The sequence below is a fragment of the Rosa rugosa genome, chromosome 1 (genome assembly GCF_958449725.1).
Source record: "Rosa rugosa chromosome 1, drRosRugo1.1, whole genome shotgun sequence".
Lineage (NCBI taxonomy): Eukaryota > Viridiplantae > Streptophyta > Magnoliopsida > Rosales > Rosaceae > Rosa > Rosa rugosa.
Window position 1 is genome coordinate 49,631,252 of NC_084820.1, and position 70,233 is coordinate 49,701,484.

Genomic DNA, 70,233 nt, shown 5'->3' on the forward strand with positions numbered 1-70,233 from the left:
CTCTTTGGGAATGATGTAGGAATGTTATCTTCAATTAAAGTTTGGTTGTCCAAGACCTTCCTTATGAAGGATCTTGGAGAAGCTGCCTATGTACTAGGAATAAAGATCTATAGAGACAGATCAAAAAGATTAATTGGATTATCTCAATCCTTGTACATAGACAAAGTGCTGAATAGATTTCACATGGAACAATCTAGGAAGGGTTTTCTGCCTGTCAGACATGGCATTCACCTTTCTAAGAAAATGTGCCCACAAACGATTGAGGAAGTGCAAAAGATGAGCAAGATCCCATATGCATCTGCAATAGGGAGCCTCATGTATGCGATGCTATGCACAAGACCTGATATCAGTTATGGCGTAAGCATAACTAGTCGATATCAGTCCAATCCAGGTTTAGAACACTGGAATGCTGTTAAGAATATCCTTAAGTACTTGAGAAGGACTAAAGATTTATTCCTCGTTTATGGAGGTGGTGATTTGCAATCAGAGTTGCAAGTGGAAGCATACACAGACTCAGATTTTCAATCTGATGTGAATGACAGAAAATCCACATCGGGGTTTGTCTTCACCTTGAATGGAGGTGCAGTAAATTGGAGAAGCTGCAAACAAAGCGTTACTGCAGATTCCACTACTGAGGCAGAATACATTGCAGCTGCAGAGGCTGCAAAGGAAGCAGTTTGGATGAAAAAGTTCATCACTGAACTTGATGTTGTTCCTACCATTGAGTCACCGATTCCACTTTACTGTGACAACAATGGGGCAATTGCTCAAGCCAAGGAACCAAGGTCTCATCAAAAATCCAAACACATCGAAAGACGTTTCCATATCATAAGGGAGATTGTTAATCGTGGAGACGTTAACATTCTCAAAGTAGCATCTGTTGATAACATATCAGATCCATTCACTAAGCCTTTATCACAAGCAAAGCTCACTACTAGAATTATGTTATTAGACATCGCATGTTTTAAATCAGTCAGACTTGCCCACGATGTAAAAAAGTAATCTAACATCGTTTTACGAAAATACCGATTTAAATGTATATTATTAACATCGGTTCTTAAAATGACTGGTGTTAAAAATTTTGTTCGAAAATTTGCGGGAACCAAAAAGCGCTAAGTTTTTAAGTGAAATGAAGAAGCGGGGAAAACTTTCACACTTAGAAAAAAATTGCGCCCGACCCCAAAACTGAAACAGATCGAAAACCCGACCCCAACTCTCGCTCGACTCCTTCATTCTGAGCTCACCCCAAAACAGATCTCCTCCCAAACTCGATCTCCATTCTCAACCCGACCCCAAACTTGACCTCCTCCTCCATTCTCTAGCTCAGACCCGGACCCAGCGTCCTCCGCCTTTCTCCGCATCCGCATCCGCCTCCGCCTCCGACCCCAACCTTAACCCCCTCCTCCTTTCTCCTTCTTCGTCTCAGAAACAATGAACGCGAAGAACACCCCCACAGAGACCACCGGCGAGTCTCGATTCTTGGGAACCATCTCCGCCTCATCGATTCGAAACCTCCACCCCAGATCCATCTCAACCAAGCACGGAAAATCCTTCTTCAGCCCCAAAATTGCTCGCCCTCGAAAGCGTTTCGCCGAACTCGTTGAAGGACAAGGTTTATAGGATCTTCTGCAGGGAAAAGCGTAATCTCGCCGGTAGAAAGGGTAAGCTTCGTGATCCTTCGCTTTTCTTTTAAGCTTTATCGTGAACTGGATCTTTCAATTTCCGATTTCGGATTTGTTTGGAATCATTCGGTTGTAGAGAAACTGTATTAGAGGGATAGGTAGCTAAGTTTCTTATTTGTGGATCGTACTTGGAGATTTTAGTAGCTGAAATGGTATGCATTCAGATTCTTTTTTCCGATGGATCTACATCTGGTGAATGAAGCTTGGGCTTTGAGTTGTCAGTTCTAATTTCTAAGAAAAGAATAAAATTAGAACGATGGGCACTAACTATTCTGGGGAAGGAAGCACTGGCGGAATCATACAGAAAGTGATGGAAACTATTTTCAAAAGAGTGGAGACAACGAAAGATAACACGGAGTTCTTGATCAGGGTATCGTTTATTGAGGTAAATGTCTATTACTTTTTTTAGCCTGGTGTAAAGTTATGTGGTGTATATTGCTCATGATGAATTTGTGACACTCAGATATTCAAGGAGGAAGTGTTTGACTTGCTTGATCCAAATTCATCAACTCTCTCTAAAAATGAAGGGGCAGCTACTACAAAGCCTATAGCAAGAGTGCCTATTCAAATTAGTTAGAGAAACAGTGAGTGGAGGGATAACACTTGCTGGTGTGACTGAGCCAGAGGTTAGGACGAAGGAAGATATGGGATCATATCTGGTTCGAGGTTCTTTAGCTCGTGCTACAGGGAGCACAAACATGAACAGTCAGTCAAGGTGCAATGCCTGTTCTTTTTTCTGTTAAGACTGAAGCATTTAAGTAGATGACTAATTAACAAATATTAGTGATATATGTATGTCTTTAAGTTCAGGGCATATTATATTATTGCACTTTCTGTTTTTGTTTTGCATTTGATTTGTGGAACCAGTATTTGTTATGTAAATAAATTTGTCTATGTATAGATATCCATGCTTTATATTTTTATTACTTCTTTATATATGATGGGGGTGGATAGACTTTGTCTAATTGATCATTAATAGGAAGTGTTGCTTTTGGCTTGTGTAATGACATACCTTTTGTTTTCATAATTCATATGTTGAGACATTAATTAACTCAAAAAAGACCATTTGTGTGCTTCTAATTAGCTTCATTAGGAAGGAACTGACATATTATTTCTATTGCTTTCTCTTTTTCTTCTCACAATGCAGTCGCTCACATGCTATATTTACAATAACCATGGAGCAAATTAAAGAAGATTTCTCACTGTCTGAATGGAGCAAATAATGATGATATCGGTGAGGTTTGTGGCTATTCAATCTGTAGTGGTGTTGTGGTTTGTGGAAAGAGACTCAAGTGCTTGGGCCTTAAACCCTAAGTTAAGGTTGTTTGCGGTTTTATACTCAGCAAGTAGATAAGCTAAATTGACGACAATATGATGCTCACTTTGAAACTTACTCAAACTCTCAGTGATACTATTGCAGGGAGTTTTTGGCTCAGCGTTCCAGGTTGGTGTTCCAGGTTGGACTTTTTAGTCTTGTTCCGCTTCGCAAGGTAACTACTTGCACTGTGGTTTGTTCAATCTTCCAACAATGTTGGGTGTTTTGTTCTTCTATGTTGTAGTTGCTGTGTTCCTATTAGTTGCTTGTTAGCTTCCATGGTTCTACTTTTCGCAATGTCTTTTTAGTTTGCGATAGATGTGGCTGTTCAATTTATATACCTAAGTAATTATGTTAACCTTTCAGAGGAACTGTTGTCTCTTATTTTGTAAGGCATTGGCCACGCCATTTTTAAGACTCTTAAAGTTTGACATGCCTGTTGGCCACCATGATTGGCATTCGTTGTAGTTGAAAGCATCCTCACTTGTATATGCTTCTGAAATCAGGTAATGGTTATGGATTACAAACTTACATACCCCAGTGGGACTGCCACAACAATGTTGATCAATAGCTTTCACACTAGAAGTGGTGCAGAGATTGCTGGGTAAACTCTTATGTCTCAACTTCATGAAATGCCACCACTGAAACTGGTCATTCTTTCCCCTTCAAAAAAAAAAGATTTAATATCCGAAGCCCTTTCTATCTGTTTTCATTCAAATAGAGGCCTGAGTTCAAAATGAATTATTTTTTTTTTTTACTTTTTTTGCACTGAATATATATGTACTCTTTTTATTGCAGGAAGCAAGTGCAATGTCTTGGAAAGTATCTAAGCATGAGTTTAATTTGGAGCTGCTTTAAGTGGTTCTTCAGTGGTATTGGAGATTCATGTGGGTTTGACAACTTTCCTAGCCTTGGATTGACACTTTTTAAGAACACGTAAGTAGCTTCTTTTTAAGAACACGTAAGTAGCTTCTATGTGCAGGTTTTATTTCGACTCCAGTCCTACTTATGTCGGATGTGGTCTTATTTGCGCTCACATAGTCAACTGCTCAGTACTTCTTGGGGCTATCATATCATGGGGTTTCCTTTGGCCTCTCATATCCCAACATGCTGGGCACTGGTATCCAGCTGACCTTGGTAGCAATGATTTCAAAGGTCTTTATGGATATAAGGTATTGTGGAATCATTTTTGTTGGAGGCAACAAGGTGGTCATTATAGCAATAATCTTGATTATATTTGTGGTTTGGCTCAATCCGTAATGTTTGTTTACAGGTCTTCATAGCTATTGCCCTTATTTTGGGGGATGGTCCATACAATTTGATCAAGATTATAGCCATTACTATCAAGGAAATATGCAATAAAAGTAGTAAACAGAACAATCTTCCTTTGGTTAAAGAAAAGTTGGGTGAGTATTCATATGATGTACAATATTCATGGATAATTTATTTGACACCCTTTAGTTCTTCACATTGAATCATATACGGAAGGCATTAGTTCAGTGTTGAACCTTTTTTTTTCCCCTCTTCTTAGCTTGTAGTAGTTATCTAGTAATCTGGATTGAGTTGTGACGTAAGAGCATAACTGGCTTAAACATCATTGTCATTTAATATTGTTGTTGTAATTAGGAATGCTAAAGTAAATTATTTGACTTAAGAGTAGCACTCTATATGTATTTACTGCACAGGCATACTGTGTGGTTTATTCTGCTAGATATAGATAAAGAGAACTTAAATTGAGTTCTGATAGTTGAGCCAAAACTAATTTTAATTTTAGGTCCTGAGTCAAGTTAATTGTTCAAGGCATCTTTCATTGGTTAAATTATCTTATCAGTATCTTCTGAACTCACATTTATTGTCTAGTTATTCTTTGTGGGAATGAATATGTTTTCTGCTGAAGATTAATAGTTGTTATGTGCTTAGCAGATGGTGAGAGTTCTGAAGTAACCCTGGAACAAAAAAAGAGGGATGAGGTATTTCTCAAGGATAGAATACCTCGAGGTGTGCATTGAAGTGGCTGATTATATACAGAGTTTGGCGTAAGACTTTTGGCTTCCATGATTTTGAGTAAGGCTAGTTTTTGCTTTGAAGCAAAGTTTGGTGTAGAACGTACTTTTGTAGTTGGTTGCTAATATGTTTCTAAGCTAGCCTTTGTAGGTTTTGGGTTTTATTTTGTGAATTATGTTGAATCATGAATTTGGAAAGAAAATTAATGGAAAGCTCCAATTTTTGGGTGATGAGAAATGTATTTCTTTTTCCAGCAACTAGATGAAATCGATGTCCTATGATTATCAATATATTGAATTGTAACTCAAAACCGATGTAATCAAAACTACTGCACATCGATTTCTCGATTTCTAATCACCAAACCGTAATCTATTATGAACATACAAATCACCTACCATGGAGGAAACCGATGTGTGGTCAAAAGGTGAACATCGGTTTTGGAAAGCAAAAACGATGTCTTCAATGAACTAACACATCAGTTTGAATAAAAATAGCCGACGTACATAATACCATTGAACATCGGTTTACTTAATTGGAAACGATGTTCTGTCTTAAAGGAAACATCATTTCTGAATAAAAAAATGATGTAGAATAAAGATACAGACATCGTTCCTAGAAAAATAATGTGGCAACCTACATATAAAAATGACCACGAACAAACAATACTCATGGGAACTGATGTCTACAAGTGTATTGGACATCGCTTCTGGAATAGAAATCGATGCAAATGTTCAAGTAGGTATTGTTTGACATATACTTTTTTAAGCATAAAATGTGAAAATATGAAGAATTAGACATACCTAACATACAAAAATATGATGATTATAACGATTATACATCGATTTGTTTTTTAGAATCGATGTTGGTTGTTGTCTGGGACATCGGTTTAAAATGCGCTTATACTGATGTCTATACTTTTCTCTACACCCACTAAGACATCGATCGAAAATTAGTTTAACATCTGTCCAGAACCGATGTCTATGAACAAAATTCTAGTAGTGGCTAGAACAACATCTTGAGAAGATGGGTGTACGTTTCATGGCTGATTGGGTTTAGTACAAGTGGGAGATTGAAGGAATTGTGTCCTAAAACAATCATTTTGATGTAATTATTATTGTAATTATTATTATTCAAAAGGGCAAGTTTATTGTTCATTGCTTATACTTAATATTTGATTGAACAAGGTCCAAGGAATATGAGTTAAAGAGAAAGTAATCTAAAGAGTTAGATGTGTGAGACATTTACTCTTTCACACTCTTATCCTAAAAGGTTCCTAGTCATAGGATTATCACTTGGACATTGATAATCCGGAAAGACTAGCACATACTATGTATTCTCAATATGGAGGATGATATGTCTCTTGTCATTTGTGTAGAGACACTAATACAAGTATGTGGGTGCTCTTAACTTAAAGAGTATACTGAACGCGATCATTAGAGTTCTTGTATGGAGTCTTACTTACATGTCAAACTTGAACTCTAAATTGCAATAATACAAATTAGTCCTTTGACCTGAGACACCATAGTTGTCTTATGAGTGAATGGATTATCTCTTGATGATGCAATAACATTGTGTCCCTTAATGGATATAATAGATGCATTCATTGGTATAATCAATTCGGTCATGGAGACATGTGAGTGTACAACAAGGAATCTCTATCCTTAAGTAAATAAGGTGTATGTTCAAAGATGTGATTCAATGAGTCTTTGGCCAAAGCATTGAATGAGATTTAAAAAGGAGTTTTTAATCACATTCTAAGAATCACATAAGAATGAAAATCACATTAGGGGATTGACATATCAATTCCATACCCCGATGATGTGATTTAGAACATAGTGTAAGAGAAGGACCGTATTGTATTGTAATTCCAATTGAATAGGTTCTTTGTCATTCTACATTAACTAGGGTAGTCATGATATGTTGCAAGACGTCACTCATGACTTGTGAAGTCCCCGAGGATTAATAAACATTTATTATCCTAATAACAAGGGAGAATCAAAAATGGAGTTTTTGATTCGTAAACAAAATAGAATGGTTTCTATAAACTTCACTGCCTTGTTAATTAGAACCTAAGAGATCGCACACCATATAAGTGGATCATTGAGATTGTATATGAAGAAGATTAAACAAGAGTTGGTTATGAGCAAATAATTAATTAGATTTATTATTTGAACATAATTAGGATTTTCGGGTAAAACCGAACCTATTGGGCCTAAACGATTGTCGGGTTTTTTGGTGTGGACTTGGGCTTCACTAAATGAGATTTAAATGAAAGCCCAAGACACATTTTTAGTGCCCAATAACATGTATGGACCAGCCAAAATATTGGCTTTATGAAAGTCAATATTTTTCTTTTAGTAATTGGAGTTATTTCCTATTATATAAAAGGGAAAGCATGGACAAAGAAAAGGGGGTGTCTCCACACTATTATTTTCAGATTAGAGAGAGAGAAAGAGAGTTCTCTCTTGGTCCATTTTTCAGAAATTAAAGGAAAGAAGAACACTTGCATAATTTCTTCTTTTCTTTCATCTTTCTTCATCTCTTGATTCACTTGGTGAAGATCCTTAGAGGCCATATATTTTTGTGGCTTTACTTGTTACATCAAGGAGGAGATTACAAGCACAAGAAGGAGTATAAGAAGGAGTTCTTAATTCAAGGTGGAGGAAACACACACAAGGAGAGATCAAGGAGAGGAACTTTGGTGGTTCACTTGGATCGGATTAAAATCACGCTCCAAGGGTGAGTAGAACATAAACTCCCTCTTTGTTCTTCCTTACCATGCATGCTATGTTTATATACATATCACAATAAGCCAAGATCATGGGTTAAAGGAATGGATTTTATGTTTAGTTAGTAGTTTAATTGTTAAACTTATTCCGCACTAATTAAAAAGTTTTGAAATCCATCCATTCCTTCAATTGGTATCAGAGCCATTGGCTTAATTTTGATATGTTATAAACATGGCTAAGTATGTTTGTTGATGTGATTTTCTTAAGCTTAGAGTAATATGTAATTTAGATCATAAAATTTGCTTTATCATAAAAGTTATGAAGCATGTGATGTAAGGTAGATTTTATGATAGCAAGAAAAGGTTTCTAGAAATTACATGTAAGAAGTGGTTTAAGTTTTATGAAACTTTAATGCATATGAGATATGTATTAAGGGGTTCTATATGTTTCTTAATTAAAATGTTAATCTTAGAAACATGTTAGATGATATATGCTTTAGGGGATGCATGTTTTGGCTTCAAAGATGAAGTAAACAAGTGTTCAATGGAAGAACATAAAGCTGGAATTTTATTTCCAGCTTTTTGGAATATCTCTAAACTAGTTGTGAACTAGCTCATTTTTCCATGGTGTTTGCTCTCACTTTTGATCCATAAATTCATGAATTGTTATTTACCTAATAGTTAATGATGACATAAAATCATTTCCATGTTTCTCTCACCAAATAGTTGGTAGAGTTAGTCATCTTTATTATTAGTTTCTTTAAATAACTCTCCAAAAGTTGGTGATGCATGATGTAAAACATTATCTCTAAATCACTCACCAAAAGTTGGTGATGCATGATGTAAAACATTATCTCTAAAATCACTCACCAAAAGTTTGTGATACATGATGTAAAACATTATCTCTAAATCACTCACCAAAAGTTGGTGATGCATGATGTAAAACATTATCCCCTAAATTACTCACCAAAAGTTAATGATGCATGATGTAAGACATCATCTCATAAATCACTCAACTAATTTACTTGCTTAAATTAAAGTAATTTAGTGGTTAACTTATTTTGATTGAGTTAAATATGCTTGTTTAATTAACCTTATTAATCTTGGTTAATTAAAGGATGATTATGGACTATGGCCTAATATAATTGAGCATGAGATTGGCCGACTATTCATTTTGAATGAATGTGGTTATGTAATTAAAGTAGTTAATTCATTTGGGTTATGTAATTAATTTGATTAATTCATTTGGTTGTGTAACTAAGTAGCTTATTTAATTTATTCAAGTTTGATTAAATTTAAATGGGAGCTTGTATGCCCCTTATCCACTCTTGTAATCGAAGATGGAGGCACATGATGATGATCCAAAGAAGAAGTTTGAAGTCATCAAGCCTTGAAATAAGTTCAAGTGCAAAGTGTAATAGCTTAGCTTAGTTATTTAATTTTCGTAATCGTTACGCGTAATTAAAATCAACCACCCAAACATGACCTTGATCCAACATATTGGCTCATGTTGGATCAAACAACAAGTCCATAATCATCCTATGTGACCTATTATAATTGCATGTTCGTTGCACTTGATCAAGTAATTTTATACTTCCCATGATTCCATTTGAAAAATGTTTTTGATGAAATCAAATTGTTTTTCCGAAAAACAATTAAGTGGGAGTATTTTATTATAGATCAAGTATAATGAAAATGTGATTGCATTAGGATCAAAGCAAATGCAATGTGATTGTTATTAATGAGATTATTAAAGATGAGACCTTAAAATTCCCTCAAAGTGATATTAAGTTGAAAAACGAAGAAGACATTATAAATGCTTCTTTGTGGCCTTCCAACATTGTAATCTCCTATTAGATGTTCTTACATGTGAATATCATTCCGAACGGGGGTATTTCTTGCTAGGAGCATTAAAAAGAGGTTATTCAACATTTGATGTTGTAAGGTAGGGACAAATCTTGGTCAATATTCTATTATGATGAGATTTAATTTTTGATCCCTATACTTACATGAGATGATGGGTATAGCTTAACTAGAGTAATTTATCAATATCCTATTATGGTGAGACTTACTTACTTTAGAGGCCAAAGTTATGGATATTCACATTTGATGTGATTGGATAAGAGTATCCTCTCATGGAAATTAAGTTGACCTATAGTTCTATTATGATGCGGTTGGCTTAATGAAAATGAGTCTTCCATACTCACTAAGAGTTTTAATTTATACTCTCGAATTCCTTGAGGGATTTGGAATTTGTTAAAATAGTGAGAGGGTGCCATTTGATTCTTAAGACCCGAGTCACTTGGTTTTAAAATCAATCTCACTTCTTTTATTTTATGTTATGTAGACTGCAATATGTCAGGACATCCTATCACTAAAATTCTCAATGAAAATCGTCTTGAGGGCCCAAACTTCAATGACTGGCTCCGCAATTTGAAAATTGTATTGACATTCGATAAGATCGCTTATGTCTTACAAAATGCACCTCCTCACACTCCATTGGCTCAAGATGCAACCGATGAGCAACGTGTTGCTTATCAAAAGCATAAGGATGATGACACGCAAGCTAAATGTGTTATGCTTGCATCCATGAACTCACAACTTCAGAAGCAACATGAGAATATGGATAGCGCCAGTTCTATATTACTTCATCTCACTGAATTGTTTGGTGAGAGAAATAGAAATGTGCGATTCACAGCTGTCAATGAGCTTGTTAAGACAAAGCATGTGAGGGGTGCTCCTGTGCATCAACATGGTCTAAAAATGATAGGCCTTATTGAGCAAATTCAAGACCTTGGATTTGCACTTGATGCGGAGCTAGCTCAAGATCTTCTTCTATCCTCCCTAGATGATTCATTTTCTCAGTTCATAATGAACTATAATATGCAACAAATGGATCATAGTCTTTCTGATCTTCTCAATATGCTGGTAACAGCTGAGAAGCAAATCAAGAAAGAGAGTGGGAGTGTGGCCATTGTCGCTTCTTCTTCCAAGTCCAAAGGCAAGGGCAAAGGGAAGAAGAAACAAGTGGCAAAGCCTAAAGGAGCAGTCCAAAAGAAGAAGAAGAAGGAACAAAAGGAACCAAAAGGTGTTTGTTTCTTTTGCAACAAGGATGGGCATTGGAAGAGGAATTGCAAAGCTTATCTTGCATCCTTGAAGAACCAGTCTTCAACAGCAGGTATGATCAATGTGATTGAATCAATACTTACAGTTAATAATACTTCCACTTGGATAATTGATTCAGGTGCATCTCACCATGTTTGCACTTCGTTGCAGGACCTAGTGGGAGCAAGGAAGCTTAAAGCTGGAGAAATCACCCTACGTGTTGGAAATGGCACAAGAGTTGACGCCAAAGCCGTGGGGACTTATATTTTGAAGTTACCATCAGGAGATACATTGGAGTTAAATAATTGTCTTTATCTTCCTATATGTATAAAGAACCTTATCTCCATCTCCATGCTTTTGAAGGATGGTTATAGAGTAGTTTTTGATAAACTAAGTGGTTTTGTATCTATTAATGAACGCATGATATGTCATGCTAATATTATTGATGGTCTCTTTCATCTAGCTTTAGATGGTAGTATTAATTGTATGAAGGAAAATGCTTTGGGATCTAAGAGATCTCGGGAAACGGTTAACCCCATTAAGATGTGGCACCTTAAGCTTGGTCATATTAGCCAAGATAGAATTCACAAATTATCCAAAAATGGATATTTAGAGTCGTTAGGATCTGATCCTATGCCTACTTGTGAGTCTTGTCTAAAAGGAAAAATGACCAAGTCACATTATGGTGGACAAAGAACAAGAGTTAAAGAACTCTTAGGCCTAATACATACCGATGTATGTGGTCCCATGTCCACTATTAGTAAAGGTGGATTCTCATACTTCATAACTTTTACCGATGACTATTCTCGGTTTGGATATATATACCTTATGAAGCACAAATCTGAAGCCTTTGAAATGTTCAAAGAATTTAAAAATGAAGTTGAGAAACAAACCGTCAAGAGTATTAAGGCTCTAAGATCCGATCGAGGAGGCGAATACTTAAGCAATGAGTTTATTGATTATCTCAAACAAGAAGGCATTGTTTCTTCATTAGCTCCTCCTGGAACACCACAACTCAATGGTGTCTCTGAAAGGAGAAATCGAACTTTGTTAGACATGGTTCGTTCCATGATGAGCTATACTGATTTACCTATATCCTTTTGGGGATATGCACTTCAAACAGCAATTTATTTGTTAAATAGAGTGCCTTCCAAGTCCGTCCCTCTTACACCATATGAGATGTGGCATGGGAAGAAACCAAGTCTCAATCATATTAAGATTTGGGGTTGTCCAGCTTATGTCAAAAGACTAGAAGCAGGCAAGCTTGAAGCTAGATCAAGCAAGTGTTTATTTGTGGGATATCCTAAAGATAGTTTAGGATATTATTTCTTTCAACCTGAAGAACAAAAGGTGTTTGTTAGCAGGAATGCCACTTTCCTTGAAAGGGACTATGTCCTTGATGGAAATGTTGAACAAATGGTAGAACTCAAGGAAGTGTCCAACAAGCCACAAACTAACACTTCATTTCCCGTTGAACAACTTCCTGAACCAACTATAACACAAACTCCAAGAATATCTAGTAGGATCCGGATACCTCCCAAGAGGTATGGTTTGTGTCATGAAAGCCTTGGGGAGTTAAATCTCCTTGGTGACAATGAAAACCTGCATGATCCTTCTAGTTATAATGAAGCAATGTCAAACGTTGACTCAAAGAAATGGCAAGAAGCCATGGAATCCGAGATTGACTCTATGTATACCAATCAAGTCTGGACTCTCGTTGACCCTCCACCTGGTATTAGACCAATTGGAAACAAATGGGTCTTCAAGAAAAAGATAGGCTCAGATGGTAAAATAGAAACCTACAAAGCTAGGTTGGTGGCAAAGGGCTATAAGCAAAGAGAGGGCATTGACTATGAAGATACGTTCTCTCCTGTTGCCATGGTTAAATCCATTCGGATATTATTTGCTATAGCTGCTCACTATGATTATGAGATATGGCAAATGGACGTAAAGACTGCCTTTCTGAATGGCAACCTTGAGGAAGAGCTTTATACGGATCAACCTGAAGGCTTTGCGTCTAGAGATGACATTCATAAAGTGTGTAAGCTTCATAGGTCCATCTATGGACTCAAGCAAGCTTCAAGGAGTTGGAACATCCGTTTTGATGATGCAGTCAAATCTTTTGGTTTCACACAAAACATGGATGAACCTTGTGTTTACAAAAAGGTCAGTGGGAGTGCTGTTGTGTTCCTTGTACTTTATGTAGATGACATCCTACTCTTTGGGAATGATGTAGGAATGTTATCTTCAATTAAAGTTTGGTTGTCCAAGACCTTCCTTATGAAGGATCTTGGAGAAGCTGCCTATGTACTAGGAATAAAGATCTATAGAGACAGATCAAAAAGATTAATTGGATTATCTCAATCCTTGTACATAGACAAAGTGCTGAATAGATTTCACATGGAACAATCTAGGAAGGGTTTTCTGCCTGTCAGACATGGCATTCACCTTTCTAAGAAAATGTGCCCACAAACGATTGAGGAAGTGCAAAAGATGAGCAAGATCCCATATGCATATGCAATAGGGAGCCTCATGTATGCGATGCTATGCACAAGACCTGATATCAGTTATGGCGTAAGCATAACTAGTCGATATCAGTCCAATCCAGGTTTAGAACACTGGAATGCTGTTAAGAATATCCTTAAGTACTTGAGAAGGACTAAAGATTTATTCCTCGTTTATGGAGGTGGTGATTTGCAATCAGAGTTGCAAGTGGAAGCATACACAGACTCAGATTTTCAATCTGATGTGAATGACAGAAAATCCACATCGGGGTTTGTCTTCACCTTGAATGGAGGTGCAGTAAATTGGAGAAGCTGCAAACAAAGCGTTACTGCAGATTCCACTACTGAGGCAGAATACATTGCAGCTGCAGAGGCTGCAAAGGAAGCAGTTTGGATGAAAAAGTTCATCACTGAACTTGATGTTGTTCCTACCATTGAGTCACCGATTCCACTTTACTGTGACAACAATGGGGCAATTGCTCAAGCCAAGGAACCAAGGTCTCATCAAAAATCCAAACACATCGAAAGACGTTTCCATATCATAAGGGAGATTGTTAATCGTGGAGACGTTAACATTCTCAAAGTAGCATCTGTTGATAACATATCAGATCCATTCACTAAGCCTTTATCACAAGCAAAGCTAGAACAACATCTTGAGAAGATGGGTGTACGTTTCATGGCTGATTGGGTTTAGTACAAGTGGGAGATTGAAGGAATTGTGTCCTAAAACAATCATTTTGATGTAATTATTATTGTAATTATTATTATTCAAAAGGGCAAGTTTATTGTTCATTGCTTATACTTAATATTTGATTGAACAAGGTCCAAGGAATATGAGTTAAAGAGAAAGTAATCTAAAGAGTTAGATGTGTGAGACATTTACTCTTTCACACTCTTATCCTAAAAGGTTCCTAGTCATAGGATTATCACTTGGACATTGATAATCCGGAAAGACTAGCACATACTATGTATTCTCAATATGGAGGATGATATGTCTCTTGTCATTTGTGTAGAGACACTAATACAAGTATGTGGGTGCTCTTAACTTAAAGAGTATACTGAACGCGATCATTAGAGTTCTTGTATGGAGTCTTACTTACATGTCAAACTTGAACTCTAAATTGCAATAATACAAATTAGTCCTTTGACCTGAGACACCATAGTTGTCTTATGAGTGAATGGATTATCTCTTGATGATGCAATAACATTGTGTCCCTTAATGGATATAATAGATGCATTCATTGGTATAATCAATTCGGTCATGGAGACATGTGAGTGTACAACAAGGAATCTCTATCCTTAAGTAAATAAGGTGTATGTTCAAAGATGTGATTCAATGAGTCTTTGGCCAAAGCATTGAATGAGATTTAAAAAGGAGTTTTTAATCACATTCTAAGAATCACATAAGAATGAAAATCACATTAGGGGATTGACATATCAATTCCATACCCCGATGATGTGATTTAGAACATAGTGTAAGAGAAGGACCGTATTGTATTGTAATTCCAATTGAATAGGTTTTTTGTCATTCTACATTAACTAGGGTAGTCATGATATGTTGCAAGACGTCACTCATGACTTGTGAAGTCCCCGAGGATTAATAAACATTTATTATCCTAATAACAAGGGAGAATCAAAAATGGAGTTTTTGATTCGTAAACAAAATAGAATGGTTTCTATAAACTTCACTGCCTTGTTAATTAGAACCTAAGAGATCGCACACCATATAAGTGGATCATTGAGATTGTATATGAAGAAGATTAAACAAGAGTTGGTTATGAGCAAATAATTAATTAGATTTATTATTTGAACATAATTAGGATTTTCGGGTAAAACCGAACCTATTGGGCCTAAACGATTGTCGGGTTTTTTGGTGTGGACTTGGGCTTCACTAAATGAGATTTAAATGAAAGCCCAAGACACATTTTTAGTGCCCAATAACATGTATGGACCAGCCAAAATATTGGCTTTATGAAAGTCAATATTTTTCTTTTAGTAATTGGAGTTATTTCCTATTATATAAAAGGGAAAGCATGGACAAAGAAAAGGGGGTGTCTCCACACTATTATTTTCAGATTAGAGAGAGAGAAAGAGAGTTCTCTCTTGGTCCATTTTTCAGAAATTAAAGGAAAGAAGAACACTTGCATAATTTCTTCTTTTCTTTCATCTTTCTTCATCTCTTGATTCACTTGGTGAAGATCCTTAGAGGCCATATATTTTTGTGGCTTTACTTGTTACATCAAGGAGGAGATTACAAGCACAAGAAGGAGTATAAGAAGGAGTTCTTAATTCAAGGTGGAGGAAACACACACAAGGAGAGATCAAGGAGAGGAACTTTGGTGGTTCACTTGGATCGGATTAAAATCACGCTCCAAGGGTGAGTAGAACATAAACTCCCTCTTTGTTCTTCCTTACCATGCATGCTATGTTTATATACATATCACAATAAGCCAAGATCATGGGTTAAAGGAATGGATTTTATGTTTAGTTAGTAGTTTAATTGTTAAACTTATTCCGCACTAATTAAAAAGTTTTGAAATCCATCCATTCCTTCAATTGGTATCAGAGCCATTGGCTTAATTTTGATATGTTATAAACATGGCTAAGTATGTTTGTTGATGTGATTTTCTTAAGCTTAGAGTAATATGTAATTTAGATCATAAAATTTGCTTTATCATAAAAGTTATGAAGCATGTGATGTAAGGTAGATTTTATGATAGCAAGAAAAGGTTTCTAGAAATTACATGTAAGAAGTGGTTTAAGTTTTATGAAACTTTAATGCATATGAGATATGTATTAAGGGGTTCTATATGTTTCTTAATTAAAATGTTAATCTTAGAAACATGTTAGATGATATATGCTTTAGGGGATGCATGTTTTGGCTTCAAAGATGAAGTAAACAAGTGTTCAATGGAAGAACATAAAGCTGGAATTTTATTTCCAGCTTTTTGGAATATCTCTAAACTAGTTGTGAACTAGCTCATTTTTCCATGGTGTTTGCTCTCACTTTTGATCCATAAATTCATGAATTGTTATTTACCTAATAGTTAATGATGACATAAAATCATTTCCATGTTTCTCTCACCAAATAGTTGGTAGAGTTAGTCATCTTTATTATTAGTTTCTTTAATAACTCTCCAAAAGTTGGTGATGCATGATGTAAAACATTATCTCTAAATCACTCACCAAAAGTTGGTGATGCATGATGTAAAACATTATCTCTAAAATCACTCACCAAAAGTTTGTGATACATGATGTAAAACATTATCTCTAAATCACTCACCAAAAGTTGGTGATGCATGATGTAAAACATTATCCCCTAAATTACTCACCAAAAGTTAATGATGCATGATGTAAGACATCATCTCATAAATCACTCAACTAATTTACTTGCTTAAATTAAAGTAATTTAGTGGTTAACTTATTTTGATTGAGTTAAATATGCTTGTTTAATTAACCTTATTAATCTTGGTTAATTAAAGGATGATTATGGACTATGGCCTAATATAATTGAGCATGAGATTGGCCGACTATTCATTTTGAATGAATGTGGTTATGTAATTAAAGTAGTTAATTCATTTGGGTTATGTAATTAATTTGATTAATTCATTTGGTTGTGTAACTAAGTAGCTTATTTAATTTATTCAAGTTTGATTAAATTTAAATGGGAGCTTGTATGCCCCTTATCCACTCTTGTAATCGAAGATGGAGGCACATGATGATGATCCAAAGAAGAAGTTTGAAGTCATCAAGCCTTGAAATAAGTTCAAGTGCAAAGTGTAATAGCTTAGCTTAGTTATTTAATTTTCGTAATCGTTACGCGTAATTAAAATCAACCACCCAAACATGACCTTGATCCAACATATTGGCTCATGTTGGATCAAACAACAAGTCCATAATCATCCTATGTGACCTATTATAATTGCATGTTCGTTGCACTTGATCAAGTAATTTTATACTTCCCATGATTCCATTTGAAAAATGTTTTTGATGAAATCAAATTGTTTTTCCGAAAAACAATTAAGTGGGAGTATTTTATTATAGATCAAGTATAATGAAAATGTGATTGCATTAGGATCAAAGCAAATGCAATGTGATTGTTATTAATGAGATTATTAAAGATGAGACCTTAAAATTCCCTCAAAGTGATATTAAGTTGAAAAACGAAGAAGACATTATGAATGCTTCTTTGTGGCCTTCCAACATTGTAATCTCCTATTAGATGTTCTTACATGTGAATATCATTCCGAACGGGGGTATTTCTTGCTAGGAGCATTAAAAAGAGGTTATTCAACATTTGATGTTGTAAGGTAGGGACAAATCTTGGTCAATATTCTATTATGATGAGATTTAATTTTTGATCCCTATACTTACATGAGATGATGGGTATAGCTTAACTAGAGTAATTTATCAATATCCTATTATGGTGAGACTTACTTACTTTAGAGGCCAAAGTTATGGATATTCACATTTGATGTGATTGGATAAGAGTATCCTCTCATGGAAATTAAGTTGACCTATAGTTCTATTATGATGCGGTTGGCTTAATGAAAATGAGTCTTCCATACTCACTAAGAGTTTTAATTTATACTCTCGAATTCCTTGAGGGATTTGGAATTTGTTAAAATAGTGAGAGGGTGCCATTTGATTCTTAAGACCCGAGTCACTTGGTTTTAAAATCAATCTCACTTCTTTTATTTTATGTTATGTAGACTGCAATATGTCAGGACATCCTATCACTAAAATTCTCAATGAAAATCGTCTTGAGGGCCCAAACTTCAATGACTGGCTCCGCAATTTGAAAATTGTATTGACATTCGATAAGATCGCTTATGTCTTACAAAATGCACCTCCTCACACTCCATTGGCTCAAGATGCAACCGATGAGCAACGTGTTGCTTATCAAAAGCATAAGGATGATGACACGCAAGCTAAATGTGTTATGCTTGCATCCATGAACTCACAACTTCAGAAGCAACATGAGAATATGGATAGCGCCAGTTCTATATTACTTCATCTCACTGAATTGTTTGGTGAGAGAAATAGAAATGTGCGATTCACAGCTGTCAATGAGCTTGTTAAGACAAAGCATGTGAGGGGTGCTCCTGTGCATCAACATGGTCTAAAAATGATAGGCCTTATTGAGCAAATTCAAGACCTTGGATTTGCACTTGATGCGGAGCTAGCTCAAGATCTTCTTCTATCCTCCCTAGATGATTCATTTTCTCAGTTCATAATGAACTATAATATGCAACAAATGGATCATAGTCTTTCTGATCTTCTCAATATGCTGGTAACAGCTGAGAAGCAAATCAAGAAAGAGAGTGGGAGTGTGGCCATTGTCGCTTCTTCTTCCAAGTCCAAAGGCAAGGGCAAAGGGAAGAAGAAACAAGTGGCAAAGCCTAAAGGAGCAGTCCAAAAGAAGAAGAAGAAGGAACAAAAGGAACCAAAAGGTGTTTGTTTCTTTTGCAACAAGGATGGGCATTGGAAGAGGAATTGCAAAGCTTATCTTGCATCCTTGAAGAACCAGTCTTCAACAGCAGGTATGATCAATGTGATTGAATCAATACTTACAGTTAATAATACTTCCACTTGGATAATTGATTCAGGTGCATCTCACCATGTTTGCACTTCGTTGCAGGACCTAGTGGGAGCAAGGAAGCTTAAAGCTGGAGAAATCACCCTACGTGTTGGAAATGGCACAAGAGTTGACGCCAAAGCCGTGGGGACTTATATTTTGAAGTTACCATCAGGAGATACATTGGAGTTAAATAATTGTCTTTATCTTCCTATATGTATAAAGAACCTTATCTCCATCTCCATGCTTTTGAAGGATGGTTATAGAGTAGTTTTTGATAAACTAAGTGGTTTTGTATCTATTAATGAACGCATGATATGTCATGCTAATATTATTGATGGTCTCTTTCATCTAGCTTTAGATGGTAGTATTAATTGTATGAAGGAAAATGCTTTGGGATCTAAGAGATCTCGGGAAACGGTTAACCCCATTAAGATGTGGCACCTTAAGCTTGGTCATATTAGCCAAGATAGAATTCACAAATTATCCAAAAATGGATATTTAGAGTCGTTAGGATCTGATCCTATGCCTACTTGTGAGTCTTGTCTAAAAGGAAAAATGACCAAGTCACATTATGGTGGACAAAAAACAAGAGTTAAAGAACTCTTAGGCCTAATACATACCGATGTATGTGGTCCCATGTCCACTATTAGTAAAGGTGGATTCTCATACTTCATAACTTTTACCGATGACTATTCTCGGTTTGGATATATATACCTTATGAAGCACAAATCTGAAGCCTTTGAAATGTTCAAAGAATTTAAAAATGAAGTTGAGAAACAAACCGTCAAGAGTATTAAGGCTCTAAGATCCGATCGAGGAGGCGAATACTTAAGCAATGAGTTTATTGATTATCTCAAACAAGAAGGCATTGTTTCTTCATTAGCTCCTCCTGGAACACCACAACTCAATGGTGTCTCTGAAAGGAGAAATCGAACTTTGTTAGACATGGTTCGTTCCATGATGAGCTATACTGATTTACCTATATCCTTTTGGGGATATGCACTTCAAACAGCAATTTATTTGTTAAATAGAGTGCCTTCCAAGTCCGTCCCTCTTACACCATATGAGATGTGGCATGGGAAGAAACCAAGTCTCAATCATATTAAGATTTGGGGTTGTCCAGCTTATGTCAAAAGACTAGAAGCAGGCAAGCTTGAAGCTAGATCAAGCAAGTGTTTATTTGTGGGATATCCTAAAGATAGTTTAGGATATTATTTCTTTCAACCTGAAGAACAAAAGGTGTTTGTTAGCAGGAATGCCACTTTCCTTGAAAGGGACTATGTCCTTGATGGAAATGTTGAACAAATGGTAGAACTCAAGGAAGTGTCCAACAAGCCACAAACTAACACTTCATTTCCCGTTGAACAACTTCCTGAACCAACTATAACACAAACTCCAAGAATATCTAGTAGGATCCGGATACCTCCCAAGAGGTATGGTTTGTGTCATGAAAGCCTTGGGGAGTTAAATCTCCTTGGTGACAATGAAAACCTGCATGATCCTTCTAGTTATAATGAAGCAATGTCAAACGTTGACTCAAAGAAATGGCAAGAAGCCATGGAATCCGAGATTGACTCTATGTATACCAATCAAGTCTGGACTCTCGTTGACCCTCCACCTGGTATTAGACCAATTGGAAACAAATGGGTCTTCAAGAAAAAGATAGGCTCAGATGGTAAAATAGAAACCTACAAAGCTAGGTTGGTGGCAAAGGGCTATAAGCAAAGAGAGGGCATTGACTATGAAGATACGTTCTCTCCTGTTGCCATGGTTAAATCCATTCGGATATTATTTGCTATAGCTGCTCACTATGATTATGAGATATGGCAAATGGACGTAAAGACTGCCTTTCTGAATGGCAACCTTGAGGAAGAGCTTTATATGGATCAACCTGAAGGCTTTGCGTCTAGAGATGACATTCATAAAGTGTGTAAGCTTCATAGGTCCATCTATGGACTCAAGCAAGCTTCAAGGAGTTGGAACATCCGTTTTGATGATGCAGTCAAATCTTTTGGTTTCACACAAAACATGGATGAACCTTGTGTTTACAAAAAGGTCAGTGGGAGTGCTGTTGTGTTCCTTGTACTTTATGTAGATGACATCCTACTCTTTGGGAATGATGTAGGAATGTTATCTTCAATTAAAGTTTGGTTGTCCAAGACCTTCCTTATGAAGGATCTTGGAGAAGCTGCCTATGTACTAGGAATAAAGATCTATAGAGACAGATCAAAAAGATTAATTGGATTATCTCAATCCTTGTACATAGACAAAGTGCTGAATAGATTTCACATGGAACAATCTAGGAAGGGTTTTCTGCCTGTCAGACATGGCATTCACCTTTCTAAGAAAATGTGCCCACAAACGATTGAGGAAGTGCAAAAGATGAGCAAGATCCCATATGCATATGCAATAGGGAGCCTCATGTATGCGATGCTATGCACAAGACCTGATATCAGTTATGGCGTAAGCATAACTAGTCGATATCAGTCCAATCCAGGTTTAGAACACTGGAATGCTGTTAAGAATATCCTTAAGTACTTGAGAAGGACTAAAGATTTATTCCTCGTTTATGGAGGTGGTGATTTGCAATCAGAGTTGCAAGTGGAAGCATACACAGACTCAGATTTTCAATCTGATGTGAATGACAGAAAATCCACATCGGGGTTTGTCTTCACCTTGAATGGAGGTGCAGTAAATTGGAGAAGCTGCAAACAAAGCGTTACTGCAGATTCCACTACTGAGGCAGAATACATTGCAGCTGCAGAGGCTGCAAAGGAAGCAGTTTGGATGAAAAAGTTCATCACTGAACTTGATGTTGTTCCTACCATTGAGTCACCGATTCCACTTTACTGTGACAACAATGGGGCAATTGCTCAAGCCAAGGAACCAAGGTCTCATCAAAAATCCAAACACATCGAAAGACGTTTCCATATCATAAGGGAGATTGTTAATCGTGGAGACGTTAACATTCTCAAAGTAGCATCTGTTGATAACATATCAGATCCATTCACTAAGCCTTTATCACAAGCAAAGCTAGAACAACATCTTGAGAAGATGGGTGTACGTTTCATGGCTGATTGGGTTTAGTACAAGTGGGAGATTGAAGGAATTGTGTCCTAAAACAATCATTTTGATGTAATTATTATTGTAATTATTATTATTCAAAAGGGCAAGTTTATTGTTCATTGCTTATACTTAATATTTGATTGAACAAGGTCCAAGGAATATGAGTTAAAGAGAAAGTAATCTAAAGAGTTAGATGTGTGAGACATTTACTCTTTCACACTCTTATCCTAAAAGGTTCCTAGTCATAGGATTATCACTTGGACATTGATAATCCGGAAAGACTAGCACATACTATGTATTCTCAATATGGAGGATGATATGTCTCTTGTCATTTGTGTAGAGACACTAATACAAGTATGTGGGTGCTCTTAACTTAAAGAGTATACTGAACGCGATCATTAGAGTTCTTGTATGGAGTCTTACTTACATGTCAAACTTGAACTCTAAATTGCAATAATACAAATTAGTCCTTTGACCTGAGACACCATAGTTGTCTTATGAGTGAATGGATTATCTCTTGATGATGCAATAACATTGTGTCCCTTAATGGATATAATAGATGCATTCATTGGTATAATCAATTCGGTCATGGAGACATGTGAGTGTACAACAAGGAATCTCTATCCTTAAGTAAATAAGGTGTATGTTCAAAGATGTGATTCAATGAGTCTTTGGCCAAAGCATTGAATGAGATTTAAAAAGGAGTTTTTAATCACATTCTAAGAATCACATAAGAATGAAAATCACATTAGGGGATTGACATATCAATTCCATACCCCGATGATGTGATTTAGAACATAGTGTAAGAGAAGGACCGTATTGTATTGTAATTCCAATTGAATAGGTTTTTTGTCATTCTACATTAACTAGGGTAGTCATGATATGTTGCAAGACGTCACTCATGACTTGTGAAGTCCCCGAGGATTAATAAACATTTATTATCCTAATAACAAGGGAGAATCAAAAATGGAGTTTTTGATTCGTAAACAAAATAGAATGGTTTCTATAAACTTCACTGCCTTGTTAATTAGAACCTAAGAGATCGCACACCATATAAGTGGATCATTGAGATTGTATATGAAGAAGATTAAACAAGAGTTGGTTATGAGCAAATAATTAATTAGATTTATTATTTGAACATAATTAGGATTTTCGGGTAAAACCGAACCTATTGGGCCTAAACGATTGTCGGGTTTTTTGGTGTGGACTTGGGCTTCACTAAATGAGATTTAAATGAAAGCCCAAGACACATTTTTAGTGCCCAATAACATGTATGGACCAGCCAAAATATTGGCTTTATGAAAGTCAATATTTTTCTTTTAGTAATTGGAGTTATTTCCTATTATATAAAAGGGAAAGCATGGACAAAGAAAAGGGGGTGTCTCCACACTATTATTTTCAGATTAGAGAGAGAGAAAGAGAGTTCTCTCTTGGTCCATTTTTCAGAAATTAAAGGAAAGAAGAACACTTGCATAATTTCTTCTTTTCTTTCATCTTTCTTCATCTCTTGATTCACTTGGTGAAGATCCTTAGAGGCCATATATTTTTGTGGCTTTACTTGTTACATCAAGGAGGAGATTACAAGCACAAGAAGGAGTATAAGAAGGAGTTCTTAATTCAAGGTGGAGGAAACACACACAAGGAGAGATCAAGGAGAGGAACTTTGGTGGTTCACTTGGATCGGATTAAAATCACGCTCCAAGGGTGAGTAGAACATAAACTCCCTCTTTGTTCTTCCTTACCATGCATGCTATGTTTATATACATATCACAATAAGCCAAGATCATGGGTTAAAGGAATGGATTTTATGTTTAGTTAGTAGTTTAATTGTTAAACTTATTCCGCACTAATTAAAAAGTTTTGAAATCCATCCATTCCTTCAATTGGTATCAGAGCCATTGGCTTAATTTTGATATGTTATAAACATGGCTAAGTATGTTTGTTGATGTGATTTTCTTAAGCTTAGAGTAATATGTAATTTAGATCATAAAATTTGCTTTATCATAAAAGTTATGAAGCATGTGATGTAAGGTAGATTTTATGATAGCAAGAAAAGGTTTCTAGAAATTACATGTAAGAAGTGGTTTAAGTTTTATGAAACTTTAATGCATATGAGATATGTATTAAGGGGTTCTATATGTTTCTTAATTAAAATGTTAATCTTAGAAACATGTTAGATGATATATGCTTTAGGGGATGCATGTTTTGGCTTCAAAGATGAAGTAAACAAGTGTTCAATGGAAGAACATAAAGCTGGAATTTTATTTCCAGCTTTTTGGAATATCTCTAAACTAGTTGTGAACTAGCTCATTTTTCCATGGTGTTTGCTCTCACTTTTGATCCATAAATTCATGAATTGTTATTTACCTAATAGTTAATGATGACATAAAATCATTTCCATGTTTCTCTCACCAAATAGTTGGTAGAGTTAGTCATCTTTATTATTAGTTTCTTTAATAACTCTCCAAAAGTTGGTGATGCATGATGTAAAACATTATCTCTAAATCACTCACCAAAAGTTGGTGATGCATGATGTAAAACATTATCTCTAAAATCACTCACCAAAAGTTTGTGATACATGATGTAAAACATTATCTCTAAATCACTCACCAAAAGTTGGTGATGCATGATGTAAAACATTATCCCCTAAATTACTCACCAAAAGTTAATGATGCATGATGTAAGACATCATCTCATAAATCACTCAACTAATTTACTTGCTTAAATTAAAGTAATTTAGTGGTTAACTTATTTTGATTGAGTTAAATATGCTTGTTTAATTAACCTTATTAATCTTGGTTAATTAAAGGATGATTATGGACTATGGCCTAATATAATTGAGCATGAGATTGGCCGACTATTCATTTTGAATGAATGTGGTTATGTAATTAAAGTAGTTAATTCATTTGGGTTATGTAATTAATTTGATTAATTCATTTGGTTGTGTAACTAAGTAGCTTATTTAATTTATTCAAGTTTGATTAAATTTAAATGGGAGCTTGTATGCCCCTTATCCACTCTTGTAATCGAAGATGGAGGCACATGATGATGATCCAAAGAAGAAGTTTGAAGTCATCAAGCCTTGAAATAAGTTCAAGTGCAAAGTGTAATAGCTTAGCTTAGTTATTTAATTTTCGTAATCGTTACGCGTAATTAAAATCAACCACCCAAACATGACCTTGATCCAACATATTGGCTCATGTTGGATCAAACAACAAGTCCATAATCATCCTATGTGACCTATTATAATTGCATGTTCGTTGCACTTGATCAAGTAATTTTATACTTCCCATGATTCCATTTGAAAAATGTTTTTGATGAAATCAAATTGTTTTTCCGAAAAACAATTAAGTGGGAGTATTTTATTATAGATCAAGTATAATGAAAATGTGATTGCATTAGGATCAAAGCAAATGCAATGTGATTGTTATTAATGAGATTATTAAAGATGAGACCTTAAAATTCCCTCAAAGTGATATTAAGTTGAAAAACGAAGAAGACATTATGAATGCTTCTTTGTGGCCTTCCAACATTGTAATCTCCTATTAGATGTTCTTACATGTGAATATCATTCCGAACGGGGGTATTTCTTGCTAGGAGCATTAAAAAGAGGTTATTCAACATTTGATGTTGTAAGGTAGGGACAAATCTTGGTCAATATTCTATTATGATGAGATTTAATTTTTGATCCCTATACTTACATGAGATGATGGGTATAGCTTAACTAGAGTAATTTATCAATATCCTATTATGGTGAGACTTACTTACTTTAGAGGCCAAAGTTATGGATATTTACATTTGATGTGATTGGATAAGAGTATCCTCTCATGGAAATTAAGTTGACCTATAGTTCTATTATGATGCGGTTGGCTTAATGAAAATGAGTCTTCCATACTCACTAAGAGTTTTAATTTATACTCTCGAATTCCTTGAGGGATTTGGAATTTGTTAAAATAGTGAGAGGGTGCCATTTGATTCTTAAGACCCGAGTCACTTGGTTTTAAAATCAATCTCACTTCTTTTATTTTATGTTATGTAGACTGCAATATGTCAGGACATCCTATCACTAAAATTCTCAATGAAAATCGTCTTGAGGGCCCAAACTTCAATGACTGGCTCCGCAATTTGAAAATTGTATTGACATTCGATAAGATCGCTTATGTCTTACAAAATGCACCTCCTCACACTCCATTGGCTCAAGATGCAACCGATGAGCAACGTGTTGCTTATCAAAAGCATAAGGATGATGACACGCAAGCTAAATGTGTTATGCTTGCATCCATGAACTCACAACTTCAGAAGCAACATGAGAATATGGATAGCGCCAGTTCTATATTACTTCATCTCACTGAATTGTTTGGTGAGAGAAATAGAAATGTGCGATTCACAGCTGTCAATGAGCTTGTTAAGACAAAGCATGTGAGGGGTGCTCCTGTGCATCAACATGGTCTAAAAATGATAGGCCTTATTGAGCAAATTCAAGACCTTGGATTTGCACTTGATGCGGAGCTAGCTCAAGATCTTCTTCTATCCTCCCTAGATGATTCATTTTCTCAGTTCATAATGAACTATAATATGCAACAAATGGATCATAGTCTTTCTGATCTTCTCAATATGCTGGTAACAGCTGAGAAGCAAATCAAGAAAGAGAGTGGGAGTGTGGCCATTGTCGCTTCTTCTTCCAAGTCCAAAGGCAAGGGCAAAGGGAAGAAGAAACAAGTGGCAAAGCCTAAAGGAGCAGTCCAAAAGAAGAAGAAGAAGGAACAAAAGGAACCAAAAGGTGTTTGTTTCTTTTGCAACAAGGATGGGCATTGGAAGAGGAATTGCAAAGCTTATCTTGCATCCTTGAAGAACCAGTCTTCAACAGCAGGTATGATCAATGTGATTGAATCAATACTTACAGTTAATAATACTTCCACTTGGATAATTGATTCAGGTGCATCTCACCATGTTTGCACTTCGTTGCAGGACCTAGTGGGAGCAAGGAAGCTTAAAGCTGGAGAAATCACCCTACGTGTTGGAAATGGCACAAGAGTTGACGCCAAAGCCGTGGGGACTTATATTTTGAAGTTACCATCAGGAGATACATTGGAGTTAAATAATTGTCTTTATCTTCCTATATGTATAAAGAACCTTATCTCCATCTCCATGCTTTTGAAGGATGGTTATAGAGTAGTTTTTGATAAACTAAGTGGTTTTGTATCTATTAATGAACGCATGATATGTCATGCTAATATTATTGATGGTCTCTTTCATCTAGCTTTAGATGGTAGTATTAATTGTATGAAGGAAAATGCTTTGGGATCTAAGAGATCTCGGGAAACGGTTAACCCCATTAAGATGTGGCACCTTAAGCTTGGTCATATTAGCCAAGATAGAATTCACAAATTATCCAAAAATGGATATTTAGAGTCGTTAGGATCTGATCCTATGCCTACTTGTGAGTCTTGTCTAAAAGGAAAAATGACCAAGTCACATTATGGTGGACAAAGAACAAGAGTTAAAGAACTCTTAGGCCTAATACATACCGATGTATGTGGTCCCATGTCCACTATTAGTAAAGGTGGATTCTCATACTTCATAACTTTTACCGATGACTATTCTCGGTTTGGATATATATACCTTATGAAGCACAAATCTGAAGCCTTTGAAATGTTCAAAGAATTTAAAAATGAAGTTGAGAAACAAACCGTCAAGAGTATTAAGGCTCTAAGATCCGATCGAGGAGGCGAATACTTAAGCAATGAGTTTATTGATTATCTCAAACAAGAAGGCATTGTTTCTTCATTAGCTCCTCCTGGAACACCACAACTCAATGGTGTCTCTGAAAGGAGAAATCGAACTTTGTTAGACATGGTTCGTTCCATGATGAGCTATACTGATTTACCTATATCCTTTTGGGGATATGCACTTCAAACAGCAATTTATTTGTTAAATAGAGTGCCTTCCAAGTCCGTCCCTCTTACACCATATGAGATGTGGCATGGGAAGAAACCAAGTCTCAATCATATTAAGATTTGGGGTTGTCCAGCTTATGTCAAAAGACTAGAAGCAGGCAAGCTTGAAGCTAGATCAAGCAAGTGTTTATTTGTGGGATATCCTAAAGATAGTTTAGGATATTATTTCTTTCAACCTGAAGAACAAAAGGTGTTTGTTAGCAGGAATGCCACTTTCCTTGAAAGGGACTATGTCCTTGATGGAAATGTTGAACAAATGGTAGAACTCAAGGAAGTGTCCAACAAGCCACAAACTAACACTTCATTTCCCGTTGAACAACTTCCTGAACCAACTATAACACAAACTCCAAGAATATCTAGTAGGATCCGGATACCTCCCAAGAGGTATGGTTTGTGTCATGAAAGCCTTGGGGAGTTAAATCTCCTTGGTGACAATGAAAACCTGCATGATCCTTCTAGTTATAATGAAGCAATGTCAAACGTTGACTCAAAGAAATGGCAAGAAGCCATGGAATCCGAGATTGACTCTATGTATACCAATCAAGTCTGGACTCTCGTTGACCCTCCACCTGGTATTAGACCAATTGGAAACAAATGGGTCTTCAAGAAAAAGATAGGCTCAGATGGTAAAATAGAAACCTACAAAGCTAGGTTGGTGGCAAAGGGCTATAAGCAAAGAGAGGGCATTGACTATGAAGATACGTTCTCTCCTGTTGCCATGGTTAAATCCATTCGGATATTATTTGCTATAGCTGCTCACTATGATTATGAGATATGGCAAATGGACGTAAAGACTGCCTTTCTGAATGGCAACCTTGAGGAAGAGCTTTATACGGATCAACCTGAAGGCTTTGCGTCTAGAGATGACATTCATAAAGTGTGTAAGCTTCATAGGTCCATCTATGGACTCAAGCAAGCTTCAAGGAGTTGGAACATCCGTTTTGATGATGCAGTCAAATCTTTTGGTTTCACACAAAACATGGATGAACCTTGTGTTTACAAAAAGGTCAGTGGGAGTGCTGTTGTGTTCCTTGTACTTTATGTAGATGACATCCTACTCTTTGGGAATGATGTAGGAATGTTATCTTCAATTAAAGTTTGGTTGTCCAAGACCTTCCTTATGAAGGATCTTGGAGAAGCTGCCTATGTACTAGGAATAAAGATCTATAGAGACAGATCAAAAAGATTAATTGGATTATCTCAATCCTTGTACATAGACAAAGTGCTGAATAGATTTCACATGGAACAATCTAGGAAGGGTTTTCTGCCTGTCAGACATGGCATTCACCTTTCTAAGAAAATGTGCCCACAAACGATTGAGGAAGTGCAAAAGATGAGCAAGATCCCATATGCATATGCAATAGGGAGCCTCATGTATGCGATGCTATGCACAAGACCTGATATCAGTTATGGCGTAAGCATAACTAGTCGATATCAGTCCAATCCAGGTTTAGAACACTGGAATGCTGTTAAGAATATCCTTAAGTACTTGAGAAGGACTAAAGATTTATTCCTCGTTTATGGAGGTGGTGATTTGCAATCAGAGTTGCAAGTGGAAGCATACACAGACTCAGATTTTCAATCTGATGTGAATGACAGAAAATCCACATCGGGGTTTGTCTTCACCTTGAATGGAGGTGCAGTAAATTGGAGAAGCTGCAAACAAAGCGTTACTGCAGATTCCACTACTGAGGCAGAATACATTGCAGCTGCAGAGGCTGCAAAGGAAGCAGTTTGGATGAAAAAGTTCATCACTGAACTTGATGTTGTTCCTACCATTGAGTCACCGATTCCACTTTACTGTGACAACAATGGGGCAATTGCTCAAGCCAAGGAACCAAGGTCTCATCAAAAATCCAAACACATCGAAAGACGTTTCCATATCATAAGGGAGATTGTTAATCGTGGAGACGTTAACATTCTCAAAGTAGCATCTGTTGATAACATATCAGATCCATTCACTAAGCCTTTATCACAAGCAAAGCTAGAACAACATCTTGAGAAGATGGGTGTACGTTTCATGGCTGATTGGGTTTAGTACAAGTGGGAGATTGAAGGAATTGTGTCCTAAAACAATCATTTTGATGTAATTATTATTGTAATTATTATTATTCAAAAGGGCAAGTTTATTGTTCATTGCTTATACTTAATATTTGATTGAACAAGGTCCAAGGAATATGAGTTAAAGAGAAAGTAATCTAAAGAGTTAGATGTGTGAGACATTTACTCTTTCACACTCTTATCCTAAAAGGTTCCTAGTCATAGGATTATCACTTGGACATTGATAATCCGGAAAGACTAGCACATACTATGTATTCTCAATATGGAGGATGATATGTCTCTTGTCATTTGTGTAGAGACACTAATACAAGTATGTGGGTGCTCTTAACTTAAAGAGTATACTGAACGCGATCATTAGAGTTCTTGTATGGAGTCTTACTTACATGTCAAACTTGAACTCTAAATTGCAATAATACAAATTAGTCCTTTGACCTGAGACACCATAGTTGTCTTATGAGTGAATGGATTATCTCTTGATGATGCAATAACATTGTGTCCCTTAATGGATATAATAGATGCATTCATTGGTATAATCAATTCGGTCATGGAGACATGTGAGTGTACAACAAGGAATCTCTATCCTTAAGTAAATAAGGTGTATGTTCAAAGATGTGATTCAATGAGTCTTTGGCCAAAGCATTGAATGAGATTTAAAAAGGAGTTTTTAATCACATTCTAAGAATCACATAAGAATGAAAATCACATTAGGGGATTGACATATCAATTCCATACCCCGATGATGTGATTTAGAACATAGTGTAAGAGAAGGACCGTATTGTATTGTAATTCCAATTGAATAGGTTTTTTGTCATTCTACATTAACTAGGGTAGTCATGATATGTTGCAAGACGTCACTCATGACTTGTGAAGTCCCCGAGGATTAATAAACATTTATTATCCTAATAACAAGGGAGAATCAAAAATGGAGTTTTTGATTCGTAAACAAAATAGAATGGTTTCTATAAACTTCACTGCCTTGTTAATTAGAACCTAAGAGATCGCACACCATATAAGTGGATCATTGAGATTGTATATGAAGAAGATTAAACAAGAGTTGGTTATGAGCAAATAATTAATTAGATTTATTATTTGAACATAATTAGGATTTTCGGGTAAAACCGAACCTATTGGGCCTAAACGATTGTCGGGTTTTTTGGTGTGGACTTGGGCTTCACTAAATGAGATTTAAATGAAAGCCCAAGACACATTTTTAGTGCCCAATAACATGTATGGACCAGCCAAAATATTGGCTTTATGAAAGTCAATATTTTTCTTTTAGTAATTGGAGTTATTTCCTATTATATAAAAGGGAAAGCATGGACAAAGAAAAGGGGGTGTCTCCACACTATTATTTTCAGATTAGAGAGAGAGAAAGAGAGTTCTCTCTTGGTCCATTTTTCAGAAATTAAAGGAAAGAAGAACACTTGCATAATTTCTTCTTTTCTTTCATCTTTCTTCATCTCTTGATTCACTTGGTGAAGATCCTTAGAGGCCATATATTTTTGTGGCTTTACTTGTTACATCAAGGAGGAGATTACAAGCACAAGAAGGAGTATAAGAAGGAGTTCTTAATTCAAGGTGGAGGAAACACACACAAGGAGAGATCAAGGAGAGGAACTTTGGTGGTTCACTTGGATCGGATTAAAATCACGCTCCAAGGGTGAGTAGAACATAAACTCCCTCTTTGTTCTTCCTTACCATGCATGCTATGTTTATATACATATCACAATAAGCCAAGATCATGGGTTAAAGGAATGGATTTTATGTTTAGTTAGTAGTTTAATTGTTAAACTTATTCCGCACTAATTAAAAAGTTTTGAAATCCATCCATTCCTTCAAGTACAATAAGTGATATCACTGAACCTTGATACGTAACATACTTGTTGAATCGGTACACTCATATATACAACAATGCTCAAATAAGCAAATAAACCAAACTCTAACACACACACACACACACAGATAGCCCTTCTAGTAAAAGATTCTTTTTTAGGGTTTTTGGCATTTTAAATGGATCGCTTGTGTGACCCACTTTTCGTTCACATATTAGTATCTTGACCGTTCATATTATAGGTCTCTAAGAGTAGGTCATTTTGAAAATTTTCAGCCAAATTGATAATCGTTAAGGTATTCATAATCGTGATTGATCTTTATGAATATGAACAATTTAGGTTGGACAGGTTCGGTTCGTCTGTTGATTTGATTTAGTTCAGTACCTTAACGGTTATCAACTTAGTTGAATATTTGTTGAATTGATCCATTCATAGAGACCTTAAGAAATGAATAGTTGAGATACAGCTGGTATGTGTCGAAAACTTGGGTTCTAATACCTAATGAATTCAACCCGAAAACCTCGATCTTTCATTAACCTAGACAATCATAGTTGAAAATCTAGAAGTTTAGATCCCTAGAAAGTCAAAAACATAATGGTTGAAGGGATGAAAAAGGATTGTAAGAGAAGAGAAGAAGAATTTGAAACAAAGACATAATACTTGGTTAGACTAATAAAGACCATCACAAAAAAATGAAAACAAAGAAGCAGAACAGAAGGAAGAAGTCGAGCAAGAAGAAGAAGAGAAGCGTGATAGAGAGAGAGATGATTGTGGAGTAAGCTTTGTTTTTTTTATATTTTTTATATAGATAAATAATAGGTAGTGGACAAGTCTATCATAATAGGATAGGGCTTGTCCACTCAAACATTGTTGCCCGATTAAAGAAAATATTGAATATATACACCCACCAACACGATTCAAATACATCGAGATTTCAAACTCTGAAACCTGGGAATGAATCAGGAAAAGAAAATATAGGACCCGAATCAGAACCAAACTGTAAAACTTAGAAAAAGAAACTTAACTAAACCGTCGATTCCGATCCGGTTTGGACCGGTTCTTTGATTTTTCGGGTCCAAACGCCACTCCCCTAGAAATAACCATTAGGTTAAATCCCCTACCGGTAAAAGTAAAACGGCGCCGTTGCACGAGGCTATAAATATTTTTCTGTGCGAGTTTTTACTCTCAAACCCAGAAACGCTCGTGGTGTTAACATCCTATTTTAGAAGACGCTTCAGTCCTCACCGGCACACTTGTTACGATAAGTAGGTTCTTACTCTCAATCTCAGTCTTTTCTGTAATTTGAAATTTCTAAGTTGGACTGAATTAGTTGCCTTTTACATTCTTGAATTCAGTGCACTAGAACCAGACAGATACTCCAATGTTATTGATGAACACTGTTTCCTGTTCTTGATTGTTAAACTACTCTGTAGGTATATATGATCAGTGACCCCTTTAGATTTAGTAAACTGGTTCATGCAAAATTTAAGAACATCATAAAAATGCACTCTGTTGGATTGAACATGTTTGTTGCTGTTGTTGGTGGTAATCAGAAAATCATGAACTATTCATGAAATTATTGGTTCTGCAATGAAGCCTTTGTCATTTTCTATCATTTTTTTTTTTTGGGTGTATCTGATTCCTAAGCTTGAATATATATTGAAGATAAGTAAAGGAAGTACTCGTATTTGGTTGCATTGGGGTGAAGACTAAACTGAAATAAGAGAAATCTGCCCGATTTCATAGGTTTTGGATACTGTTTGGAGGGCGGAGGTCCCATAAAGGAGTTTGCCGACAACCATTTTCATGTCTTTATGCATTTGACTGAAGGTCTGTCTTCCAACGCTTTGTCTCATGTGCATTGTAGTTTAGCTGCAATTTATACTGTGTGGTATATATTGTCGTTATTGAATGCAAGTATGAGAAGAACTGAAAAACGGCGGTTGTCTCTAGCCCAAATTACTTCTCGATCACAATCTCAGATGAAAGGCAAGTCAGGGCCATATATCTCATGGAACAAAGAAATGGATGCTGCATTGGCTAAAGCGTTGATTGACCAAATGAAGCAAGGTAATAAGGTTGGTGGACAGTGGACACGACATGCCATTCCAGCAGTTGTGCGTGAGTTAAATATGACTTTAGATCTTGGTTTGACAAAAGACAATGTGAAGAATAGACTTAAGGCTTGGAAGAGACATTATGCCATTATTTCTGATATCAAGAATCAAAGTCAGCTTATGTGGGATGAAGGTAGGAAGATGGTTGTAATCAGATCAGAAAATCTGGAAGCTTGGAATGATTATGTTGAGGTATGATAAACAATATTTTGATCAATTGTTTCTGCATATGTGCATATGTGTGGATGTTTATTAAGGTAAATACATGTCCACGCAATTCATTATCATATTTTTTGTAGTCACATCCTCTTGCACGTGGTTATCAAAACAAATTCATCGATAATTGGGATGACATTGCATTGCTATGTGGGAAGGATAAGACAACAGTTGAAGGTGCAGAGAATATTGAAGATGTTGAAGGAGCAATGGGAGTTGAAAAGGAAAATGGAGTCAATTTCATCTCTAATTCCCGTAGTCTTACACATCCTTCAGCTTCAACTTCGGAATCACATCCACGGATGAAGAAAGCCAACAAACATTCGTGGAGGGTTGAAGAAGAAAATGAAGTCAATTCCATTTCTAATTCACATAGCTCAACACATCCTTCAGCATCAACTTCTAACTTGCATCCGAAGAAGAAAGCAAAGAAAGTGAAGAAAGATCTCTTGGCAGATGCAATTGGTGAGATGACGACTTCACTAAAGGAGTATTTGGCAAGCAAGATGGACCTGAATAGATCCCAACCCAAAGGTGAAGAAGTATATGAAGTGGTTTCAAAGGTACCAGGGCTCAATAGATTGCAGGTTTTTAAGGCTATACGAGTATTACTGAATGGTAACCCAGAAGAATTCTTTTCTATTGAAATATCTTCCTGATGCTGAGAAGACAGAGTGGATACTATACCTTATTAGTCATTCTTAAGGTACTTATCTTGACAAAATTTTAGTGGTATTTCCTGTTAACAGAATATATTGGTTAGTCTTCAGGCTTATGTACTGAATGACCAATTAAAAGCTGTTTAGTCTCTTTTCTGCAATACATATACTCTTGTTTACCAAAATTTCTCATAATTCTAGCTTGGCTATTAGCTATCCAAATAGAACATAAAATTTTAATATGGTTGAAAAGATATCATACTTTAGAGAATATTTAGGAAACACAATTGTGTTGTGATTAAGTTGGTCAAAACAGAGGCATGGTTGGCCTTTAGAGGCACCTTCGCAGACCAAATGCAATTATCTGAGATCTCATGTTCAGTGTCCGGTATTGCATCTGCTACTGCATTAGCTTCTGTTTAGATGTGCATAGAGTAATGGAGTTGAAGAAACTGGAGAGATGTTGGATGTTCATTACGTTGTTAACGCTCGCCATGGAGTTTTTGGAGTGTCCATTGATGCAGTCAATCAGAAGCTTAGAGTCCCCTTCAACCTGGAGATTCTTGTAGATATCGCGAGTGCTGCTTTTAGCCCTGCTATAAGCCAGCTCATTCAGTTTGTAAAACATTGTTGTTGCCACACTGCCTAGCATAACAAGAGGGATGCCATCTTCATTTCTGATTGTAGAACCAGGCACTGCAGTGGTATTCTGCTTAACCGAGTGAGCCATCAAACATCAGTTATACAAAATTCAATGTTGGTTGTCTCCATTTGATTACCCTTGGAGTGTTTGCAGTAGATGTGTTTTGCCTCTTGGAGTTAGCATCCCAGAATTCTCTGCCAGCATGAGTTTCAACACAAATGACCTTCACTGGATGAGGCTTGATTTTTTGGTATGACTGGATGGCTGGGGATTAGTTTGTCTGAAATTATGTTTCGTGAATCCCAAATTCGCCAGCTGATAGCCTGATAGTATGATCTCGGCTAAAGCTTTAGTATTCCACTGTTGGCCGGGGCTACATTGCTGATATTTGCTGTAACCACTCAGAGAACGAAGTGACTGGGATCCGTTGATATATTTCCGGACCTCTGAAGCTAATGTGCTGGCAGTAAAAAGATGTTCCTGAGTTGCTTGGGGGAAAGTAGGTTCTATGGCTCCTATGATTCTGAGAAGCCTGTTCCTTATACTTCAGTCTGTCCCTGCCAAGCAAGAATTTTAACCTTACCAGGGATGTTCAGTTTTCAAATTTTCTTTAAGATACTAGACATCCCAGGTTTGCTAGTTGTTTCATTTGCAGAACTTGCTTGCTTTCTTGACGGTACCAGATCGGACCTACCACGATATTACTACTAGAGGCAAGGGGATTGACACCATTTGATTCACATTGTCCATTGGAAGACTAATTTCCCATTTTTCTGTTGTTCTGATACCAGCTATTGTAATCAACGTAAGTAACTGAGATTATAATCAATTGCAATTTTCTGTTCTTCTGATACCAGCTTATATTGCGCAAATGGAAATATCCAATTGAAGATCCAGAATTCTTTTATTTTCTCATCACCCACCGGTCACATGAGCCTTTAAAGGCTCCTGAAGATCTTATAGTTTTCTTGGTTTTCAAAAAAATAAAACTTTTTCATGTTCAGCAAACCCTATAATTCGGTGGAGTTGACGGAGAGAAATCGATTCAATATATTGGTGGCACAGCAGAAGGATGCATTGCCAGTTTTATGTCTCATGTGAGGATTGGTCATTTGCCTAGTACTGGCAATGCCATTTGCCTCAAAAGTCTCGGAATGTGCTATTGTGGCGCTTAATATCTGTAATATCCTGATAAAAAGCACATCCACTAGGCTAAATCTAATCAATTGGTTACACTGCACTAAGAATCCCAGTGATAGATAGCAAGAGTATTTATGGACCAAAAACAGTAATTTAAAGATGTAATACATTTAATTCGTAATGTTTTGATACAGTTTTTTTTTATAAAAAAGGATAAAAATACCAATAACAAACAGTAGGGCAAGCAAAATCCCAGTTTCTGATAAACTAATGCTTTTTTGTAACCTAAACTAATCATATACATCAATCCCATTTCAGTCAACATGATTGTTAACTCGTTCACCGTCAGTATTACAATTTGCTGATGTAGCAGAAACCCCACCTCCCATCAAAATTGACGTTTGTAGAGACTAAGACGAATTCCCCGGGTTTATATTAGAAAGAACGAGTCTTTGAAACTTTCCAGATAGCTCTTGATAAAACTGAGTTTTTGTTGGCTTCACTTGTCTAATCGCAGTCTCTAAATGTTGCATTTTAATTTCTAAGGCATCAAGGCTCTCCTTACGGCATAAGCTCTCCTGACAGCATAACAAAATCATGATTGATGAAGAGATTCAAAAACAGAAAAATAAATTGTGCAACGATTTTAGGACTACATCGAACCTCAATAGCTGCAAGACCTGCTTCCCGACAGATTAATCTAATATCAGCACCTGTATAGCCTTCGGCCTGACGAGCAAGATCACGTCTGTTGATATAGCTGCATTTCATATTGTTCAAATGGATACGAAATATCTCTTCACGATCAGTCTCATCTGGAGGTCCCACATATAGCAAGCGATCAAAGCGCCCTGTCCAAAACATTTTCCATATGGTTAGGAACTATACTATGTGTGTGTATGAGAGAGAGAGAGACAGAGAGAGAGAGAGGGACCTGGTCTTAGAAGCGCACTATCAATCTTGTCGGGCCGATTTGTAGCCGCAATAACAGTGACATCAACTCTTTCTTGCAAACCTAATGTTAACAGTATCTGATCAATTCAAGGACAGGACAGCAAAAATAATGATATAATCATTGGAAAAAGTTTTAGTGGGCATGATCTACAAAACGATGCTAATATATTGTCTAAACAAAATCCGTATGAAGGAGAAAAGCCTATAAATGCAGACTCAATAATAATTTTGCCACCAACCATCCATTTCGACAAGAAGTTGACTTATGACCCTATCTGAAACAGACACTCCATCATTTTGCTTCCCACGAATGGCAGCAAGACCGTCAATTTCATCAAAGAATATGATTGCTGGGGCATTAGCCCTTGCCTTTGCGAACACTGATCTCACAGCCTTCTCAGATTCACCAACCCATTTGCTATAAAGTTCTGGACCCTTCACAGAAAGGAAATTCAGCCGTGCCTCAGAAGCTACAGCACGAGCCATGAGGGTTTTGCTGCAACCAGGAGGACCAAACATGAGGACCCCTGTTGGGGGAGAAATCCCTATACGCTTGAATTCGTCCTGGTGCTTTTGGGGCCACATTACAGCTTCTATCAATTGATTCTTCACCTCCGTCTGACCCCCAACATCTTCCCAATTAACCTTCGGGACCTCAACGATTACCTACAAGTTAAAGGAATGTATTAAGAGCATGAGAAGTTACAGCAGTGTCTATGGTCACACAATTGATGATATCATTAGCCACTTACATCACCATTAGTCAAACACATAGTATTATATGATTATATAATCACGCCCATGTAATGTTCACATTCAGAGTAGTCTTGGAACGGTTAATCCAATGAGAAGGAGGAAAAAAAAAAAAAAAAAACTACTTCTGTTGTCTTGTATAATACCAATCGGATTCAATTATTTATAGTAAAAGCCAAATTGGTCTGTGCTGGTATTTGTCTGATGGGTTCTTAAAGAGAGCACAAGATTATTTAACATCATTGAACTATTTTAGGGATATTGAACCTTCGCACACCAACAGACTAAACATAAATGCTTGCCAGATAACGTAATTGCCCATACCTCTCGCATAGCACTGGGCCTCACTTTTATCCTGGCACTTTCAAAATCTTTAAAAGTCACTTTTAATTCTTCTTCAATATCGTCATCTTGATTTGTCCCCTTCAAATGCACAGACAAACAATTCTCTGAAGAAAACGCCATATGTGTGATAGATGAAGATGCAGTATCTGAATAATCCCTTGACATGTCTGTTGTATCTTCTAAGCAATCAGGTACCATCAGACTGTTGGAACAATCTTCATAAGTACTAGATGTTCTATGCAAATAATCATGAGGATATCTAGAGTTGACATAACGCCTAAGAGAACTGAAGGCTGCCTCATTGCAAAGGGCAGCTAGATCAGAGCCTACGAAACCATGTGTAGCATTAGCAAGTTGTTGGACTTGCACATCTGAAAGACAGTGCTCCATTTCACCGACAAGAACATGTAGAATCTCAAGCCGTTGCTTGGGAGATGGAACTCCTGAATATCAGTTTCCAATAAGAAAGAGATTAACTTGAGATACAAAATGAAGAAGACAAGTTCTGACTATCAGTATCAATCAATGGACAAAGAAAGCTTCATCCAACTACTTTTCCAAAAAAAATGAATAAATACTCGTAAGAATTTCCATTGAATAAGCTTACCATGTAGGCTACCTAATGCTTGTTACAAGTATAACAACAAAAGTATTCAGAAAGTTTTGGTTATGACCCAAAAATGAACAAATAAATACTACGAAAAAAAAAATCCATATTACCTATTTCAATTTCCCTGTCAAGTCTTCCAGGTCGTCTGAGTGCAGGCTCAATACTGTCAGGCCTGTTGGTAGCAGCAATTACAAGTACTCTTTCAGTTGTACTAATCCCATCCATCAAATTCAGCAGTGTAGCAACCATTCTCAGAGATAGCTCTTCACCTCCCTCTTTCCTTGCAGGTGCAATTGCATCCAACTCATCAATGAATACCTGCAGACAGAATCCATTAGAGAAGGCAAACTAAATTTGAGAATGAACCAGCTAGTTTCTCAAAGGAAAGGCATTTGGTAATATAATCAAATTAAATAATCCAGTCAAAATTAATACTCTTTTTTCCAATTTCCCCAAAAAAAAAAATTAAATAAAATAAAACTACTGAAATGTTGACATTATACAACCAATCAACATTACAGTAGCTTTTTTTTTTTTTTTTCTTATTTTTGAAAAGAAACATCTTTTATGGATTAAATCATAAAAAGAAAATACAACAAAGTGGAGAAGGAGTCCACAGAAACAGAAGCAAACAGAAGCTAGAGAAGACAGTTAGAGTAATAGCCATGTAGGCTCAAGTGCCACCAAATTAGACTGGACAAAGAACCCCAAATTACAACTGCTTTCCAATCTAAAAGAATAGAGGAAAGAGTGAAATCTTTAAACTCCCCAGAAACAGAGGCCCATAAAGATTGCCACACCTCACATTACTGTACCAAAATGGGCTTCAGTGTTGCCGTGAAAATTTGGACATAAGGGCATCGAGAACAATTAATTTTACCACCACATGCATCATCACCAAGTCTACTCCAAGATAATAATGATCCCTTAAATGCACAATTGTACATTTAGACGTATAGGCACAACTTTACCATGAAAGTTTGGACATAAAGGCATAATTTTAGTTTGCATAGGATAAATTAACTTTACCACCACATGCATCACCTCTAAGTCTACCGAGAAAAGAATAATGATCCCTTGAAATACAGAGCATGAACATTAAAAGGGAGAAGAAACCTAACCACAGAAGGTGCAGCTTGGCTAGCTGAATCAAAAACTTCACGTAAGGCTTGCTCACTTTTTCCATAGTACTGACTCACAACTTCAGGTCCATTGACAGAGAAAAAGTTGACACCAGCATCACGGGCACATAATCGAGCCAAAGAAGTCTTTCCCGTACCAGGCGGACCATGAAGAAGCACTCCCTTTGTAGGTCGTAAACCAAGACTAATTATAAGAAGGATATGCATGAATGAATGTAGTAAAAAAATGAATAAATAATGAGAAATCAAAACCATGTTTTTCCACCAGGTGAAATGTGTTAACTGAACACAACAATTATATAGTTTCCCAAAATCAGTTATATTTCTTATGTACAAATCATAGGATTAATGCATCCGAGGATACTGTAACTACTTAGTCCTTTTTTTTTTTTTTTAGAAGAAAATTGTAATGCCTCATTACATGAAAATTTCTAGAAATTTATCAGAGGTCGTCTGGAAATTTCATCATTGGTGGTTGACATATACTAATTAGATTAACAAGTCATTTAGATTCAAGGATGTACTTATTTAACAGAGGGAAGCACACCAGCAACTATTAGAGATATTTAAACCATTGGCATATACATCTAACATGTTGATGGTTTTATAACAAATGAATATTCCCACCAAAAGTAGCAGCTATGGTTTAATGATGAAAGATTGTAGATATCCCCCAAGAAAAAGTAGGTTTGCACTACTACAAAGCAATAACGTGTCATATGACGTATCACATACCGTGACAAGGTGTCCATAGATGATGATATTATGATGTCTTTCAAAACTGCATATTCTTTTGAAAGACCACCCAGTCTTGATGGGTCATCTCCTGTATTAGCTATAGCATCCTTGCATTGCAACATAGAAAGATCTCTTCTTTTAGATTCCAGGTTTGATGGCAAATGAAAGCATACTTTTGTTTCCCGCTTCACTAGAAAAGCATCATTTACTTTGTCCACTAACTCAGAGGACTCATGAAGCGAGTCATTATTAGCTTTATCATCTGATAAACTCTTAGCACCAATGACTCGAAGTAAACAATGCTGTGAAAGCACAGGAATAGTCACTAGATTTCCACGAAGTAAACAACGAGAATACAACCATGTAGTAGCACACGTCTGAAGAAGTCTTTTTGAAGTGTCATCCCCTAAAACCTCTTCAACATCAAAAGGTTCAACAAATTTTTCATCTGGAGTGATTACACTTGATGCTGACTCCTCACGTCGAGGTGAAGCTAATGGACTTCTATTAGAAAAGCTAAGCTTTGATGGATTCAATGGTGTCTTAGGGGATGCAGGCATTCCATTTTCAGGCCAGTAAAACGATTTTTCAGCAGAAGTGTTTGTAGAGGTAGTGTTCATAGTTAATCTACTGTTGGAATGGAGTAGCTCCAAAATTAACTCCTTACAGTCAGACACAGAGAGGCAATCTTTGGTACTAGATGGTTTTTCTGTATCACTTAAAAGACCAGCTCGGACTGTATTTTGTACGGAGTGGATAAATATGATCCTGCCTGATGCAGGACAACCCATGGTCTTTGAAAGATTTGAAGACAATCGTACCCCATTCTTTGAAACCTGAGATGAATACAAGAATAAAAGTAAAGAAAAATGTCTTAGGATAATGTGGATCATGATTATAGTTCCAATCTCTAAAAGTCCTAAAGGCATAAATGAACAAAGGTTTCCATCCAAATTGCACCCAGCTAATTCAATACTTAGATTGTCCAATCCTGCTTGCATGATGTTGTTCGAAAGTTCAAATCTTACAAGGTACAAGTGAAGTTTGGACCATTCCTCTTACAATCACAAGTTCACAGTGAAAACCCCGTAGGGAAACAGTTACATTACAGCAAAACAGTAATTCATAGCATAGCAATGCATCTAGGACCTTCTTCTTCTTTTCATTTGGAAAACCATTTATCATGATTGTCATATCACCTATGATTCTAGAGCACAGAGAGAATATGAATTAAAACAATAACAAGTTGTAATTCAAACCTTAGAAGAAGGAAATATAGTTGCAAGAGCAAAGTAGGTCCCTGGTTCATTAGCCAAACCTTCGCAAGACTCAACCCCAAAGCGTCTAGCACATTCATCTGCTAATGAGCTGAGAGGAAAGCTCTCTGAAACTCTACTTCTCAAACAAGGTAGTGACACCTGCCAATCAAAATAAGTTCAAAAACATGGTTCAGTTCCCCAACATTGCTTCGAAAAAGTGAAACAAGAAACACAAACACAGTAGTAGTCCTCATATAGAACACATTACCGATACAATGGAGCCAGGAGTGAAGGAATTGGCAACCATGGAAGGCTCTGAAAGCCAAATTTTACAGCTTTTGGAGGTGTCATCGACATCGGTGACTTGACCAATGAAAGCGGATTTCCCAATCAGAGATGGGTATTTGCTGGAAGCTTGTTCAAGTGAGGTAGCAAAATTAACTTCATTGGGTTCAAAATCGATCGACCCAGAAGAGGCAAAGCTGTCAGAGTTCGACAGCCTCGATTGGGACTTTGCGTTCTTCTTGCCCTTTGAAGGCATCTGTAATAATACAAGCAAATGAAAGTTTACAGAGTCATATAGAGAGAATGAAGAGAACCCAGAAAAGCAATCGACTTTGTGAGAGAAAATCAGTAAAAGTAGAGTAAACAATGAAGAAGGAGAGTTTAGTGGTTACCCAGAAGCCGGGTTCAAGAACAGAGCTCGGAGAAAGGATGCGGAGAATTCCGAGGCGCCGGACTTTTGTCCAACTGGGGTTTAAGGGTTTCTCAGAATCTCAGTTCAAAACAGAAAAAGGGTTTAGGAGGGTCTTGTAAGATACAAAGAAATAATAAAAATAAGAGAAAAATTCAGCTACCGTCCCCAAACTATTTTGTCAAGGCCAATTTGATACCCGAACTCTCAAAAGTATCAATGTGATACCCAAAGACCTAAATTGGTATCAACGTGATACTTCCGTCAAAATTTTCAGACGGCGCCGTCTGTTTGCTGACGTGGCAAGCACGTGGGTCCAAAAAAAAGTGAAATGACCAATTTACCCTTCTTTTTTTTTTTTTAGAAAAATCCATCTATCGTCCCCAAACTATTTTGCCAAGACCAATTTGATGCCCAAACTCTCAAAAGTATCAATGTGATACCCAAAGACCTAAATTGGTATCAACGTGATACCTCCGTCCAAAATTTCTGACAGCGCCGTATGTTTGCTGACGTGGCAAGCACGTAGGTCCCAAAAAAAGTGAAATGACCAATTTACCTTTTTTTTTTTTGTTAATTCATTTTTTTCCTTTTCTTTTCATTTCTTTTTCTTCCTTCTTCTTCTGGGATTTTCTTCTTCTTCTTCTTCTTAGGGTTTCGCGGCGCCAAGCAGCTTGAGGCTGAAGCTTCCAATCGAACCTGATACCGGTCGAAGAACCTGCTGGTGCTGAGATGATCAACGACCCGTCGGCGTAAATTGGGGCCGCCGAGTTGTTAAGCGAGACGAGGCGTTCAGCCGGAACTCGGAAGGTACCGTGAGAGAGTGGCCGTCAAGGCGAAGTATGTAAGGTCTCCGAATGGAAGGCGGTCCAGTTCTAGGGATGCCATTTTAGGTATTCTTCTTCTTCTTCTCACTCCTCCTCTCTCTCTCCTCTCCTTCTCCTCCGCCCAAACCATCACTAACGCCGCCGAGATCCTCTCCAATTCCTGCTACAAATCCATCTCAGCGGCGTTAGTGATGGTTTGGGCGGAGGAGAAGGAGAGGAGAGAGAGAGAGAGAGAGGAGGAGAGAGAAGAAGAAGAAGAATAGCTAAAATGGCATCCCTAGAACTGGACCGCCTTCTATTTGGAGACCGTACATACTCCGCCTCGACGGTCACTCTCTCACGGTACCTTCCGGCTGAACGCCTCGTCTCGCTCAACAGCTCGACGGCCCCAATTTACGCGGACCGGTCGTTGATCATCTCAGCACCAGCAGGTTCTTCGACCGGTATCGGGTTCGATTGGAAGCTTTAGCCCCAAGCTGCTTGGCGCCCCGAAACCCTAAGAAGAAGAAGAAGAAGAAGAAGAAAAAGAAGATCCCAGAAGAAGAAGAAGGAATCACGTTGATACCAATTTAGGTCTTTGGGTATCACATTGATACTTTTAAGAGTTCGGGTATCAAATTGGCCTTGGCAAAATAGTTTGGGGACGATAGATGAATTTCTCTAAAAAAAAAAAGGTTAAATTTGTCATTTCACTTTTTTCGGGACCCACGTTCTTGCCACGTCAGCAAACAGACGGCGCCGTTAGAAAATTTTGACGGAAGTATCACGTTGATACCAATTTAGGTCTTTGGGTATCACATTGATACTTTTGAGAGTTCGGGTATCAAATTGGCCTTGGCAGCATAGTTTGGGGACGGTACCTGAATTTTTCTCTTTAATAAATGGGTCATGGCGGGTTAACCCACCGCCGACCCGCTTTTTAATCGTGCGGGTTCAACTCGCTTTATTTCGTGCGGGTTTCGAGTCGTGTTATCGGGTCGTGTCGGAATTGACAGCCCTAGTTGATAGTCTGCTTGATGTACTTGTACATTTGATACATTTTTTACTGCTTCTGATTTAAAAAGTTTACCCTAATGTCCAAGTACAAGACATTCATGAATGAAAAAATTCATAAATTGGAGACAATGAGAATGAAAGAAGAGAGGAATCGATACGGAAAATGATTCCTAAACCCATAAAGGGTTATTTAGGAACTGATTCCTGATAATGAGATGAGACCCACACTTATTCCAATATCTTTATATGTTAGTAAACGCAGGAACTCTCATATTCCAAAATCATTCCCTTTATATCCATTCTTATTCCAAGTAAGTAAACGTGCCCTCAAACTTGATCAAATTCAAAGGTCAAAAAACTTTGGAATTAGAGTTGAGACATTCATCAACTCAACTTATAACTTGAGTTTTATTCTAGTTATGGCTGATTATTTAACTTCCAATTTATAAACACAACTTTTTATATTTTTTTCATAAGGGTGTTTGGAACAGACTTACACATTTTAATAGGAACATGTCATAGAGCCATAAAATCTTGACCTCGTGCACACAAGGGATTTGGATTTGGATTTGCAAGAGAACCCTAAGCTGTTGTCACTAACCTAGACTCAAAAAAACCATTGTTACCAGTAATTGGTTTCATTGGTAGATTGGTTTTCTGATTGTGAAATCTAACCAAAGCACTGAGCAACCAAAGAGACATTGCAAATCCCAATTTTATAATTATTCAATTACGATCATAACTGAAAGACAAGAGTTATCATTGCTAGCTTGTAACCGCCTTCAAAAAAAAGAACCATGTCCATAGCCATAGGCACAAGAAGGGATCATGGAACCATGACATCCATTAATCTCAGCAAACTTTCTCTCAGAAAGATGATGATCAAGATTCATCACAGAGAATGGTACTGAAAATTTGGCAGGACCATTTATTTTGTGGATTTGTTCAATCACATTCTTCTTGAGCTCCTCCATTGCAGCCTTCAACATCTGGAGCTCATCCAATCCAAGTTCCTCAATTGGCTTATCCCACCAACAATGACTCGATCGCTGGCTGTCTTTACTCATCTTGTCAAGCTCTTCCCCTCGCTTTTTCTCAGCCTCCAGTCGGCCTTGAGTCCCGGTTAGCTGCATGTTGAGCTCATGTTCAACACTAGCCTTCCTGGGGTACAGAGCTTGTTGAGTACTACTGGGAAATGATGAAGGGATTGGAGAAAGAAAGCGGCCGATGAGGGTCTTAATGCTAGGATGGCCGAAAGAGAAGGGCTTGTTGGAAGGAGAAAAGACTACTATTGCAATCTCAACTCCACAAAGTGTGCAGAGCTCACTAGCCTTCTTGAACAGTCCTGCACAACGTTTCGAGAATGTGACTTGTAAATTACTCCTGTTGGGAATTTTGGTGATTGCAATCTTTTGGCGACCCTGGCTCGGCTTCTTGATCTGCATTGCCATAGTAGAAACTTGAATTTTTGGAGGATATATAGACAATCAGAGACAGCTTTTGTTGTGTAGTTGATCAACTTGTGATGGTTTGGGGTATCCAGAAGCATGTATTTATACCAGTGCTCTTAAAGTAGCACAATTATTGTCCCAATGGGGACTTAATGCTCCAATTACCATATATGATTTCCACAAGATCTTCTGGAAGTTACGATTTCTTCTCCACTTAAGTGATATAATTACTATGAGAACTAATAATAACACATTATGATTGACATGATATGCACATCCACTTACAAAACGTATCCTTGTAGTAGCTGCAGCCTGCACCTGACTGAAACAATGAGCTCTTGCTTCTTTTGGTTATTCTATTCAAGGCTCATTCAACTGCAAATCGTTCAACATATTGCTTTAAGCCTTTTACTAAATCAAAAACAAAAACACACATGTTTTCTTGCTTGGCAGTGGCACCATGTTACATATATGTGAAATCCAAGGCTAGCTCAATCAACTATCTGATTGTTGTGTAAAGGTCACGCCACTCCTGAACTAACTAGGAGTTGTTCGGCAGAGCTCAAGGCAGGAGTCCCAGCCTAAGTACAATTGCTGTTGTATTTCAAAGCAGCTTCATCTGAAAGACCTCAGATAATGATTTTTAAGCACAATCCATGTTGGATAATCAAATTCATGTACTCATGAAATGAACCCACCAAGTTTATAACATTCATAACCAAAAAAGAGATAGAAAATGTTTACGACATTGGAATCCTTTGGATATTTTGCCCAAACGAGCAGTGTTCATTCCATCCATTCCTCAGCAATGCATAGAAGGTTAGTGAGTGAGATATTAACATGAAGAAAACGACATTTTCTGTCTAAAAAGGGTGATCAGCCATCCCATTTGCCGATTGGATCAACCTGATTGAAAACACCCTAAGTAGATAACCAAAGCTGAATCTGTCTCTACAATGACCTTACATGTGTTCATCTCTAGCAGTTCTAAGTCTAAAGTAGAGACTTCACACCTCGATCAGCACCTAATATCTCACCTCCCGTATTAATTATAGTTACAGAAAGGTTCCCTTCTTGAGCTATCTCCATTCAGCTTAACATAGCCTTGTGGAGGAGGTTGGCACTTTAATACAAAAAGGCTTGCCAGAGACTTGTCTATTGTCATCCACCTAGTTGAAGTGCATAATACAGAGCGCACCTCCATTTCCAGATGTGCTGAGGTTTATAACAATTCAGAAAATCCGTTAGCCAGTCCTCCAAATTTTTTAGACGCAGTAAGAGTGCAGTAGCTACCTCAGATCATCTTTCATAGGTAATAAGTATATGATAAGGTAGACTTAACTGGAGCATTGTATAATATATAAGTCATAAACTTGGTTATTTCTTTTAGCTCTGTAAGAGTTAGTTAAGAGCCTGTCCTAGACTTGGGAGGAATCCTCAAGTTGTAGCTAAAGCTCCGCTGCAGGGAGGGAGCTAAAGAGCTATAATTATTGCATATAGAGAACACATTCTTCACATACTACTGCTGGTTCACCAGAGTCAGTTTGATAACAAAAGCTGAATTTACAATTACAAGTAGGACACCAAATACAAGTATCACTCGATCATATTACTACAAAACCCAGTAGATAATGTTTATGATGTCCACGACCATATCAACTTTAAGGCTTCAAGCACCTCCTTACCTTAAAATGTTCCATTACTGTTCAGCAATAAAGAAATCAGCAACAAGAGCATCAGATTTTATACATTCAGAGGGAATGGAGGCCTTTAGCGCTAGAGAAACTTCACAATACCATCAATATATAAAGCTTATTTGTAAACTTTAAACTTGCCTCCAAAGCTCGGTCAGCAGCTAAATCTCATCTCATCATCCTTCACAGTTAAAAAAAATATACCTCAAGCATTGTATTTTATTTTTACATAGCCTTGTGGAGGAGGCTGTACTTCAGTATCAGACATTGGTCTAGTGGCTTCCACCCAAGGCTCAATGAAGTGCATGATGCTAATATTGGCAAAGAAGGGAAGCTTAAAAATCAGGAATAATAATAATAACAGCACCTCCATTTTCTTAAAACCTTAGACTTCAGATTATTCATTAGCCAATCCTCCACATTATAACTACAAAAAAAGCTACTGCAGATCATCTTTTGCGTATGGTACAAGTATATGATATGTTAGAGGGTCTTGCAAAGAACATAAGCAGCACCCTCAGTTAAATGTTCTCTAGCTCTGTACTCAATTAGAAGTAGGACACCAAATACAAGCACCACTAGTAATACCAAACCAAGTAGGCAAACTTATTGTTATCTGGACAAAATCAACTTCTAGGCTTCAAGCATCTCATCAAGCTTTCAAATGTTCCCATCAATCAAGATATCAGCAAGAACAGCATCATGATTCAGAACAAATGGAGGCCTTTAATAACAAAGGCTCGTTAGCTGGTGGTTAGTTCATAACTCACATTAAGACCTAAAGAAAATCTTATCTTACCAGTTGTTGAATACGGTCCAAATGCTCTTGTGAGTTGAATAGTATTTGCCTCCAAGCCATCTTGTAGAGGATCTGACTATAGGTTTTATGAACTCACATAAAACCCTGTAGAAATCTATTAATTAAGATTTCCCTCATGCATTTAGTATTTATTAAGAAGTAACTGCTCAACTTAACTGCTCTTTAATGATTAGAATATCATATAATTCTTCTTATAGGCATTTGGATTATGATCCAATGCCATAAAGATAAAGATGCTTGCAAACTAAACTCATAGCTACACATCTACAATCATAATTGAAAGACAGAACACCAATTATTAAGTGCTAGCAAGGTGCTAGCTTGTAACTGCCTTCTAAAGAAAGAAGAGCAATTAACTAAAAGAAAGGAAATTTCAGAAAAAGCCATGTCCATAACCAAAGCTATAGGCACTAGGAGGGATCATGGAACCATGTGATACATTAATCTCAACGGCTTTTCTCTCGGAAAGACGATGATCAAGTCGAATACCATTCATCATAAAGAATGGTACTGCAGAATTGCAAGGGTCATTCATTTTGTGGACTTCTTCAGTCACATTCTTCTTGAGCTCCTCCAACGCAGCCTTCAATGTCTGAAGCTCATCCAATCCAAGTTCCTCAATGGAGTTTTCCCACCAACAATGGCTTGATCTCTCGCTGTCTTCACTCAGCTTGTCAAGTGCTTCTCCTCGCTGTTTTTCAGCCTCCAAGTGACCTTGAGTCTGTGTTAGCTGCATATTGAGCTTATGTTCAACACTAACCTCCCTGCAGTACTGAGGATGTTGAGTACTACTTGAAACTGATAAATGGCTTGGAGTAAGAAAGCGGCTGATGAGGCTCTCAACACTAGGATGGCCAAAAGAGAATGGCTTGTTAGCCGGAGAAAAGACTATGATCACAATCTCAACTCCACAGAGTGTGCAGAGCTCACTAGCCTTTTTGAAGAGTCCTGAACAACGTTTCGAGAATGTGACCTGTAAGTTACTTCTCTTTGGTATTTTGGCAATCACAATCTTTTGGCGACCCTGGCTAGGCTTTTTGCTCTTCATCGCCATAGAAGAAACTTGGATTGTGGAGGAAGTATAATGAATGAGACAGGGAAACAATACTAATGCTAGCTTATCTGTTCTTGCAGTGAATCAACTTGTGATGTTTTGGGGGGTATATCCATACATAAACATATATTTATACTAGTGTAGTGCTCTTAAAGTAGCACTTATGTTGGGCATTTTATTGTGCAATTGGGGTCTTAATGCTCCGTTACAGTAAATTATAACACAAGATCTTTTGGAAGTTTCTTTTTGCCAAGGAAGATCTTTGGGAAGTTAAAATTTTTTTTATTCACTTAGTAGATTATTACTCCGAACATTAATAACCCCATTATGATTGGAATAATAGAGACTCATAAACTTAATTTTAGAAGTCAATGTGACCCACCTACACGCACACACACACTTGTGCTGTGCAATCTGCACCTGACTCTGATAGCACCCGACTGAAACAAAGAGCTATTGTTTTTCAGGTAGTCTCCTCCTGGTTCTTCTCATGTGGCAAAAGTAAAAGGCAACTGAGTCCATTTCGTTTCGATCTTTATCAGCATTATCAACACCTAAAATATAGGGGTAAAAGTAAAACACGCGCACAATCTATTTAATAGCACAGTTCATCTTGAAGAAATTCAGGTGTATCATCTCAAATCCTCATACTGCAAGACAAAATTGCAAAGACAAACTGTCTCAGCAAAACCATCCTTGTCTTCTGAATAACTATAGAATTGCATTGTCAATGACCACGAGCCAGAAACCAAGAATTAGTGCTAATATCGATTCTAGAAAGAAGAGAACTAAACATGCCAGGAAAAGGTTGAGATGTTGTATTGTACAACCATTCTTTTATAACTCAACAATATAAGAAAATTTCTGAACAGCTCAACTGTATAGTATATGAAAAGGTTGAGATTTGATATTATGAAATTACTGTCACAGATAATCAGTTGGGCAAGCCAGTAAAGACTTCAATGCCATTATACTTTGCAGGCTAACTTTAAAACATGTTGCTAGAAGATAGAACATGGACACCGCATGCAACGAGAGTACTCCAATGAAGTTACAAAGTAGATTGCTCAACTAAATCCAGTTGACCATAGTAACCATACACTAAATCGCCAAACTTTGTCCATGAAATTTAAGTGAAGAAATACTAGAATCTAAAGAAAGCAACACTCTTCTTTCTAGGTTCCGTACATTTTGCAGCAGTGATTTCGCAGCAGACAACTTTTCTGTAAAGGACATGCTAGTTCTAAAATAACTAGGATTTCATTGGCTGAGCTAGAGGCCTCCAGAGTCCCAGCCTATACTTGTGGGTGTATTTCAAGATCAGCTTCCTCTGCAAAACAGAAATCAGATAACAAAGTTTAAATAAGTTCCATGTTAGACAATTGAAGAATTGAACTGATGAAATGAAACCACAAGTCTACAACATTGGAGTCCTTGGAATTTCATTCCCAAAAGGGCATAGTTCGCATTCATTCCAATAATAAAGAATGCATAAAAGATTACTGAGTGAGATCCAATCAATAAGCAAACAAGAATGAGCATACCAAAGCTCTTTTTGGTTACAAATACCAGAGCCTTGGTATAGCTGCAATTGTATACGTTCCTAATGTAATAACTACTGTTATGGTAAAAACAAACTTCCATGTGCTACGGTGTGTTTGTGCCCATAAAGTAAGTGATGTAGATTTGAGATGGATTACTTGTTTGACAGGGATGCCAAGTTTCTTCAGTCTGAGAGTACGAGTGAGGAGCAGCTTCTGAAAGTCACCAATCTCAGATTCAATTTTAGCCACATGAGCTTCCACCCCATTGCCTATTCCTTTTAAAAATTCGGGTATCCCGACTTTCTCTGCAAGAAAAAGAACCAGCAAAACACAATTTGAGATTTCCAACTGACTCAAACTGCTCTTTTGATGCATCAATTCTAACAAAACTCCACTTCCAGGAGATGTTCATTATTTTGACACCCACCATTTTGGTCTAAAACAACTAACTAAACCGTGAACATAAGCAAAAACTTTTTGGATACCAAATCACATTTCTTTCTAAGTGGCAACAAAAATGCTCAAACAGAACCCAAGTGTGATGTTAAGTAGCAGTGAAAAATTCCTCACTGAGCCTTTTTATCCCCAACTTCCTCAGCAACCCAAAGGCGAGAGAACATAAAGCATATCAAACCTCATTGTATATTCGCACGGGCGGGCAATAAATTACAATGCTTATGAAACCTAAATAAAGAGCACCACAAAACCCCATTTTGAAATGACCTCAATTCAGTTTTCTAAGCATCCAAACAAAACCTCCAATGTCATAAAACAGCTACTAAACAACATACACAATGTCCTTGTATTTTCGAAGAAATGCGAATCTGGAAAATCCTAAAACCCAGAATTTACTTTTCAATCATTATGGGAACCCTTATATGAAAGACGAAGAAGCAATCCAATGGTACTAAACCCTGAAGGTGAAAAAAAAAAAAAAAATGCTTGCTTACCCAAGTATGGGGTTGATTTGGTGGAGAAGCTGGCGAGCCCAGTTGTTGAATGTGGAGTCAAAATTGCTCTGGTGTGGAACAGTATTTGCCTCCAAGCCATCTTCTGTTTGAGAGCTACACAAAAAGCTCTGCATTCAATCAGAGAAATCGAAGACCCATATTTTCTTTCACAACAATCAATCAGAGAAGGGAGATGTAGCTCAATCAGAATATACCTGATAAAGCTGCCCAAGAAGAACAGTCGAGTCGAGACTGCGAACTGGGAGAGAGGGCTTTGGCGGAGTGCTCTGGGTTTTACCACCTCAACCCTTTTTTATTTGCACAAAAAAAAAAAAAAAAAAAAAATTGATTATAAGTATTAAGGGTTGAGATCATTTTATACTGTGTTGGGTAATTTACAATGTTGGTGCATAGAAGAATTTCCTTAAGTTTCACGTTCTCATTATTTTAGATAATAAACAAGCAAGTGCATCGCACATGTATAAGACTAGTTAATTATAATTAATAACACATTTTCTATATATTTACCTCTACCTTCACATTACTCTACTAGCCTCTTGACAAGCCAATAAGCGTTTTTCAATTAACAAATGAAAAAATTATAACTGCAATATGATAAGAGTGTTTTTTTTTTTTTTCAATGCTTTTGCTTTTGCTTAGGTTCATTTATAAGATCGAGTAGGTACTCCCCTAGTTGTTTATGAGTCGAACTCACGACCTTTATTTATAAAAGAGAGACTTATGACACTAGACTAAATGATACTGAATCGTTAACATTTCATTTGAATTTTTTGGATATTTAATCAATTACCAACAAATCCTTTATATATAGATTATAAATTGTATAATTTAATTATTTTTCTTGAAAATTGACTTAATATATAAGATTTTCTGGATCATTTAAAAACTGATTTTGCGTTTCAAAAAAAAAAAAAAAAAAAAAAACTGATTTTGTCTCCAAACAATCAAAACAAAACGATTGAGCAAACCCAAACAGGCAAACCATTTGGCATGATGGGCGAGCTGCATTGCTATACCACCGAACTTGTGCATAATTTCAATGACATCTCACGTAACTTGTGCAACAAAGCGGTTGGAGTCAACTAAAAATAGTACAATAATTTGTTACATTACAATCACAATTTCGCACTAGTGACAGTGGTTGATACTAGAGCCGTAGAGGCAAGTGTCATCGCCCAGGTTGGGATGGCCAAGAAGAGCATGTGTCACCATATCACAAAAGATTGATGAACATAAAAACTCTCTAAAATTATTTTAAGTAGTCTAGTGACTTTAGTCATTAGGGACAATGAAAGTAGATAATATTTTAAAATACATTTTTCTTTTTCTGTGAGGTTAAAATCCCAGTACTAAGCTCAATCCTCCACCCTGCTTAATCAGTTAATCACTATGAGATGACAACCTTGAAACATACCTAGGAGTTGTATGTGGAGGTTTCCAGTATGTAATTACTACTCAAAATTTGTAACAAAGTAAACTTTAACATTCACAAATGAGATGACAATCGTGAACCCTTGTAGCTTTAATGAGTTTATTAGTAGAAACTAATCTCGATTACACAGAGCATCCCCATATGCACAATTATCATTTCTTAAAGCTTGGATTTTGTACGCTAGGCTTCCTACTTGCTACAACTAAAATCCTCCTAATTACCAAAATTAACTGCTGATTGCAGACTCCCCACTGCACTCCTTGTTGGCCTGTATTCTCTATTCAGTATTGCGACCCAATGTTTGATACCATCGTCAGTGATAGTAGGCAATCTATTCGAAGAAGCAAATTCTTCAAAAGGCATCACATATGGAAAACTGAAAAAAAAAAATTAACCATTGAGGAAGCTGCAGTTTGCAAGCTACTTTTCCCACCTGGGCAACATCCTGAAATGGAACATCAACTTTTTAGCTGATAGGGTCTGAGAACCTTAGCAAGTATCTTTATCTATGAGAATTGTCAGCTTATGAGATATCTTAAAATAGTTAGATAACCATTTTCTTCAAGATTCTATTAGACATATTTCAAAAATAAATATAACAAACAGAAGCAGGGCTAACCAAACCCAATATGTTTAGGCATGTACTAAACCACTCAATTGAGATGAAGAACAGAAGACAAACGAAGTAAGAAATATGAAAATTTCATAACAATCATATACAGTTGGAGCTGATATTGTGCTACCTTTTCTGATGCAAGGATGATAAAAGTCATAAAACAAATTTTAATGAAACAGAAAAAGCATATTAAAGTTTATACACAGAACATAATGCCCAACAAGCAACATTTTTTTTTTCTTTTTTACTTTTTTTGAAAGAGGATCAAAGGATTTCACTCCTACCCCCATGGTGACTCGAACCCATGACTTCGTCATTAGGTAGTGAGTGCTCTAACCACTGAGCTAACATAATGCCCAACAAGCAACATATGCAAGCCTACTATTCTGGTTGGTTAATTTTCTATTACCTTTTGTTACTTTTTAATGTTTTTATAAGTTCTACAAAAGTGCCCAAGTGGCAGGATAATGCCCATGTGCCAAAACAGAACTAAAACAACATAATATGTGTAAATCATATCACAAATCAAACACAAATTTCCTTCCTGCATTTGGGTACGTCGAATCATAAAAAGACATGGAAATTTGCAATTGGAACTTTGTCCTTACCTCTGGGGACATTATATGTTGCAGAAAAGTAGCATATCTCCACTATTTGTCTGTCCTGTTCGACTATGAGAAGAGATGGCTGGATGGGCAGAGCACTGAGGCTGGGTAGGTTGAGCAAATGAGATCAGAAGAGAGGAATTTTATTAGTAAGAGAAATTAAACCACTTTTTATAAAAATATCTAGATTCAGTCATTTATATAGAAGAGACACGTAAAAGAGCTACCGTCCTACCTTTCCGACTACTCTTGTTTTGAAGTTGTATAAAATACATCTAACAACTACAATTTTGGTCGTTTATATAAATATGTATAGGTTAATCAAGTTCACCGGTATCAAAAGTGGAGCAAACCTTCTGAATTGTAAAATGTTAGCATTTTGGTGATTCAAATTCAAAATTCAAAATTACTCTGCGGACAGTCATCTAACTCAACCAGGCAAATGGCTAGTGGAATTGTCACAACCCTAAAGTGTTCCTCACAGTCAACAAAAGAAACAAAATGAATCAGATGTTAGCTTTGCCTATTTCTGAAAATAAATTGTATAGTTTCAGATACTTGCTGTTGCATTTTAATGAAAAAGGTGATTCAAAATGAACTTAATAAAAAAGTTAAAATTTTAAATGAAAAAGGTGATTAAAATGAACTTAATAAAAAAGTTAAAAAAGGAGAAAAGAACAGAACAGAAGACAAGTCTCCCTGTTATCTCACCATATTTTTTCAAATAATAATATTGGTGTCATGAACAGGCGCTTGCTAGTTGCATGCAATAACTCCATATCAAGATTCAAAACTGGTGTTACCTGAAAGAGGACACAGATAATATATTAATTCAAACCCCAAGTAGGATTATGAATATTGTAGAATAACATTACTGCCTGGAAACTTAGTATCAGTTTAGAGGCAAAACCAATCAAACACAACATATCTTCAAAAGTGATGCAACCACCAGACAAAGTATAAATCGGAATAAAAATTTCTTCAAGACCACCATGGATAATACTGATAATTGGAATTGAATTTAGTGAATAATTAATCCCATATAGAAAACAAATTCAAAACTACCGAAGTACTTGGCCAAGGCAGAAGGAGGAAAAAGAAATCTAAAATAGCAGATATAGGAGATTCAATTGAACTCAAATGAAAGCCCTACCTTTTTTCATGAAGATGTGCTAAATATTGCACACAGACTCACAGGGGTTGCAATTTAAATATGACAGGTCACATACATATGATAAATGATAATGCCCGGTTTAGAAAAAATGTCACCAAAAGTCCCCACAGGAGCAAAGCCCATCTCTAAAATGATGGAACCTGCTCGAGTCTCTAACTGTTATTTCCCTCCCAACAATCTTAGTGATCACTTTAATTGCAGCATGGCAGTCTGTGCAAGCTCGTAAATTCTTCATCACCACTATAGGCGAACCTTCTGGTGTGCTGATCAATGCAAATGCAATTGCTAATCGTTCACTGTGATATTTAAGAGACTCCACTTTTATTTCCTCATCTTCATTGTGAAGGGCACAGCTTGTGTCAGCCTTGTGTCCTTCCTCTTCCATCTCCTTCGCCAACTCATCAATTTTTGACATAATTTTTCCACTCTCTGGATGGCTATGGTCATTCACTGTAAATACATGAATGTTGTGTTTGATTTCTACCCAACTATACGCTGTAACCTTTCTCACTCCTCTCTCCCTCATTGCCTTCTTCACTTCCCTCAAACTCTCCCACTCACCTGTTTCTGCATAAATGTTTGACAAGTTGACATAAGCAGCTGCGTCCCTAAGCTCGGCCATATTGAAAAGTCTGCTTGCGGCTCTCTCTGCCAATTCTTGATTCTTATGAATTCTGCATGAGTTTAGTACAGACGACCACATAATCTCATCGGGCTCAAATGGCATTCGAGCCATTAATTTCTCTGCTTCATCAAATCTCCCACTTCGACACAACACATCCACCATTGATGCATAGTGTTCTCTCTTTGGAACAATGTTAGAGTTATGCATCAAGGAGTTGAAGTAATGTAGTCCTTCTTCAACAAGCCCACAGTGACTACAAGCAGTCAAAACGCTCAAGAAGCTAACAGAATCTGGTGCAAAACCTGACTGAACCATCCATTCAAATGATCTAAGAGTCCCTTTACCATCACCATTTTGTGCATAAGCTGAGATCAGGGCATTCCAACATACAATATTTCTCTTTGGCGTCTCTTGAAAAGTCTGAAGAGCATCTTTCATGGACCCACATTTTGCATACATATCTAGAAGTGCACTGGCAGGAAAAACGTTGCAAATGAATCCTAATCTGATGACTGATGAGTGTAACTGCTTTCCTAGTGAGAGTGAAGCCAAATTTGCAGAGGCTCTTAAAATGCTTGCGAAAGTGGCCTGGTCGGGACTAACATCTCCTCTGCGCATCTCATTGTACAGTTCCAGGCCTTCTTCATGGAGTCCCTTCTGAACATATGCTGAGATGAGTGCAGTCCATGGCACTGTACTTCTGTCAGCCAGACTAGCAAATATACTTCTGGCTTCGGTATATCTGCCACATTTGCCATACATGTCAACCAAAGAATTTCCAACCTGAGATTCTGAATCAGCTGTTGCTACAATGGCCTGGGAATGTATCTGCCGGCCCACATTTATGTTCAGAGTATTCGCTGCTAAGCTCAACATGGTTGCAAAAGGGAATTGCTTCCGGTCATATTTGGTAAGCTGCAATTCACGGAAAAGATCAAGAGCCTCTTTAAATTGCCCATCCCAAACATAGGAGGAGATGATTATATTGTAAGAAATACAATCCAACTCTGGCATCTCATCAAAAAGTTTCCTTGCTTCAACCACATAGTCATGCTTTGAGTAGAAATCGAGCAATGCATTTCCCACAAAAACGTTCCAAACAAAATTAGTCTTAACCACAAAACCATGAACCTGTTGCCCAAGCACAATGTCATCTAAACCGATACCGGCACAAAGTACTGCTGCAAATGTAAATTCAGAAGGCTTGTAACCCAGATTTTGCATTTCAGCAAAGAGGTTAATAGCACCTTCATTCAACCCATCTTTCGAGTACCCTGTTATCAATGCATTGAATGTAACAGCATCTCTTTCAGGCATTTCCTTGAAAAGCCGAAAAGCAAAATCCAGGCAATGTGATTTGCAGTAGGAGTCAACCAGAGAATTGCAGACCATGAGTGTAGAATGATATCCCAATTTAAGGATATGAGAATGAACCTGAACTACTTCCTTTGTAGCATCCATGTTGCTGCATCCAGATAATAGAGTTGCAAAAGTCACATAATCCGGCTTAGTTCCCCACCTATGCATCTCGGCGTAAAGTTTAAATGCTTCACGGTATTGACCAGCTTGCGAATACCCACCTATCAATATTGTCCATGTTACAGCTGTACGCTCAACCATGCCGTCAAGCAACTCTCTAGCCTTACAAAGATTACCACAGTTGACATAACTGGAAATCATCAGGTTTACTGAGAAAGTGTTTTTCTGAGGCATCTGCTCAAACACCTGTCGTGCTCGAGATAACTGGCCTCGTTCTAACAAGTTCTTGAGCTGAAAATTAGAGCGGTACGTGTTGGGATCGAAGCCCGTCTTGATGATGCTGGCATCTATGAAACTTGGGGGGTTGAGGTGGAAACAGAGGAGTCCTTTCAGTTTTGGGGATTCAGAGACTCTTAAACTCGCACATTGTTTGATCAGGTTTGATCTAAATGCTGTCATAGGCTAAACTGTGGACAAAAGCAATCACATTTTAGCAAACATATAGTAAAGCACAGGTCTTTTATTGCAACGAAAATCAAAACAGTACGTAATGTGATGTAAAGAGTTACATAGGCCCCAATTTCTCAGCAACCAAATACAGTGGCGGATCCAGGATTCAAACCTTGGGTGGGCTTGGATTTCTTAACAATTTTTTTTTTTTTTTTGGTGCTGGAACTACTGGAATACACCAATTCAATGAAGGATTCAACAACCAAACTATAATTAAACAAAAGAAATTAAACGAAAGAATACTAACAGTTCATACCGCTGGACCAGCAATGTTGTTAAACAAATTAATCAAACTATAATTGAGCAAACATTATACACAATTGCATCACCGAAGTGTCCCAATACTAAAAAATTTACATACTAAAACACCAACAAGTATTTATCAGATGCCATCAATAGCATTTTACGGATTACCACAAAAACAGTGACATGAGAGGTCCTCCATGGATCCTCTCCTCCGGAATTTTAAAGTCAAAGCTCTTTATCCCATCACTGCTTCCAACACCAGTTCCATACCCATTTCTCTCTTTCTTCTCAGAACTCAATGACTAACTCCATTTAATCAAACTAAGGTTAGACATCTTTTAATCTAAAAAATAAAACTATAATCAATTAATCAAAGTATCAAACCAACTAACCAACCAAGCTCGGAGCATCAGTCATCTTCTAATCAAAAGAACACCACAGCGCCACAGTCATCAATTAATCAAAGTATCTAAGTATCAATCCAAGTAACACAAGAACAAGAGTAGCAAAACTGCAGAACCCAAGTAACAAAAGAAAATCCCAAAGAAAAAGAGTTTAATTACCTCTAAATGATATGCGATTGAAGAAACAATTATGATTGTCTATGCCCAAGGCTTGGCTCATGTGTCTGAGATTTGCCCCAAATTGAATTCGACATCAATTCTTAACCCTAAAATTTGCCCCAAATTCAATTGACTGAATTGAACACATACTTACAATTTCAGGAATTAAAAGTGTTCACAGATTGTATTTGAGTCTGGAATTAAGGCCTTTTTAGAAGAAGAAGAAGAAGGAGAAGAGATGGACCGATTAAGGTCTGAGTCTCTGAGAGAACGTGAGAGGCTGAGAGCTAAAAAGTTTGACCGAGACTCCAAACATCAGTCTGAGTCTTTGAGACTTGAGACTGACCGGCCTGGGTTTTACCACCTAAACCCTTTTAAATTTGCAAGAAAAAGAAAAGGGCAAAAAAAAAAAAATATATATATATATATATATCAAACTGATTGTGCGGCCTGTGGCCTGTGCCTGGTGCCTACCCATTACCCCTCTCCATACGGACAATACCCTTTAAATAAGGACAGTGCCCTTCAACATTTTTTTTTCTCTCATCTTTTTTGATAAAACGTAAAGTACAGAGAGTTTACAAACCAGAGCTTCTAGTCAACCCATTCCTATTTGGTCAAACAAGACCACATTTCTAACCGATTGGGGAAACTTGCTTTCCTCAATAATCACCGGAACTTCTCGTATGTCCTAAGTTAGCTAAGGGCATCGATCAAAAAATTTGCTTCTCGTAATACATGTTTTTTTTTTTAGCTGAAGCAAATAAGAGACATGCCCCTTACTTGAATTTTGTTTGGACCCAAAATGAACATTTTGGTCTGACAAGGCATGTGTTGGAGAAATTGAGCCAATGTCAGTGGCTCAAGCTATATATTGTCGACAAGTTCGAAATATATATTTAGAGGCTAAATAAAGCCTACTATGGAAACATGAAAAGTCAACTTTAGCACATTTTCCTACTTCGGCTAGGAAAAACCGAGCTAGACAAGGAAGGAGGGGTGGCAGACTAACCAAATGAAATCGAAATGTGCTGAAACTTTCCAGATCCATTCTAGACAGCCCAATGATCATTTCTTATGAAGAGTGCAAGAGCTTTTTTTGAGTGGAAGGCCTTCAAACAATCAGCCCAATTTTCTACAGAAGCAAAACTGGAAAACTGGACCTGTAAGAGGTCCAGCAGCATTTTCGGCCCAACCACATGGAATAAAAATCTGAAAATTTGTCAGGATGATCTACACTCATAGTGGAACATTTCATATGAAGAAGTCGAAGGCATATAATGAAGTCTTGTTGGAGAAATAATTGAAGGAATAAAGGGGCAGAAACTGACCTAAAACCAGCTCAATATTCACATGTTCATGTTTCCTACGCACATGAAGAAAGCTAGATGTTTTTCTCTTTTTCCTTGGATATATTTTTCTTCTACAATCTCTTTAATAGATCATCACCACTTCCATGTTGCTGCACCTTCATGCTTTGCTTTCATTTCATCTTTTCTCTATCTTTTCCATATTTTACAAGTGAACTTAGATCTACTTTCATTATTTTTCTTCCACTCATCATTTCACTCCTCTTTTTCTTCCCTATATAAACACCTTCTCCTCTCATTCTAACACACACATTCACATACAACAACAACATCTCTAAGATGATCTAAGTTCTCTCTAGAGCAAACCTCTCTAAGAGCAACTCCTCTCCCTCTCTTTCTCTTTCTCTTACCGGTGATCACACTCCTAGTCCTAGTCTTCTCAGAAGCCGACTTTCATTGCCACCAAACCCTCTGTCAACGTGCTTCGGTCCTAGTCTCCTCGGGAGCCGACGGTAGTGCCGCGACCACAACGGTTACAGAACCAGCCAAGCAAGGGTAACGCCCTAGCAACCCAGCCAAGCAAGGGTAACGCCCTAGCAACCCAGCCAAGCTAAAGTCACGCTTTAGCAAGATCTTAATACTTCCCGGTGATTTCGCTCTGCTCAATCTGCAATATTGAGTATCGATTGTGTGAACAAGAAGAAACTACAGCAAAGTCCTTACCACAAGGCACAAAGAATCCCGCGACGAGGTTGGTGCTCTCCTCGTCTACAATCGCTTGAAAGAAGTCAGGTCACAATCGCTTGAAAGAAGTCAGGTCAAGGGACACCCCCGACGACCGCACCCGAACGGTGCTGGCACGCCCGCGCAAGAAAAGAGACTGTTGACCAGCTGCAACAAAATTGGAGCCAAACATTTTGGCACACCCGGTGGGACAAGGTTAGAATTTTTTTTTTCTTGAAGCACATTCAACCACCGGGCTTCAAAACAAACATTTTGGCACGCCCAGTGGGACAAGGTTAGAATTTTTTTTTTTTTAAGACATTCAACCACCGGGCTTCAAAACAAACATTTTGGCACGCCCGGTGGGATTATACTAGAGTCTTTTTTCGTCATCATTGAGATGCCAGGGGAAAATCTTTACCAAAAGAAATTCCTAAAGTGAATTGATGGACAATGTTGCCACCATTGGCGATACCACCATTAATGATGAGTTTATGCCTATTCCCATCCCAGAGGGGGCAAGCATTGATGAACAGCTCGCGATCATCATGGCCAACATCGAGAGGAATAAAGAAAAGCAAGCCAGGGACATGGCCATTTTGATCGCAAAAACAAAGCAGAGGTTTCGCGATTGGGACCTAGAAATTGAGCAGAACGCTCGAGAAGAGGTCATTTATGAGGCTGATTTGCCTATAGGTGGCAATCAACCTAATGGCCTCACTGGTGAATCACAGCCTTACATAGAGGCTACTTATGGAGAACGTCATCAACAAGATTGTTCTTCAGACAAGAAAATTGTCTCTGAACAAATATCTGATGTCTCCACTGATCAAGCCAAATATGTGGCTACTGATCAGATGCATGGGGGGCAAGATATGACCCATGATCATCCCTTTGATCAAGAGAAGTTGGCGACAGTTGGCGACAAAGCCGATCTTGGGACACCGTCATCTTCCAAATTACAATTGGAGATCATGTCTCGTCAACCAACAAAGATACTTGGGGGGCAAGAATACCCCTCTCACGAGCCAAATTCCTCCAAATTCTTCAACGAGAAGTATCTTTGTTCTTTTTCTACAAGCTCTCATAGGAGGGATTTTTACCCTACAAATTTTGATACATCGGAGCTTGGAGTGAAGCATAGATGGCCTCCCCCGTGGCCTTCTGGAGGTTAGCCAAATATAGTGCTGCTAACTTCTTTCTTTGTTTTTAAATTTCCTGTCAATTTTCAGTTTTCATTTTTACCTTTATTTTCATAGTTAAAAAAAAAAAAAAAAAAAAAGAAGAAGTTGAATTTGGTAAAGGGGTTGTGAATCATAACGGAATAGGTGAAGTCTCTTTTGTTAATATTGGCCTAAACTCCTTATTGGTGCCTAGTTCAGGTCCCTTAAGGTTAAGGGCGGCTTTTATTAACACTTGTTTGAACTGTCTTCACACTTATGACCTTTCTCATCTTAGTAAGTATAGCCTATGTGAAATGGTGTCTAGAAAGGGGACAACGTTCATGACAGGTTCTTGAATCCAGAAGTGCGTGCAAATGGGCATAAACCACTATGTGGGAGTAGCTCATGCCAAAATGGATTCTGCCTCTCTTGTTCGCCCTCCCCCACCTGGCCATTTCAGTAAGGTTGCCCAAAGGATTTGAAAGAAAATTTGTGTCTAGGCGACTATACTTGGGCCGCATGTCTAAACCTTGATTCACAATGTCTTATTAAAATTAAAAAAAAAAAAATACAAAAATACAAAAATACAAAAAGAGTTTCAAATTTGTGCGTCGCGGAGGATGCAAAAAATTGTGTTCTTGCCTAATAGTGGCTGGAACTTGCTAATATACTTAAGAGGCCATTGGTATTGGTCTGGGCACATATGCAAGAGGCATTTAATATGCCTAGTATGGTATTAGCAGTGGAGGAGTTCAAATCAATATTTTTCCAATAATTGTGGCGAAAGCTGGGTTGCGAATTGTTGGCAGCGAAGTGGTTTTAATTACATGGCCTCGCAAAGGATGGTTCGCGAAGGAAGACTGGCGATTAATATATGTATGCTCACTATGTATAATTAAGAGGGAGAGAGGCTACTGTTCAAGTAATTTTAGTCAAGCCAATACAAGTGGCTTTGGAGCAACGACATTATAAGAGTAGTGTTGATTCAAGACCTCTTTAGTCAAGACGAGGACCTTTGACTTCGAGGTCTGGGGGGCAATGTTTGGACCCAAAATGAACATTTTGGCCTGACAAGGCATGTGTTGGAGAAATTGAGCCAATGTCAGTGGCTCAAGCTATATATTGTCGACAAGTTCGAAATATATATTTAGAGGCTAAATAAAGCCTACTATGGAAACATGAAAAGTCAACTTTAGCACATTTTCCTACTTCGGCTAGGAAAAACCGAGCTAGACAAGGAAGGAGGGGTGGCAGACTAACCAAATGAAATCGAAATGTGCTGAAACTTTCCAGATCCATTCTAGACAGCCCAATGATCATTTCTTATGAAGAGTGCAAGAGCTGTTTTTGAGTGGAAGGCCTTCAAACAATCAGCCCAATTTTCTACAGAAGCAAAACTGGAAAACTGGACCTGTAAGAGGTCCAGCAGCATTTTCGGCCCAACCACATGGAATAAAAATCTGAAAATTTGTCAGGATGATCTACACTCATAGTGGAACATTTCATATGAAGAAGTCGAAGGTATATAATGAAGTCTTGTTGGAGAAATAATTGAAGGAATAAAGGGGCAGAAACTGACCTAAAACCAGCTCAATATTCACATGTTCATGTTTCCTACGCACATGAAGAAAGCTAGATGCTTTTCTCTTTTTCCTTGGATATATTTTTCTTCTACAATCTCTTTAATAGATCATCACCACTTCCATGTTGCTGCACCTTCATGCTTTGCTTTCATTTCATCTTTTCTCTATCTTTTCCATATTTTACAAGTGAACTTAGATCTACTTTCATTATTTTTCTTCCACTCATCATTTCACTCCTCTTTTTCTTCCCTATATAAACACCTTCTCCTCTCATTCTAACACACACATTCACATACAACAACAACATCTCTAAGATGATCTAAGTTCTCTCTAGAGCAAACCTCTCTAAGAGCAACTCCTCTCCCTCTCTTTCTCTTTCTCTTACCGGTGATCACACTCCTAGTCCTAGTCTTCTCAGAAGCCGACTTTCAGTGCCACCAAACCCTCTGTCAACGTGCTTCGGTCCTAGTCTCCTCGGGAGCCGACGGTAGTGCCGCGACCACAACGGTTACAGAACCAGCCAAGCAAGGGTAACGCCCTAGCAACCCAGCCAAGCTAAAGTCACGCTTTAGCAAGATCTCAATACTTCCCGGTGATTTCGCTCTGCTCAATCTGCAATATTGAGTATCGATTGTGTGAACAAGAAGAAACTACAGCAAAGTCCTTACCACAAGGCACAAAGAATCCCGCGACGAGGTTGGTGCTCTCCTCGTCTACAATCGCTTGAAAGAAGTCAGGTCAAGGGACACCCCCGACGACCGCACCCGAACGGTGCTGGCACGCCCGCGCAAGAAAAGAGACTGTTGACCAGCTGCAACAAAATTGGAGCCAAACAAATTTAATAAAAGAGTAAGAAGAAAAAAAGGAACATAGGAGGGGGACCAAACCAAACCTCCCTACAAGAGCAACGAAAAGAAATAAGCTATCGTAACCGAAATTGGGGAAAACCCAATTGGTCACTCTGACAATGCGACAAAAAATTTGCTTCTCGTAATACATGGTTAATAGTGAAGTGATCAAAAAAGCTCGCAATCTTCTTAATGTCTTGAATAATGGTCTTTATTCTCCAAGGGGTGCTGCATTTGTTTAGCACACAGTCGGTGAGTAATTTGGAGTCACTCTCCACCATTACTTTCTTGATGTTCTTTTCTTTTGCTTTTAGAAGCCCTGCCCTCAGAGCTAGTGCTTCCGACTTGCTTCGCTCCTGCTACAATAATGCCCTTCTACTTTAATTACAAATACCCATATTTTCTTGAGTCAAACTAGGTAATTATAGATGAGTCTTACAAATTTGAGACTTATGTCACTAGATCAAATGATATTAGACGGGTTATTTTGTTTCTCATTTTATCAATGATATTCATATTCTCTGATATTTTATTCAATCTAATCCATTAAATTCGCGCGTTACTTACTGAGGGTGTCTATAGGAGACACCACTTTTTCAACACCTAATCTGATGAGGCTCACAATTTCCACAACAAATGCTGAAAAGGGGAGTCCCTACAAATTCCTGGACTAGATTGAGTGAAATTAGAGACAATAAAATCAAAATGATAGCTTATTCTTTTTTTTTTTTTTTGGTCTTGCAGAAATGGATATGTGTGGATCAGAAATCCCACTCGTTCTGAATGAATCATTCATTTCATCAATGGGAGGATCAGCTATGAAACTAATGTAATCTGATGTACAAGTTTCATAGTTCAACAAAATAAAGTCATATTTCAGTCAAAAGTGTGATCCAAATCCCCTTCAAAAGGTGACTATTTACAATTAGATTATAATAGTGTGACATGCTATATTTCACTTATGATTTAGAGTAATTATTTAGTACAAAGTTTTTATGCTAACAAAGAACTAATATAAACTTGAAATGAAAATTTTTGAGTTCAATAACATAAGATCATTGAAATATTGATTAAAAAAAAAACACTAAACAAGTTCAATTCGGATTTTTTTTATGACAGAAAAAGTACAACAACTAAAAGACAAAATCTCTACAAACACCCCTTCCAAAATCTCTACAAAATCTCTACAAAATCGATAATGACAGAAAATGATCGATTGAAAGTGAAGAGTGAGCTACTTGATGTCATTAATTAGAGTCCTGATGCACCAAGGGATCTGACATCTGCCTTGAACACAATCCAATAAGAGCTTGGAATCCCCTTCCACAACTAAATTGGGATGCTGATGCAGAAGGGCAGTATGTAAACCGTCTCGTAAAGCCGTTGCCTCAGCCACAAGTACAGAAGTATGCCCAAGCTTTCTATTAGCTACAAACAGAGGATTACCATCCGCATTGTGAAGAACAAAACCAATAGTGGCTCAAAAACATAACAAGTTGTATTGTCTCTAAACATAAACCCACGTTACTCCAAAAAAAAAAAAAACTTTAGTTACCTTTCTCAGAGGCGGTGACATGTTCTGTCACTGTGATAAACTGACACAGAGCGCCCTGCAAACAAGTTGTATGAATATGCATGAAAGATACAATATTGAAGAAATTACTCGATCAGTTTTGGCAAATGGTTGCCGTATTTGCTGCTTCAGTATGTTTCATTCTCTATTCTGCACCATAACACGATGAATTGCTAGGTAAGAGTGGCCTCTTCCAATTCACTTTTAGAGTATATTGTTTCAGCAATGTATGCAAATTTCTTCCAAATTGCATCGAGCTTATCGTTTTGTAGTTTTGGGTTGGCAAATACTGAAGTCATTAATTCCTTTCCTACGTGTTTGCCACTTTGCCTGCGTTTACATACTGTTCACAAATCATTATGTTTCTTATCCCACGCGTTTAGTAATTAAACTAAAGTTTCCCAATGGACTTATGCATGGCTTGGGGCCCTAAATGTCGTTTCCTGAAACCCCATGCTTTTTCCAAAACTTCATTTTCAGTTTTGTTTCCTCCCATTTGCTGCAATAGCTTTGGCCTTGTATGAGATTGTAGCAACTATGCTTCCAGGAAAGAATGACATTGTGGAGAAATCGCTTCAGTACGACATTTCCGAATCATCAACAACTACCACACCGAGATTGATAGTAGCTTCTTTTCTTGGCTCTATCTTTCTTGTCCATGCGTTGTTTTTTGGTTTCTGATTTTCTATTCTATTGCTGATAGACATAGTGGATAATACATACTTTCTTTGTCAACATGTAATTTCTTTGAGGATTCTAAGTAATCTGTGGACACGATCCCTTACACTTGAGTCGAGCGTTTCCACCCAGCTGTTGCATCGACTCAAATGTTAAGACTTTATTTGTTCGTCAACGTTTATTTTCCAAGCAACTTCCGGTTCTTAGCTATTTATAGTAGTTTGGAAGTGGTTTGTGTACTTATTGTCCTCTATAGAACAATTAAAGTAGAGTCCTAGGAAAGTTTTACAATGGATTCTAGACTTTTAGTGGCAATTAAGAGAAATGACATACCCACATTTAGCCGGTTAGTCAAAAAAAACAAAGGAATTCTTGAGCAGAGAGAAGCTGATACTTGGAACACACCGTTACACCTTGTGTCAAAGTTTGGTCATGCTGACATGGTGTCTGAAATTGTCACGTCACGCCCTGAAATGGTTGCTGCTGAGAATAAGGGCCTGGAGACTCCTGTTCATGAAGCTTGTCAAATAGGGAATGCCGAGATCTTGAAGCTGTTACTAAATGCCAATCCTGGGGCAGCTCATAAGCTTAACACCGAAAACAAGAGTGCCCTTTTCTTGGCTTGCAGCTATGGCCATGTTGATGCGGTGAATGTCCTCCTGAATGAGCCTGGGATGCTGGATTTGATCGAAGATGGGATTGATCAAACTTGCATCCATGCTGCTGTGTTTGGTGGACACATAGGTAAGTAGTACAATTCTCTTCTCGATCTCCTGTACTCATTCTGACATGAAAAGTTACATTTTATTTGGGATATTTGGTTTATGTACTCAACTTTTGTTATGCATATAGTGAAATTAGTTTTGTTGGTGCAGATGTTGTTAGAGAGTTGTTACGTGTTTGTCCTGGCCTTGCAACTAGGATTGATGAGAATGGAAACTCACCATTGCACTATGCATCTGAAAAAGGACACAGGGAGATAACCTGGGCACTCTTAAGGCTCGATCCAAAACTTGCTCAGCAATACAATAACAATGGTTACACACCGTTGCACTTGGCAACGATAAACTACAGAGCTTCAGTCATTGAAGGATTTGTCTTCATGGCTCCTGCATCTTTTCATTTAGGCACAAAAGATGGAGAGACAGTGTTTCACTTGGCTGTGAGATTTGGCCTATATGATGCTTTAGTTTTCTTGATCCTTGTCTGCAATGGCATGAATCTCTTTGGTTGTCGAGATCGTGATGGAAACACCATCTTACATCTTGCAGTTTCTGGAGCACAACATCAGGTGAGATATTACTATGTTTTAAACAATATTGTTTGGTTTTTGATCTGGAATTTAGAATTTAGAATTCAGAATTTAGAATACAAGTTAATGGAAACAAATGAAATTTTGTGTCCCTGAGCATCTCCAACAGTAGAAGTTACTTATTAGTTAAATTTAGCTAAAATTAAGAAATATAGCTATTGATTTAACAATGATGCTCCAGCAGTAGTAACTATTTGAAAGTCATATATTATATTTTATCGAATTGTAAATTGACATGTGGACAAAAGAGGAGAGAGAAATATAACTTTTGCTTTAGCTATTCTTGATTGTCTAGCTAAATATAACTAGCCAATTTAGCTAAAGTTAAATTTAACTTAGCTATAGCTAGTCTGTTGGAGTTGAGTTTTCCTTCAAAAATACTTATATATAGCTAAAAATTGAATTTAGCTATTCTGTTGGAGATGCCTTAGAGTGTGCACTTTTGTTAAATTAGTTGCTTTTGACTTGTCATGGTTCTAGTGCCTCTCTTAGTCTTGTACATTGCAGTCCCTTCGTGGACTTTTGTGTTGGCTACAACATGACGCAGATAAGATTGAGAGAATTTTGTGCCTTCTTCTGAGTACTATTTTAAAGTTTATGCATATCCATTCTCAAAAAAAAAAAAAAAAGTTTATGCACGGCTTTTAACTGTATATTCACCTTTGTTCCAGATAGCAGAGTACCTCCTCAACAAAACACGAGTGGAGATCAACTGTCGAAATTGCAGAGGACACACAGCACTTGACATTCTTGACCAGGCCAAGGACAGTCTAGAAAATCGGCATCTTGCAGCCATTTTCATGAAAGCAGGAGGTAAAAGGAGCACGGAGTTGTTATCTCAATCAGAAAATGCAGGTAGAGTCAATGCAGTGACTCTCCTTGACAACATGCCAAAAAGAGCCCAATTTGTTACAAAGCATGAATTGCAGTTGACCACTAAAAATCATGAAATATGTTCTTCCCCTGCATCCAATACCCCATCTAGTTTTTCATCACTCATGTCAAGAAACTCATCTAGTTTTCCATCACCTCATTCTAGTCGGTCATCGCCTAATCTGCCATCACCGCAGACTAACAACTCATCGCCTCAACATCCAGTAAGGGGGGTGTTTGACAATAAATTTCAAATGCCGGAGCCCATGGTGTCTACCATGGTGACACAACACAAGCCTCCTAGTGAGAATTTTTACGAACCCCGAAGGAAGCAGCATAAGGCACATAGAGAGGCATTACAAAATGCAAGGAACACTATAATACTAGTTGCCAGTTTGATCGCCACAGTTACTTTTGCCGCTGGTATCAACCCCCCGGGTGGTGTTTATCAGGAGGGA

At 37.3% G+C, this 70,233-nt stretch overlaps 8 protein-coding genes across 18 annotated transcripts in view; 3 read left to right on the forward strand and 5 right to left on the reverse strand.

The window, feature by feature from the left end:
- The first annotated feature begins 1,143 nt into the window (after window positions 1-1,143).
- Window positions 1,144-5,240, forward strand: LOC133725269 (probable metal-nicotianamine transporter YSL6). Of its 4 annotated transcripts, none has more exons than XM_062152459.1 (10): window positions 1,144-1,661; window positions 1,847-2,067; window positions 2,146-2,397; window positions 2,830-3,002; window positions 3,103-3,172; window positions 3,504-3,601; window positions 3,796-3,933; window positions 3,980-4,169; window positions 4,271-4,403; window positions 4,918-5,240. In XM_062152459.1, exons 4-10 carry the CDS (start codon window positions 2,893-2,895, stop codon window positions 5,004-5,006), a joined length of 828 nt encoding a protein of 275 aa, XP_062008443.1. In that variant the 5' UTR covers window positions 1,144-1,661; window positions 1,847-2,067; window positions 2,146-2,397; window positions 2,830-2,892; the 3' UTR covers window positions 5,007-5,240. The 4 variants fall into 4 exon arrangements, with proteins under 4 accessions (XP_062008443.1, XP_062008444.1, XP_062008446.1 ...); XM_062152460.1 differs by having other exon boundaries at window positions 1,885-2,067; XM_062152462.1 differs by having other exon boundaries at window positions 1,145-1,661; window positions 2,830-2,921.
- Window positions 5,241-32,843: 27,603 nt separating this feature from the next.
- On the forward strand, window positions 32,844-36,312 carry LOC133725271 (uncharacterized). Of its 3 annotated transcripts, XM_062152466.1 has the most exons (4): window positions 32,844-33,100; window positions 33,582-33,665; window positions 33,789-34,144; window positions 34,252-36,312. In XM_062152466.1, the coding sequence occupies exons 2-4, from the start codon at window positions 33,650-33,652 to the stop codon at window positions 34,825-34,827; spliced, it is 948 nt and encodes a 315-aa protein (XP_062008450.1). In that variant the 5' UTR covers window positions 32,844-33,100; window positions 33,582-33,649; the 3' UTR covers window positions 34,828-36,312. The 3 variants fall into 3 exon arrangements, with proteins under 3 accessions (XP_062008450.1, XP_062008449.1, XP_062008448.1); XM_062152465.1 differs by having other exon boundaries at window positions 32,847-34,144; window positions 34,252-34,874; window positions 35,261-36,312; XM_062152464.1 differs by having other exon boundaries at window positions 32,848-33,100; window positions 33,582-34,144.
- Window positions 36,313-36,754: 442 nt separating this feature from the next.
- LOC133725270 (calmodulin-interacting protein 111-like) lies at window positions 36,755-43,224 on the reverse strand. Its single transcript, XM_062152463.1, has 11 exons — window positions 43,089-43,224; window positions 42,680-42,952; window positions 42,412-42,570; window positions 41,150-41,988; window positions 40,394-40,598; window positions 39,383-39,590; window positions 38,642-39,105; window positions 37,804-38,230; window positions 37,545-37,625; window positions 37,274-37,461; window positions 36,755-37,188 (listed from the first exon to the last, which is right to left on the reverse strand). The coding sequence occupies exons 2-11, from the start codon at window positions 42,950-42,952 to the stop codon at window positions 37,021-37,023; spliced, it is 3,012 nt and encodes a 1,003-aa protein (XP_062008447.1). The 5' UTR covers window positions 43,089-43,224; the 3' UTR covers window positions 36,755-37,020.
- Window positions 43,225-45,710: 2,486 nt separating this feature from the next.
- Window positions 45,711-46,379, reverse strand: LOC133729707 (agamous-like MADS-box protein AGL61). Its single transcript, XM_062157272.1, has one exon. It carries the CDS (start codon window positions 46,377-46,379, stop codon window positions 45,711-45,713), a length of 669 nt encoding a protein of 222 aa, XP_062013256.1.
- A 2,887-nt stretch (window positions 46,380-49,266) lies between these two features.
- Window positions 49,267-49,947, reverse strand: LOC133729717 (agamous-like MADS-box protein AGL61). The gene has a single exon (XM_062157282.1). The coding sequence runs from the start codon at window positions 49,945-49,947 to the stop codon at window positions 49,267-49,269; it is 681 nt and encodes a 226-aa protein (XP_062013266.1).
- A 955-nt stretch (window positions 49,948-50,902) lies between these two features.
- LOC133740055 (uncharacterized) lies at window positions 50,903-52,749 on the reverse strand. Its single transcript, XM_062167906.1, has 4 exons — window positions 52,657-52,749; window positions 52,442-52,569; window positions 51,648-51,796; window positions 50,903-51,277 (listed from the first exon to the last, which is right to left on the reverse strand). The coding sequence occupies exons 2-4, from the start codon at window positions 52,539-52,541 to the stop codon at window positions 51,200-51,202; spliced, it is 327 nt and encodes a 108-aa protein (XP_062023890.1). The 5' UTR covers window positions 52,542-52,569; window positions 52,657-52,749; the 3' UTR covers window positions 50,903-51,199.
- A 1,115-nt stretch (window positions 52,750-53,864) lies between these two features.
- On the reverse strand, window positions 53,865-60,061 carry LOC133725273 (putative pentatricopeptide repeat-containing protein At2g01510). Of its 6 annotated transcripts, none has more exons than XM_062152471.1 (6): window positions 59,713-60,061; window positions 56,269-58,860; window positions 55,827-55,918; window positions 55,119-55,219; window positions 54,328-54,339; window positions 53,874-54,225 (listed from the first exon to the last, which is right to left on the reverse strand). In XM_062152471.1, exon 2 carries the CDS (start codon window positions 58,850-58,852, stop codon window positions 56,381-56,383), a length of 2,472 nt encoding a protein of 823 aa, XP_062008455.1. In that variant the 5' UTR covers window positions 58,853-58,860; window positions 59,713-60,061; the 3' UTR covers window positions 53,874-54,225; window positions 54,328-54,339; window positions 55,119-55,219; window positions 55,827-55,918; window positions 56,269-56,380. The 6 variants fall into 6 exon arrangements, 5 of the variants coding, with proteins under 5 accessions (XP_062008455.1, XP_062008453.1, XP_062008454.1 ...); XM_062152469.1 differs by having other exon boundaries at window positions 54,290-54,339; XM_062152468.1 differs by having other exon boundaries at window positions 53,875-54,339; window positions 59,713-59,777; window positions 59,867-60,061.
- A 7,818-nt stretch (window positions 60,062-67,879) lies between these two features.
- LOC133740065 (ankyrin repeat-containing protein ITN1-like) overlaps window positions 67,880-70,233 on the forward strand; it is a 5,634-nt gene continuing 3,280 nt past the window's right edge. The window contains exons 1-3 of the mRNA XM_062167917.1: window positions 67,880-68,334; window positions 68,466-68,881; window positions 69,574-70,233. The exon at window positions 69,574-70,233 is cut by the window's right edge and continues 2,080 nt beyond it. Of these exons, the coding sequence (XP_062023901.1) occupies window positions 67,881-68,334; window positions 68,466-68,881; window positions 69,574-70,233 (1,530 nt within the window). The 5' untranslated portion in view covers window position 67,880. The remainder of the gene's footprint in view (window positions 68,335-68,465; window positions 68,882-69,573) is intronic.

What these genes read in the sequence shown, in the direction of transcription:
- LOC133725271 (XM_062152465.1), top strand. Translation starts at nt 33,650, where the DNA reads ATGCATTTGACTGAAGGTCTGTCTTCCAACGCTTTGTCTCATGTGCAT. An exon ending in CTTGGAATGATTATGTTGAG is followed by an intron (nt 34,145 to 34,251) that starts GTATGATAAACA and finishes TATTTTTTGTAG; the next exon opens with TCACATCCTCTTGCACGTGG.
- LOC133725269 (XM_062152459.1), top strand. Translation starts at nt 2,893, where the DNA reads ATGGAGCAAATAATGATGATATCGGTGAGGTTTGTGGCTATTCAATCT. An exon ending in GTCTTGTTCCGCTTCGCAAG is followed by an intron (nt 3,173 to 3,503) that starts GTAACTACTTGC and finishes TTCTGAAATCAG; the next exon opens with GTAATGGTTATGGATTACAA. An exon ending in TTTGGTTAAAGAAAAGTTGG is followed by an intron (nt 4,404 to 4,917) that starts GTGAGTATTCAT and finishes TTATGTGCTTAG; the next exon opens with CAGATGGTGAGAGTTCTGAA.
- LOC133725273 (XM_062152470.1), bottom strand. Translation starts at nt 58,852, where the DNA reads ATGACAGCATTTAGATCAAACCTGATCAAACAATGTGCGAGTTTAAGA.
- LOC133729707 (XM_062157272.1), bottom strand. Translation starts at nt 46,379, where the DNA reads ATGGCAATGCAGATCAAGAAGCCGAGCCAGGGTCGCCAAAAGATTGCA.
- LOC133725270 (XM_062152463.1), bottom strand. Translation starts at nt 42,952, where the DNA reads ATGCCTTCAAAGGGCAAGAAGAACGCAAAGTCCCAATCGAGGCTGTCG. An exon ending in CTCCTGGCTCCATTGTATCG is followed by an intron (nt 42,571 to 42,679) that starts GTAATGTGTTCT and finishes TTTGATTGGCAG; the next exon opens with GTGTCACTACCTTGTTTGAG. An exon ending in TCTATGGACACCTTGTCACG is followed by an intron (nt 40,599 to 41,149) that starts GTATGTGATACG and finishes TCTTATAATTAG; the next exon opens with TCTTGGTTTACGACCTACAA.
- LOC133729717 (XM_062157282.1), bottom strand. Translation starts at nt 49,947, where the DNA reads ATGGCGATGAAGAGCAAAAAGCCTAGCCAGGGTCGCCAAAAGATTGTG.
- LOC133740055 (XM_062167906.1), bottom strand. Translation starts at nt 52,541, where the DNA reads ATGGCTTGGAGGCAAATACTGTTCCACACCAGAGCAATTTTGACTCCA. An exon ending in CAAATCAACCCCATACTTGG is followed by an intron (nt 51,797 to 52,441) that starts GTAAGCAAGCAT and finishes TTTTTCTTGCAG; the next exon opens with AGAAAGTCGGGATACCCGAA. An exon ending in TTGGCATCCCTGTCAAACAA is followed by an intron (nt 51,278 to 51,647) that starts GTAATCCATCTC and finishes TCTGTTTTGCAG; the next exon opens with AGGAAGCTGATCTTGAAATA.